The sequence below is a fragment of the Staurois parvus genome, unplaced genomic scaffold, assembly GCF_062004578.1.
Source record: "Staurois parvus isolate SC_StPar_1 unplaced genomic scaffold, SC_StPar_1.0 ptg000575l, whole genome shotgun sequence".
NCBI lineage: Eukaryota > Metazoa > Chordata > Amphibia > Anura > Ranidae > Staurois > Staurois parvus.
In genome coordinates, this window is record NW_028318371.1 from 2,698,625 (window position 1) to 2,762,881 (window position 64,257).

General features: G+C 44.5%; 1 protein-coding gene across 5 annotated transcripts; it reads left to right on the forward strand.

The window, feature by feature from the left end:
• Window positions 1-26,318: 26,318 nt before the first annotated feature.
• LOC149450333 (cytochrome P450 2C3-like) lies at window positions 26,319-58,000 on the forward strand. 5 transcript variants are annotated; one of them, XR_016315261.1, is made up of 7 exons: window positions 26,319-26,499; window positions 32,411-32,573; window positions 36,242-36,382; window positions 41,603-41,763; window positions 44,678-44,851; window positions 46,575-46,628; window positions 47,911-48,049. XR_016315261.1 is itself a non-coding variant. In XM_089691974.1 (6 exons), exons 1-5 carry the CDS (start codon window positions 26,320-26,322, stop codon window positions 44,813-44,815), a joined length of 783 nt encoding a protein of 260 aa, XP_089548100.1. In that variant the 5' UTR covers window position 26,319; the 3' UTR covers window positions 44,816-44,851; window positions 46,575-46,711. The 5 variants fall into 5 exon arrangements, 4 of the variants coding, with proteins under 4 accessions (XP_089548100.1, XP_089548101.1, XP_089548099.1 ...); XM_089691974.1 differs by lacking the exon at window positions 47,911-48,049 and having other exon boundaries at window positions 46,575-46,711; XM_089691975.1 differs by lacking the exons at window positions 26,319-26,499; window positions 32,411-32,573; window positions 36,242-36,382; window positions 41,603-41,763 and adding exons at window positions 51,207-51,348; window positions 57,541-58,000 and having other exon boundaries at window positions 44,707-44,851; window positions 46,575-46,716; window positions 47,911-48,098.
• Window positions 58,001-64,257: the final 6,257 nt, after the last annotated feature.

The window sequence follows — 64,257 nt, forward strand, 5'->3', positions numbered from 1 at the left end:
GCCGTCGGAGCCCCAACGTGCTCGGCACAAGCCGTCGGAGCCCCAACGTGCTCGGCACAAGCCGTCGGAGCCCCAATGTGCTCGTTACAAGCCGTCGGAGCCTCCACGTGCTCGGCACAAGCCGTCGGAGCCTCCACAAGCTCGGCACAAGCCGTCGGAGCCCCAACGTGCTCGGCACAAGCCGTCGGAGCCTCCACGTGCTCGGCACAAGCCGTCGGAGCCCCAACGTGCTCGGCACAAGCCGTCGGAACCCCAACGTGCTCGGCACAAGCCGTCGGAGCCCCAACGTGCTCGGCACAAGCCGTCGGAGCCCCAACGTGCTCGGCACAAGCCGTCGGAGCCCCAACGTGCTCGGCACAAGCCGTCGGAGCCCCAACGTGCTCGGAACAAGCCGTCGGAGCCCCAACGTGCTCGGCACAAGCCGTCGGAGCCTCCACGTGCTCGGCACAAGCCGTCGGAGCCTCCACGTGCTCGGCACAAGCCGTCGGAGCCTCCACGTGCTCGGCACAAGCCGTCGGAGCCTCCACGTGCTCGGCACAAGCCGTCGGAGCCCCAACGTGCTCGGCACAAGCCGTCGGAGCCCCAACGTGCTCGGCACAAGCCGTCGGAGCCCCAACGTGCTCGGCACAAGCCGTCGGAGCCTCCACGTGCTCGGCACAAGCCGTCGGAGCCTCCACGTGCTCGGCACAAGCCGTCGGAGCCTCCACGTGCTCGGCACAAGCCGTCGGAGCCCCAACGTGCTCGGCAGAAGCCGTCGGAGCCTCCACGTGCTCGGCACAAGCCGTCGGAGCCCCAACGTGCTCGGAACAAGCCGTCGGAGCCTCCACGTGCTCGGCACAAGCCGTCGGAGCCTCCACGTGCTCGGCACAAGCCGTCGGAGCCTCCACGTGCTCGGCACAAGCCGTCGGAGCCTCCACGTGCTCGGCACAAGCCGTCGGAGCCTCCACGTGCTCGGCCCATGCCGTCGGAGCCTCCACGTGCTCGGCCCATGCTGTCAGAGCCTTCCAGGCGGAAGTGCTAACCATTTAGCCAATGTGCTGCCTCCAACCATTTAGCTACCGGCCTCCAACCTCCCCTTATAGCCGGTCCAACACACACCTTGAAAAAAAATATTGTAACTCTCTTGTGGGTGAAGAGAGCTGGTGTAATTGCTTTCTTGGAGGCAGGTGCTGATGACAATCCTTCAATAGAGCGATGACATAGGGGACTTTCCGATGATGAAGATCCTCCTCTGCTTCACCTCCTAGTGTAATATTTCTTCCAACTTCTTGGCCATCTTAACTCCCAGAACAGTCGCACCCTGGCCATTTAAGTGCAGTCCGTCCCTGCTGTAGAGCTGGTAACTGAACGAAAAGTCTGCCCAGTTCTCCATGAACTCAAACCCCTCCTCTCTGCACCAGTTCTTCAGCCACTTGTTAAGCTCTCTAATCTCATTCTGCCTCACTGGTGTGGCTCGAGGTACAGGCAGTATTTCTGAAAATACTGCCTTGGAGGTTCTTTTCTTCAATATAGCTCCCAAGTCTCTGAAATCTTTTTGTAGGTCGTTCCATCTTCCTCTGACTTTGTCGTTGGTGCCGACATGTACGATGACAGCTGGGTCCTCCCCAGCCCCTTTCAGCAATCTGTCCATGCGATCTGCAATGTCCCGAACCCGAGCGCCTAGTAAACTACAGACTGTTCGGCAATGACGGTCTTTGTGACAGATTGCTCTCTCTGTACCTCTAAGAATGGAGTCCCCTACCACCAGTATATGTCTATCCTTTCTTGTATCCTTGTCCCCATCTTCACTGGAGGAGATGTTCCCCTGGCATTTTGGTAGGGTCTTGTCATTAACGTCGCGTTCTGTCGGAGTCTCCACGTGAATGTCACATGCTGATTGAGCCTCCACGTGAATGTCAACTACTGACGGAGTCTCCACGTGCTGGGCACATGCTGTCGGAGCCTCCACGTGCTGGGCACATGCTGTCGGAGCCTCCACGTGCTGGGCACATGCTGTCGGAGCCTCCACGTGCTGGGCACATGCTGTCGGAGCCTCCACGTGCTGGGCACATGCTGTCGGAGCCTCCACGTGCTGGGCACATGCTGTCGGAGCCTCCACGTGCTGGGCACATGCTGTCGGAGCCTCCACGTGCTGGGCACATGCTGTCGGAGCCTCCACGTGCTGGGCACATTCTGTCGGAGCCTCCACGTGCTCGGCACATGCTGTCGGAGCCTCCACGTGCTGGGCACATTCTGTCGGGGCCTCCACGTGCTGGGCACATGCTGTCGGAGCCTCCACGTGCTCGGCACATTCTGTCGGGGTTTTCACGTGCTCGGCACATTCTGTCGGGGCCTCCACGTGCTGGGCACATTCTGTCGGAGCCTCCACGTGCTGGGCACATTCTGTCGGAGCCTCCACGTGCTGGGCACATGCTGTCGGAGCCTCCACGTGCTGGGCACATGCTGTCGGAGCCTCCACGTGCTGGGCACATTCTGTCGGAGCCTCCACGTGCTGGGCACATTCTGTCGGAGCCTCCACGTGCTCGGCACATGCTGTCGGAGCCTCCACGTGCTCGGCACATTCTGTCGGAGCCTCCACGTGCTCGGCACATGCTGTCGGAGCCTCCACGTGCTGGGCACATTCTGTCGGAGCCTCCACGTGCTGGGCACATTCTGTCGGAGCCTCCACGTGCTGGGCACATGCTGTCGGAGCCTCCACGTGCTGGGCACATGCTGTCGGAGCCTCCACGTGCTGGGCACATGCTGTCGGAGCCTCCACGTGCTGGGCACATGCTGTCGGAGCCTCCACGTGCTGGGCACATTCTGTCGGAGCCTCCACGTGCTGGGCACATGCTGTCGGAGCCTCCTCGTGCTCGGCACATTCTGTCGGAGCCTCCACGTGCTGGGCACATTCTGTCGGAGCCTCCACGTGCTGGGCACATGCTGTCGGAGCCTCCACGTGCTGGGCACATGCTGACGGAGTCTCCATGTCGATATCATATCTCTTCTCGCTCACTGTGGCAAGCCTGCCGGGTGAGCTGTGTTTGCAGTAAATATTGTTTACATCTACAATAAAAAATTATTGAATTTAGCACCTTAATCTACATTTTATTTATTTTTCTTTATACAAAATCAAATTACATGTGTGCATATGGGAATGTCAGCCGTCATCAGTGTCTATGACCATCCGTATACATGTGTGCATATGGGAATGTCAGCCGTCATCAGTGTCTATGACCATCCCTATACATGTGTGCATATGGGAATGTCAGCCGTCATCAGTGTCTATGACCATCCCTATACATGTGTGCATATGGGAATGTCAGCTGTCATCAGTGTCTATGGTGATCCCTGTACATGGATACATATGGGAATCTGAGCCGTCATCAGTGTCTATGGTGATCCCTGTACATGGATACATATGGGAATCCGAGCCGTCATCAGTGTCTATGGCCCAGGGATGTTGAAATCCTATCGCCCAACACCTTTTGCTGCGGGCAAAATAAAATTTTTTCCCTCATTTTTTTAAATGTAAAAAATGAAAGGTACACCCAAGTACATATCATCCAATCCCCCCCCCCCCCAGACATATACGCACGTACAAACGTAAAAGCACACGCTGGGGCGCCTACACATGAAAACATTGATTACAATACACGTTACATATCGCCGCACACGCCAGAATGAGCGCAATAATTCTAGCAGCAGACCCCTCCATACACTATACTGATCACCTAGAAGGGGCTGTAAAAGCGTCAACTACAGAAAATGTCGGACTGTTACAGCCCCTTCTAGGTGATCAGTATAGTGTATGGAGGGGTCTGCTGCTAGAATTATTGCGCTCATTCTGGCGTGTGCGGCGATATGTAACGTGTATTGTAATCAATGTTTTCATGTGTAGGCGCCCCAGCGTGTGCTTTTACATGTGTACATGTGTATATGTCTGGGGGGGGGGGGGTGTAATGTGATTGGTTGTTACTTCAATTTTTTCAATTAAAAAAATATATATTTTGTTTCTGAATTTGTTTCCATGACATAGGGAACAATGTGCCGTCTGTGATGTATTTTGGTGACAGGTTCTCTTTATGGAGACATCTGAGGTGTAATAGACCCCGGATGTCTCCCCTGTACTACACTGGATGGACTGCAATGCACATCGGATTCCATATGTCCCGCCCTCGGTGGGCGGGGATCTCTGACCGGTAACCAGGAAGTGACATCACACCGTCACTTCCTGGTCAGGACCAGACGGGGACGGGCTTTCTCCTCCTTCCTCTCCTGCTGAGGGCGGTGAGTCGGCCCCGGGGCCCGCAGGTGAGGGGGTGGAGCCCGGGAGATAGTGGGTGGGGGGAGGGTCACACGGGGCTGGGGGCGGATCACAAGGGGCTGGGGGGCCGGCACTGTGTGGAAGCTGCTGCCCCGCCCCTCCAATGCTTCCACCTGACAGGTGAGCCCCGCAGCAGGGCTGAAGGGGAGAGGAAACTACCTGCCCCACCCCCGGGACGTGTCCGGACATGCCCGGCCATATGAATTCCCCATCCCTGCTGGAATGTCAGCTCTCCTCAGTGTCTATGGGGATCCCTGTACATGTGTCCATATGGGAATGTCAGCCGGGAAAAAGGGGAAAAAAGGGTCCAGTGAGAGGAGGTGAGTTCCCTCGTCTCTCTCTAGATCCACAATACATACCATTTTGGTGTTCTGCCTTGTGGTGGCGCCCATTGACTTTACTGCCGGCGCCTAAACATCCAGCAACGGCTCTGAAGCAGCCGCGCAGAAAATCCCGAGTCCTCTTCATGGTGGTGGGCCTCTTGGTGGTGGGATCTGCAGACTGCTCAGTGATCCCTCCTTCCATAGGGGGCTTTCCTTCCCCCGATTCCTCTTTGGTGGTTTTCTGAGAAATAAACGTTTTAATCTTCAATTGTCTCATTACGGAAAATAATGAAACCCGCTTCAACCTGTGTGAGAGAGGAAGTGCAGCCAATCGGATCAAATCCGAACCGATGAGACTGCAAGCCAAACTCAGGAGAAGGAACAATCACGTCTGCTCTGTACCGGGTACAAGGAGCGACTGAAGGGACTCTGGCAGAGCTGGCTTAGGGGGGAGAAAGAGGGGGGGGAGGGGGGAAGGGGGAGGGGCCAGGCGATGACATCACGGTGCTGGAGAGCCTTTTTTTTTTTCTTCAAAGTTTTCTTAAAGGGGCCACGTCCTTTTTAAATTCAGCCACCTGCAGGTTTAATTCAAAAACAAGGACGTGGCCCCTTTAAGAACTCTAGGTGACTGTTTTTTTTTTTTTCAAATCTCCTGGTACTCAGACAAACACAACTGACGATTTTTCCTAAAGGGGCGGCAGTTATGTGAATGCAGCCTCAGTATATAGATCTCATATACCAGGAGAAGAGGTTTTTTTCTTTTTTTTTTTTTATTTAAGTGAGTTATTTTGATTGATATTTCAACCTTACAGTCCCACGGCTTAAAATAAACGTCTTTATTCCTATGAGAACTCTGTGATTGGAGCTTATCGCTGAATAGAAAGATTTCCTGCCCAACAAATATTTTCATTTCTGTCTTGCTTTTTTTATTTTTATTGTCTTCTATTGTTATTACCCTAAATGGTGGAATTTTTTTTTTTTTTTTCAATGCGAAAACGTCTCCCATAGACTTTAATGAGAAATCCCCTCCCATAGACTTCAATGCGAAAACACCTCCCATAGACTTTAATGTAAAAACCCCTTTCAGTAGCCATCCTATGTGAACACTTCTGTTCTCTTGAGGCTCTGCTCTATCACTTGTGATTCTGGAACGCACCGCAACAAACTCGCACGGAACCCTTTCCATAATGGCACTCAAAGCGCAATGCGTGTGGGTGGCATCTGTGTGAACCTCCTCAATAGGAGCACATAATATCTCGCCTGTCATGTCAATCTGTGAGTTTGAAAATGCATCCAGAATGGCATATGTGTGAACCAGGGCTGCTCCTTTCACATTTGGGCATTTTGGGATTGCGGCAGAATCGCTGTGATCGCAAAACGCAGGTTCAGGCGCCATTATTTATTATTAGGGTCATGTACACGGGGCGTTTGGGAAACTCTTCTGACCTCTGGAAACTGACTGCTAGAAAACGTAGGTTATAAAATGTCAGTTTAGCCGCGTTTGCATACCGCGTTTATGCGCGTTTGCGTTTAGAAGCGTTTTTAAACAATAGCGTCAGGAGACCTTCCAAATGCCCAGAATGCACTGAAAAATAGTAAATATTGAAGTATTTCAGACATTTTGAGAGGAATAGAGAGAGCAGAAGCAGAGAGAGCAGTATGTGTGGAGATGACCTGTCTATTCTGGTTGTAGTCACTATGGATCCCATCATAATGCGACGCGTTTTATCATTTTTTCCTTCATGTGAAACCTGGACCTGACTGCGCTGGTGTACCGGGTCCATTGGAATACATGGAAAACGCTTTGCATGCATTTTTGATGAAGAAAATCGTCTCTGGACAGCATCTGGATATGGACCTGTCAAAAAACGCGTCTAAACGCAAACGCTTGTAAAGGCGGTTAACAGCGTTCATAAGCGTTTGGCGTTTGAAATGGCGGTAAAATCTACTCCTGAACGCCTGTGTGTACATGGACACAGGGAGACATAAAGGAGAGTTCAGGGGCTGCTGAAAAATCTGCTCCACAGTTCCTGACCGTCAGTGTAGCAGCTGCAGTGTACATGAGCCCTGAAAACGTTTCAGTTTTGCCGTGATTGTCGTGCGGTAAGTCACATGGTGTGAAGCTTGTCCCCCAAAAGTCGCCTTGCCCCAGGAGCTGACAATCCACGCTACTCTTTACAGAAATAAGTCCGCTGGGTTGAATGAAAACAAAGCTTGTAGTGTGTACCCGGCTACAGCGCCCTCTGCTGGAGGTAGTGAGTAAACAGATGAAGGACTCCATCTCTTCCACTCTCTGCCCCTGATAACAGTCAGGTCTGCGATGGTTGAACAGTGACTGATGAAAGGTTATAGCCTGTGATAGCCGGGTGTGAAGAAGGGCAATAAACTCACAAATGATAATGTGTTCATTTCCAGGTCTTATCCCAGAGAGGTGCCTCTATGTCTGTACCACAGGGTGTTGCAGTTCATCTGCTCAGCCGGGATCAACTCTGTTGTCTCTCTTGTTACAAACTGTTCATGACCACTGTGGTTCTGGGTATGGTGCTGTGTGGTTCTGGGTATGGTGCCGTGTGGTTCTGGGTCTGGTGCTGTGTGGTTCTGGGTATGGGGCTGTGTGGTTCTGGGTATGGTCCTGTGTGGTTCTGGGTATGGTGCCGTGTGGCTCTGGGTATGGTGCTGTGTGGTTCTGGGTATCAGACTGTGAGGTCCTGTGTCGGGCTGTGTGTGGCTCCTGGGTATGGGGCTGTGTGTGTGGCTCCTGGGTATCGGACTTTGTGTGGCTCCTGGGTATCGGGCTGTGTGTGGCTCCTGGGTATGGGGCTGTGTGTGTGGCTCCTGGGTATCGGACTTTGTGTGGCTCCTGGGTATCGGGCTGTGTGTGGCTCCTGGGTATCGGGCTGTGTGGGGCTCCTGGGTATCGGGCTGTGTGTGGCTCCTGGGTATCGGACTTTGTGTGGCTCCTGGGTATTGGGCTGTGTGGGGCTCCTGGGTATCGGGCTGTGTGTGGCTCCTGGGTATCGGGCTGTGTGTGGCTCCTGCGTGTCCTGACCCGGAAGTGACGTGATGATATGACTTCTGGGGCCCCATTGACAGACTCCTGACCATGGAGGCCAGGATAGAATGTAATGCAGTGCACTGTATTCCTGTCAGTGTAGTACAGGGGACACACCCGGGGCTTTTAGACCTTTGATGTCTCAATAAAGAGAACCTGTCACACAGAAAAAAAGTTAAAAAAAATAAAAGTAATAAATGAAAGTTACACCCAAGCACATCTCCTCCCCCCTCCAAAATATAAAATTTGAGTCCCCCCCACATATATGCATGGTGAAACGTCCGAGCACACAGTGGGGCCCCTACACATGAAGATGTGGATTGCGATACATGTTACATATCAGCGCACACGCCAGGATGAGGCAATAATTCCAGCACCAGACCTCCTCCATACACTACACTGATGACCTTTAAGGGGCTTTAACCCCTCCCACCTGACCAATGTACATAAACGGCCAGCTGGGAGCTCCCCCGTTCTGATTGGACGTTCCTGTACGTCCCTCAGAACATGCGCTTGTGTGCGGCCCCGGGGCCACGCAACAGCACGGATCTGTGATGGCCACGCCCGTCGGACTCAGCCCATTACGGATTGGGATATGGGCTCTCTGATTGGACCTTCCAATGGTGATGGCAGTGTCCAATCACAGCCATCTCTGAATGTCAGCTGACACATGTCTCTGTAGCTGTTCCCTCAGCTGAGGTCTGTGAGAGCTCAGGGGGGGGGAGGGGGGGATGCTGCAAATTGTGACAGTTGATGTGTGTAGCTGATGATTTTATTCCTCCATTACACAGCTCTGCAGCCCCCCCACACCAGGACCCCAAGCAGCATCTGTCCCTGTCCACATGTCAGCGTCTGTCAGTGTCCCACACACATGTCATCACCTGTCAGTGTCCCACACACGTCATCACCTGTCAGTGTCCCACAAACATGTCAGCGTCTGTCAGTGTCCCACATACATGTCATCACCTGTCAGTGTCCCACATACATGTCATCACCTGTCAGTGTTCCACAAACATGTCATCACCTGTCAGTGTCCCACAAACATGTCAGTGTCCCACAAACATGTCCTCACCTGTCAGTGTCCCACAAACATGTCCTCACCTGTCAGTGTCCCACAAACATGTCCTCACCTGTCAGTGTCCCAGAAACATGTCATCACCTGTCAGTGTCCCACAAACATGTCCTCACCTGACAGTGTCCCACAAACATGTCATCACCTGTCAGTGTCCCACAAACATGTCATCACCTGTCAGTGTCCCACAAACATGTCATCACCTGTCAGTGTCCCACACACATGTCATAAACTGTCAGTGTCCCACAAACATGTCATCTCCTGTCAGTGTCCCACAAACATGTCATCACCTGTCAGTGTCCCACAAACATGTCATCACCTGTCAGTGTCCCACAAACATGTCATCACCTGTCAGTGTCCCACACACATGTCATCACCTGTCAGTGTCCCACAAACATGTCATCACCTGTCAGTGTCCCACAAACATGTCATCACCTGTCAGTGTCCCACAAACATGTCATCGCCTGTCAGTGTCCCACATACATGTCATCACCTGTCACAGTGTACACAGCACAAAAACATAAAAAATAAAAAACAATGTAAAGTGCCCCCATCCCCCCCTCGCTGAAGTGCAAATGTGAACGCAGGCATTGGTGTCATACACATACATGACCAGTGATCACACCACACATGTGAGGTATCGCGGTGAATATCGTAGGAGAGCAATAATTCTATCACCTGACCTCCTCTGTAACTCTAAACTGGTAACCTGGAACGGCTTATAAAGTGTCTCCTATAAAGATTTGTAAATCACGTAGTTTGGCGCCATTCCATAATCGTGACAATTATAAAGCGTGACGGTTTTTATCTATTACTTGGTGCAACAACAGATTTTCTATTTTACCAAAAATGTGGGTATTATATAGTGTTTGTGCATCAAAATTCTTTAACCGCTTCCCCCCCGACCACTGCACATAATCGGCCAGGTGGGATCATCGCTGTTCTGATTGGACGTTCCTGAACGTCACTCAGAACGTGGCCACGCAGCTGTGCGCTCTCTGTGTGCCTGTGTCCCATGGACACAGCACAACGCTGCACGGCAGAAAGGCTCTCTGATTGGCCCTTCTGATAACATGATGTCTGTGTCCAATCACAGCCATCATGTGATGTCAGTAAAGCCGCCAGTCTGTTGATTGGCTCTGCCTCTCCTCACACAGAGCCCGCTAGTAAAACACATACATCACATCATGTGTCCCCCACACAGCTGTCAGTGCACCAGTGATCCACATCTGTCACGGCATACCAATTCCACATCTGTAGCAGTGATCCAGTGCCGCCCGAACTGTCCCGCCAATCGTGGCAGCGGGTGTCCATCACCGGGTCCTGGCGGGTCATTACCCGCTGAGTCCCGGCAATCACTAACAGGGAGCACGTCTGCAGTGTTTACACTGAAGCTCTGCTGTCAGTTCTAATCTTGAGAGAAGAGTTTATCTTTCGGGATCTGAGTCCCATGAAGTACACCCCCCCCGCCCCCTAGTAAAACACTCCTCTCACACAGTTGACCCTTTCATTACCTAAAAAATGTTAACCCCTTCCTCCCCAGTGCCATTAGTACAGTGCAGTGTTTTTTTTTTCCCACTGATCACTGTATTGGTGTCACTGGGGATGTCAGTGACCCCAAGACCCCCCTAGTGTCAAAATGTCCGCCGCAGTCCCGCCATAATTTGCTGATCACTGTCATAAATTTCTGATCACCACCATAAGTCTCTGATCGCCACCATTATTCTTAAAAAAAAATAAAATCCCAGTATCTTTCCCGCCATTTGTAAACGCTATAACTTTCACGTAAAACAATTAATTTACGTGTATTGGGATTTTTTTTAGCAAAGACGTCACAGAATGCATTTTGGCAGAAATTTATGGGAAATTTGATTTTTAAATCTTTTTACTGGACATGTTTTATAGCAAAACGCCCAAAATATAGTTTTTTTTCTCAGAATTGTCTTTTTTTTTTTGTTTATAGCGCAAAAAATAAAAAAAGCACAGGTGATCAAATAGCACCGAAAGAAAGCTCAAATCGTGGGGAAAAAAAGGACGTAAACTTAATTTAGGTGCAGTGTTGCATGACTGTGCATTTGTCAGCTAAAGTAATGCAGCGACGTAACACAAACCGCTTCTGTAACCGCTTCCTGACCGCCCTATAGCAGAAATACTGCTACAGGGCAACATGGCTGCGCAAAATCACATATATATATATATATATATATATATACAGTTGCAAGAAAAAGTATGTGAACCCCTTGGGATTACGTGGAGTTTTGCATGAATTGGGTATAAAATGTGCTCTGAAAGTCATCTAAGTCACAACAATAGAAGAACACAGTCTGCTGAACATAATACTACACAAACATTAGATGTTGCCATGGTTTAATTGCACATAACATGTAAACATTCACAGTGCAGGGAGGAAAAAGTATGTGAGGCCCTAGCTTAATGACTTCTCCCAGAACTAATTGGAGCCAGGAGTGAGCCAACCTTGACTCCAATCAGTGTGATGATATTGGATGTGTTGCTGACAGCTGTCCTGCCCTTAAAAAACACACACCTGTTTTGGGTTTACTGGTTTCAAGAAGCACTGTCTGATGTGAACCACGCCTCGCAGAAAAGAGCTCTCAGAAGACCTACGATCAAGAATTGTTGACTTGCATGAAGCTGGAAAGGGTTACAAAAGTATCTCCAAAAGCCTTGATCTTCATGTTTCCACGGTAAGACAGACTGTCTACAAATGGAGAAAGTTTAGCACTGTTGCTACTCTCCCTAGGCGTGGTCATCCTGTAAAAATGACTGCAAGAGCACAGCGCAGAATGCTGCATGAGGTAAAGAAGAATCACAGAGTGTCAGCTAAAGACCTACAGAAATCTCTGGCACATGCTAACATTTTTGTTGACACATCTACAATAAGGAAAACATTAAACAAGAATGGAGTACATGGGAGGACACCACGGAGGAAGCCATTGCTGTCCAAAAAGAATATTGCAGCACGTTTGAAGTTTGCAAAAGAGCACCTGGATGTTCCACAGCACTACTGGCAAAATATACTGTGGACAGATGAAACCAAGATTGAGTTGTTTGGGAAGAACACATAACACTATGTGTGGAGAAAAAAAGGCACAGCACACCAACATCAAAACCTCATCCCTACTGTGAAACATGGCGGAGGGAGCATCATGGTTTGGGGCTGCTTTGCTGCCTCAGGGCCTGGACGGATTGTTGTCATTGATGGGAAAATGAATTCCAGAGTTTATCAAGATATTTTGCAGGAAAACGTACGACCATCTGTCCGCCAACTGCAGCTCCGCAGAGGATGGGTGATGCAACAGAACAATGACCCAAAGCATACAAGTAATTCAACAAAACAATGGCTGCAACAGCACAGAATACGCCTTCTGGAGTGGCCCAGTCAGAGTCCTGACCTCAACCCGATTGAAATGCTGTGGCATGACCTTAAGAGAGTGATTTACACCAGACATCCCAAGAATATTGCTACACTGAAACAGTTTTGTGAAGAGGAGTGGTCCAAAATGACTCCAGATCGTTGTGCAGGTCTGATCTGCAACTACAGGAAACGTTTGGTGGAGGTTATTGCTGCCAAAGGAGGGTCAACCAGTTATTAAGTCCAAAGGTTCACATACTTTTTCCTCCCTGCACTGTGAATGTTTACATGTTATGTGCAATTAAACCATGGCAACATCTAATGTTTGTGTAGTATTATGTTCAGCAGACTGTGTTCTTCTGTTGTTGTGACTTAGATGACGTTCAGAGCTCATTTTATGCCCAATTCATGCAAAACTCCACGTAATCCCAAGGGGTTCACATACTTTTTCTTGCAACTGTACATATATACATGATTTGTGCTCCCGTGGTTTTCATGCCCCTCCCAGATAGCATCAGATTGCCCGTCAATACACAGTCATCACATTTAACCCCTTGATTGCCAGGAACACACTCATACACAATAAACCTCCATTGCTAGTATAGTGTCTGAATGGATCAATATCTTTGATCAGATCAGCGCTATACCAGCGTTCACATTAGTATAGCGTTCCCAAAGACGCAGCATTAGCGGGATCAGCCCTGGCACCTGCCAGCACCTGCGTTTAGCTCCTACGCTTACCCCCCCCCTCCCCTTCTCCCCCAGCAAGTGCAGTGTCAGAAGGTCACTGTCACTTGATACATTGCACACAAAACCGCAGTGTTGGCAGAATCAGGCCTGATCTCTGTTAGCACTTGTCGGTAAATTTTGATGACTCTCATATGCAGCAGAGTGCCAGTACTAGTGCCACGCTACCTTTTGGTGAACTGGCGAGCACCAGCGGTCTAGTACTTCCTGGTCTTTCACATTCCTCTTAGATTGTAATTTCCCAGGATCAGGGCCCTCCTAACCCTCTTGTATTGAACTGTATTGTTGCTGTATTGTCTCCCGTTATATTGTAAAGCACTGAGCAAACTGTTGGCGCCATAAATCCTGTATAATAATAATAATAATAATACCAGCACTGCAGTATGACTTGGTAACATGGCGAGTCCCATAAGTGCAGTACAAGCCGGTGCGGTGGTGAGCACAAGTATTATCTCGCAACCACCAAGAATTCGCACACAGGCCCATAGAGCTCCTAGTATCCTTCTGGATGTGCTTGCAAATCTGATTGACAGCCCACAAATTCTGCAGCACCCGTACTTCCCCCATTCACTGCCCAACCTGGAATTCAGGTGGAAATAGCAAATATAACTCCTCCCCTTGATTTTTGGAGCTGTTTTTCTGGAATATCTGTATGTGTTGATTGTGGATCAAAGCAATTTACATGCACAACAATTCGCATGGAAACTCATTACGGTTTCCGAATTTACATTTTTTTTTGGTCCTAACCCTCAACATGGGCATTACTAAAAAAAAAAAATGAATTGCGGTTGTATTGGTCCACAGACCCGATTCATCATATACCGTGTTCTCTGCTGCCATGGATATGAGAGTATAATGTGTTTTATGCATTTCAACGACAATACACTCTGTCATCCTCGGGGTGACCCTGAATTTGATTGGCTCCACGAAATTCAGCCCCTCGCAAATCACCTTAACCAAAAATCTGCAGATGTCTATACTCCCCAGCAAAACATCTGCATTGATGAGTCCCTCATTAATTTTTCTGGCCGCCTTGCATTCAATTTCTCCCCAGCAAGCGTGCCAGATATGGGGTCAAGATGTAGAAGACCTGTGAGAGGACAACAGGCTATACTTATAAGTTTCGGATTTACGAGGGAAAAGATAGTCACGTGGAGCCCCCCAGATGCCCAGACTACATGGGGAGCAGTGGCAAGATAGTTTGGGACTTGGTGTCATCATTTCTCCATATGGGGTACCACTTGTACGTGGACAATTTTTATTCAAGCGTGCCACTATTTAGACATTTGTACAATCTTGGAACTGGCACATGTGGCAAAGTGTGACCTAATGTGTGCCCACCATTAGAAGTGGGTGGATGCAGGGCGATATATTCTAATGATGGGCATACCACTCACTTTTTATGGCAGAGATTTCTTCTCTTTTTTTCATTCAGTCCACAGGCTGCATACGAAAAAAAGAACATAGCATATATATCCAACAAGGACCAGCGACATACTGGTACATCACTGGACTTGGAATGGTTATACCAGTATGATGCCTACAGCTGCAGGCATCATCCTGGTATCGTTTTTTTCAGCCGGCGTTCGGCTTTCATGTAAAAGCAATCCTTGTGGCTAATTAGCTGCAGGATTGCTTTTACAAGCAGCGGAATATGATGCCCCCCTCCCCCACTGCCTTCCACGGCCTTCTCGGGCAGTCCCGTGCCATCAGGGGAACCTGAGAATCCAGCCAGTGTTTCTGCTAGCTGACCATAGAGCTGATTGGAGACCAGAGTGGTGCCAATCATCTCTATAGTCTAAGAATTCGGAAGCTATGAGTATTTCATCATTTCAGTTTTGCAGGATATAAATGAAGAAAGAAAACAAAAACATATTTTTTCTATTCTTTTTTTAGATTTCAAAACCTTGTGAGAAAAAATGAGATTTGCAAAATACTCACCATGCCTCTATTTAAATTCCTTGGGGTGTCTACTTTCCAGAAAGGGGTCATTTGGGGGGGTTTGGTTCTATCCTGGCATGTCAGGGCCTCCAAAACTGTGATAGGTAGTGAGGAAGTGTAATGAGGAAGTTACGCACCTTCAGGCTTTCAAAGTGGTCATTGGATTTCAGGCTCCTGTATGTGGCTAGACTCCCAAAAAGTCTCTTACATGTGGTATCCCCATACTCGGTAGAAGTAGCAGAATGTATTTTGGGGTGTAATTCCACATATACCCATGGCTTGTGCGAGAAATATATCATTTAAATGACAACTTTGTGTAGAAAAAAATGTTTTTGTCATTTTCCAGAAACTTGTGGAAAAAAAATAAAATCTTCCATGGACTCAATATGCCTCTCAGCAGATAGGTTAGGGTATCTACTTTCTGAAAAGAGGTCATTTGAGGGTGTTTGTACTATTCTGGTATTTTAGCACCTCAAGAAATGTGATGGGCGGTCAGAAAGTAAATGCTGTGTAAATTCCTTTATCTATACCATAGTTTGTAGACGCTATAACTTTCACACAAAGCAATAAATATACACTTTTTGGGATTTTTTAACCAAAAACATGGAGCAGAATACATTTTGGCCTAAATTTATGCCGAAATTTTAGTTTTTTTAGATATTTTTTATGACTGAAATGAGAAAATATTGTTTTTAAAGAAAAAAAAATTTTTCTTCAGAATTTTTTTGTTTATAGAGCAAAAAATAAAAGTGCACAGGTGATAAAATAGCACCAAAAGCTCTATTTGTGTGAAAAAAGGACATAAATTTCATTTATGTACCGTATTGCATGACCGTGCAATTGTCCGTTAAACTAGCGCAGCGCTGTATAGCAAAAAAAAGGCATAAATTGCAGTATCTATACCATAGTTTGTAGACGCTATAACTTCCACACAAAGCAATCAGTATACACTTACTGGGATTTTTTTACCAAAAACATGGAGCAGAATACATTTTGGCCTAAATTTATAACTAACTTTGAGTTTACTATATATTTTTTATAGCTGAAAGTTTTTCTTCAAAATTTTCCGTCTTTTCTTTTGTTTATAGCGTGAAAAATAAAAAGCGCACATGTGATCAAATACCACTGAAAGAAAGCTCTATTTGTGTGAAAAAAAGGACGTAAATTAGTTTGGGTACAGCATTGCATGACCGCGCAATTATCAGTTGAATTAGTTCAGCACCGAGTAGGAAAAAAGAGGCCTGGTCAGGAAGGGGGGTAAATCCTCAGGAGAGCAAGTGGTTAATGTGATGGTGCGCTGCGTCGGACCCCAGCCCTTCTCACCACTTGTGACTGAAGGACCAGCCGATCTAAGACCGAGCTGCCACTTGCGTAACAATGCCACTCTCAGCTACGCCCTGCACAAAGATTTTCCAGCTTGCTGGACCACAGTCTATGTGCCAGCAGCCTGAGAGCGATTGTTACTGGGTCAGGTTAATTATGCAATTAACCCTTCACACTGCCACCACCTCCTTTTTACAGAGAAGGAGGAAACTCACAAATCTTAGCAGTAACACTATGATATTATAATAAGCATCTGTATACACACTGCCACCGGAGACCGATGTACGCAGAGGGTTAATACATACAGTAGCACTCTCCAGAGACAGGGATTCTTTTAGTTTGCATTAAAAGCTTTAGAGACAGTTTCATCACTTTTCAGAAAATAGGATTTATAACTAAAAAGGTCAAAATGGTGCAATTAAAATATTTACAGAAAAGATGTGTATATATATGAAAAATAAAAATGTGTATACAGTGGGGCAAAAAAGTATTTAGTCACCACCAATTATGCAAGTTCTCCCACTTAAAAAGATGAGAGAGGCCTGTAATTGGCATCATAGGTAAACCTCAACTATGAGAGACAAAATGAGAAAACAAATCCAGGCAATCACATTGGCTGATTTGGAAAGAATTTATTTGCAAATTTTGGTGGAAAATAAGTATTTGGTCACCTACAAACAAGCAAGATTTCTGGCTCCCACAGACCTGTACCTTCTTCTTTAAGAGGCTCCTCTGTCCTGCACTCATTACCTGTATCAATGGCACCTGTTTGAACTTGTTATCAGTATAAAAGACACCTGTCCACAACCTCAAACAGTCACACTCCAAACTCCACTATGGTGAAGACCAAAGAGCTGTCGAAGGACACCAAAAACAAAATGGTAGACCTGTACCAGGCTGGGAAGACTGAATCTGCAATAGGCAAGCAGCTTGTTGTGAACAAATCAACTGCGGGAGCAATAATTAGAAAATGGAAGACATACAAGACCACTGATAATCTCCCTCGATCTGGGGCTCCACGCAAGATCTCACCCCGTGGGGTCAAAATGATCACAAGAACGGTGAGCAAAAATCCCAGGACCACACGGGGGACCTAGTGAATGACCTGCAGAGAGCTGGGACCAACGTAACAAAGGCTACCATCAGTAACACACTACGCCACCAGGGACTCAGATCCTGCAGTGCCAGACGCGTCCCCCTGCTTAAGCCAGCACATGTCCGGGCCCCTCTGAAGTTTGCTAGAGAGCATTAGAGCATTTGGATGATCCAGAAGAGGATTGGGAGAATGTCATATGGTCAGATGAAACCAAAATAGAACTGTTTGGTAAAACGCAACTCGTCGTGTTTGGAGGAGAGAGAATGCTGAGTTGCATCCAAAGTACACCATACCTACTGTGAAGCATGGGGGTGGCAACAGCATGCTTTGGGGCTGTTTCTCCGCAAAGGGACCAGGACAACTGATCCATGTACAGGACAGAATGAATGGGGCCATGTATCGTGAGATTTTGAGTGCAAACCTCCTTCCATCAGCAAGGGCATTGAAGATGAAACGTGGCTGGGTCTTCCAACATGACAATGATCCCAAACATACCGCCCGGGCAATGAAGGAGTGGCTTCGTAAGAAGCATTTCAAGGTCCTGGAGTGGCCTAGCCAGTCTCCAGATCTCAACCCCATAGAAAACCTTTGGAGGGAGTTGAATGTCCGTGTTGCCCAGCAACAGCCCCAAAACATCACTGCTGTAGAGGAGATCTGCATGGAGGATGGGCCAACATACCAGCAACAGTGTGTGCCAACCTTGTGAAGACTTACAGGAAACGTCTGACCTCTGTCATTGCCAACAAAGGATATATAACAAAGTATTGAGATGAACTTTTCATATTCACCAAATACTTATTTTCCACCATAATTGTGATTGTCTGGATTTGTTTTCTCATTTTGTCTCTCATAGTTGAGGTCTCCCTATGATGCCAATTACAGGCCTCTCTCATCTTTGTAAGTGGGAGAACTTGCACAATTGGTGGCGGACTAAATACTTTTTTGCCCCATTGTACATATATACTTATATATATATATATTATATATACCCTTATCCAGCCCTCACTGCCTTCCCTCTACTCCCTTCCATTATCCAGCCCTCACTGCCTTCCCTCTATTCCCTTCCATTATCCAGCCCTCACTGCCTTCCCTCTACTCCCTTCCATTATCCAACCCTCACTGCCTTCCCTCTACTCCCTCCCTTTATCCAGCCCTCACTGCCTTCCCTCTACTTCGCCATGGCAAAGAGAAAACCAGGAGTAAATCAAAAGCCACTGGGACTTGCTGTGTCACATTCTCAGACAAATGGAAATATTTGAGGTCTTTCAAGTCCATTTTTTTAAATGGCATTCTAATCATTGGCTGGTAGAAGTAAAGCAAATTCTGGTTAATGTTAGGTAATCGTACTAAGAAAATCGATTTCTTTGTTTTGCTATGTTCTTTTTGTGGTTTGCTTTGCTCATAATATAGTATCTTGCAGGTTTTACCATTAAATAATTGACAAAACTGTAAAATGCATTGCGCTCATTTGTTAAACATAAACTGGGCACTAAAGAGTCTTTCTGATGACACGGCATTTTAGTTAGGAGAGTCCATGTCATATTCAAAGCAGCTGTCATGATCAGCTCACAAACTAGTTAATTTTTTACAATCTTTTGTTGGCATACACTGAAAATTCAGATAGGTGTGTCAAATGAATCATCTCGTTCACCTTTGACAAGGCCTTCCCATCACTGTGGTGCACCCAAACGCAGCACGATGCAAAGGAGAGAACCATCTGTGCCTTGTGGTGTGCTGAAAAACAAAGGTGTTGATTTATTAGAAACTCCATTGTGGTGCATTGGCGGTCCATTTACAATGAATATGTTTATTTATTTCAGGTACTTATATATCGCCATCAATTTACGCAGCACTTTACATATATATTGTACATTCACATCAGTCCCCGCCGCCGAGGAGTGTACAATCTAAGGTCCCTAACTCACAGTCATACATACACATACTAGGGACAATTTGGACAGGAATAAATTCACCTACCAGCATGTCTTTGGAGTGTGGGAGGAAACCCATGCAGGCACAGGGAGAACATGCAATTTCCAGGCAGGTGGTGCTGTGGTTGGGATTTGAACCGATGACCATAGTACTTCCAGGTGAAAGTGCTAACTATTTAGCCACTGTGCTGCCCATATGTTAAATCCCCCTTTGAACCTTCAAGTGCTGATTTAATCTGAAAGTTTAATTGGGCTTTAATGTTAGATGTGAGACTGGTCTAAGTTTTTATCTCTAATATGTACATATCAGATCCGTACCTTTTATAAACTGTAAATAAAATTGACACAATCTTTATAGATTCCCTTTAATGCACTCATAGATGTGGGATTATACACTCACTGACCACTTTATTAGGTCCACCTGAAAAATTGCTTGATAACATAAATTGCTAATCAGCCAATCACATGATAGCAACTCAATGCATTTAGGCATCTAGATGTGGTGACAAAAACTTGTTGAAGTTCAAACCGAGCATCAGAATGGGGAAGAAAGGGAATTTCAGTGACTTTAATATGGCATGTTTGTTGGTGCCAGATGAGCTGTTCTTAGTATTTCAAAATTGCTGATCTACTGGGATTTTCATGCACAACCATCTCTAGGGAAATCAAGACTCATCAGACCAGGAAATGTTTTTTCCAATCTTCTATCATCCAATTTTGTGAACCTGTACGAATTGTAGCCTCCGTTTCCTGTTCTTAGCTGACAGGAGGAAAATGCCTTGTTGATATCAGAGGTGAGAGGAGAAGGTGGCTCAATTCTCGGAAGCAAAATGGCCCAACTTTGAAGGAGATGGCTCCGGCGGCCATCTTTGTAAGTGGATTACATTTGTTTTATGCTCCACGTGGATGATTCTTTACATTTTAGTACAATTTTCTGCACCATAAGTGGTATCCTTTTGTGAGCTCTCTCCTTCAAGGTTGGGCCATCTTGCTTCCGAGAATCGAGCCACCTTTTGGGGGAAACAACTGTCTTTGTTGAATTGAAGCTGTGCATACCTTTTACCTGTACCTGGCGGTGGATGAGGTTGACCTGCTGAAGGAGTTTTTGAATTTTGAATGCACATTTATTACTTGTTTCTGGTGAGTGCATTAGGAGGAAGAAATTGTCACGGATTCACTCATCACCCGATGTCACGCTTATTTATAAATGTTTGGACACTATACATATGAGATTACAACCAAAGTATGCAGAATACCATCTCTGAATGCACAACACGTCAAACCTTGAAGCAGATGGGCTACAGCAGCAGAAGACTGCACCGGGTGCCACTCCTGTCAGCTAATAACAGGAAACGGAGGCTACAATTCACACAGGCTCACCAAAATTGGACAATTGAAGATTGGAAAAACGTTGCCTGGTCTGATGAATCTGGATTGCAGCTGTGACATTCAGATGGTAGGGTCAGAATTTGGGGTAAACAACATGAAAGCATGGATCCATCCTGCCTTGTATCCACAGCCCATGGATGTGTGGCCGACAAATCTCCAGCAACTGTGTGATGTTATCATGTCAATATGGACCAAAATCTCTGAGGAATATCTCCAACACCTTGTGGAATCTATGCCATGAAGAATGAAGGCAGTTCTGAGAGCAAAAAGGGGATCCAACCCGGTACTAGCAAGGTGGACCTAATAAAGTGGGCGGTGAGTGTTTCAATGGCCCCTGGTGTCTTCTGATATACAGAGGAGATATTGTTCTAACAACCAAACCTTACTCGTCAACTCTGTAAAAGAGAAACAGTAAAGCTGAGTAGCTAATCAGCAGGGAGGACTGGAAATCTTTGGTCTTGGGGGGCAAACACAAGTCATAAAATAGCAGCATAGGATGTAGAAGGTAGATGGACAGGAAGCACCAAACTAACAGAACCTCCAGTTGGTGGAGAGCATGTCAGCAAGAACAGCATGGAGGCGACCAGAAGTAATCTAAAGCCAGACCAATAGATAGCTTGTGGCTATACATACCGTACACTAACTTCTCCTTTCCTCCTCATTTGCTCCCGGAGCTCTCCTTTAACCATTTGCCCTCCGGAAGATTTACCCCCCGCTGCGACACTTTAACTGACAATTGCGCGGTCATGCAAAACTGTACACAAATGAAATTTATATAATTGTTTTTCACACAAATAGAGCTTGGTATTTGATTATCACTGTGTTTTTTTTAATTTTTTGCACTAAAATGAAAAAAGAATGAAAATTTAGAAAGGAAAAAAAAACAGGTATAGATTCCAGAGAGATATCCTATTACCCCGGTACAAATCATTAGTAAGACCTCATCTGCAAAATGCAGATCAGTTTTGGACCAATTCAGAAAAAGAACATTGGGGAACTGGAGAAAGTACAGAGAAGAGCAACCAAACTGATAGGAGACATGGAGGAGATCAGCTATGAGGAAAGATTAGAGGAACTGAATTTATTCTCTCTTGAGAAGAGGAGATTAAGGGGGATATGATCTCCATGTATAATACATAAGGGGGGATATGATCTCCATGTATAATACATAAGGGGGGAATATGATCTCCATGTATAATACATAAGGGGGGATATGATCTCCATGTAGAATACATAAGGGGGATATGATCTCCATGTATAATACATAAGGGGGGATATGATCACCATGTATAATACATAAGGGGGATATGATCTCCATGTATAATACATAAGGGGGGATATGATCTCCATGTATAATACATAAGGGGGGATATGATCTCCATGTATAATACATAAGGGGGGATATGATCTCCATGTATAATACATAAGGGGGATATGATCTCCATGTATAATACATAAGGAGGGATATGATCTCCATGTATAATACATAAGGGGGGATATGATGTCCATGTATAATACATAAGGGGGGATATGATCTCCATGTATATTACATAAGGGGGGATATGATCTCTATGTATAATACATAAGGGGGGATATGATGTCCATGTATAATACATAAGGGGGGATATGATCTCCATGTATATTACATAAGGGGGGATATGATCTCTATGTATAATACATAAGGGGGGATACGATCTCCATGTATAATACATAAGGGGGGGATATGATCTCCATGTATAATACATAAGGGGGGATACAATCTCCATGTATAATACATAAGGGGGGATATGATCTCCATGTATAATACATAAGGGGGGGTATGATCTCCATGTATAATACATAAGGGGGGGTATGATCTCCATGTATAATACATAAGGGGGGATATGATCTCCATGTGTAATACATAAGGGGGGATATGATCTCCATGTATAATACATAAGGGGGGATATGATCTCCATGTATAATACATAAGGGGGGGATATGATCTCCATGTATAATACATAAGGGGGGATATGATCTCCATGTATAATACATAACTCGGGATATGATCTCCATGTATAATACATAAGGGGGGGATATGATCTCCATGTATAATACATAAGGGGGGATATGATCTCCATGTATAATACATAAGGGGGGATATGATCTCCATGTATAATACATAAGGGGGATATGATCTCCATGTATAATACATAAGGGGGGATATGATCACCATGTATAATACATAAGGGGGGATATGATCTCCATGTATAATACATAAGGGGGGATATGATCTCCATGTATAATACATAAGGGGGATATGATCTCCATGTATAATACATAAGGGGGGATATGATCTCCATGTATAATACATAAGGGGGGATATGATCACCATGTATAATACATAAGGGGGGATATGATCACCATGTATAATACATAAGGGGGGATATGATCTCCATGTATAATACATAAGGGGGGGATATGATCACCATGTATAATACATAAGGGGGATATGATCTCCATCAGTGGTTCATATAGTGAACTCAGTGTAGAGGTCACCCTGAGGTTATCACAGAGGACAAGGGGGCACTCTTTGGAGGAAAAGCGATTTAATCTCCAAACATGGAAAGGTTTCTTCACAGTAAGAGCTGTGAGGATGTGGAATAGACTCCCTCAAGAGTTGGTTGTGGCCAGCTCAGTGGATTGCTGTAGGAAGTCCTGGATTGTTTCTTGGATACACAGAATATAACTGGATATAACATTTATAGGTAAAGTTGATCCAGGGAATATCCAATTGCCTCTCGGGGCAATTGGGGGTCAAGAAGGAATTTTTTTTCCATGCAGGAGCAAATTGGATCGTGCTTTGCTTTTTTTTTTTTGCCTTCCTCTGGATCACGTGTGGGTGTAGGATTATAACTTTCTTTTTTTTTCTATGGTTGAACTGGATGGACTTTTGTCTTTTTTCAGCCAGACTAACTATGTAAGCTGCTGCAGCACTTTTTGAATTTATTGCCAGGTGCGTATTTACCCCAAGGCAAACAAGTCACGGGCCTAGGGCGGCATTTTTCAGGAGGGCACTACTTCCCCCCCAGAAGAAGAGATGGAAGAAGGGACACGCGTGCCATGGGAACCAGGGGGGATCTGAGAGAGGCTGCGGGCTGCTTGATGGTGTATGTAGAGCCTGACTCTCGTTCCCAGGGATGTCCAGAGCTGTGAAGATGAGTGTCTTTCTCTCTATTGCCGGGGGGAAGGGGGGGTGTTGGTTCATGTCAATGGGGGCAGACGATCTTTATGTTGCCCAGGGCAGCACAAAACCTAAATACACCACAGCTGACTGTGAAGTCTGATGTGGTTCAGATACTCACACCATGGGGAGTGGACAATCTTTTTCCCCTTCCCGTTCTGTGTAGACCTTGCTGTGGATGTTGGCCTTTATAGCCGGCTATGGCATCCCATCTTGGCTCTCTGTGGGTTTTTGGCCATTCACTGCAAGAATGAGGGTCCCCCGGGGCAGATTTCTTTAAATATGAACTAGTTTGTACCTCTTACTCTGCCACAATGTCAGTGATTTTTGATCAAAGCAGGAACAAAGCGCAAGCATAAGTAACCACACCTAAGCGTAAAGGTAGAACTATCTCGCTGAGAAAAAAGGGACTTTCTATGTACCTCACAATGGGAAAAATATGCAACACAAAACTATAAAAAATTATATTTATGAATCCATCCAGTTAAAATAGAAATTTGACATAAAAACAATGAATATGACGGTCTAGCACCAGCACACAGACTGTTACGTGTGTGATGAACAAACAATAACCGCATCGCATTGACACGTTTTATTGCATTTGCTTCCTCAGGATCCACGCTTGAGATGCAACACTAAGCCTTATCATCCAGCATGAATAGATTGAGCCCGGGTTCACATATATGCAGTGCGGTACATCGCATGTGATTCACACAAGAACTGCACTGCATTCCTGTGCAAATCACATGTGATTTGTGTGCGATGCAATCGGAGCCGTACATTTTCTATGGCTCTAATCGCACCCGCACCCTTTTTTGGGTTCGCACTAGAATTGGATTGCATGGGTATTCACACCTATGTGATCCGATTCTGCACATCGCACCGCGTTTTGCGGACAGATTTCGGGGTGTTGTTAACTTAACATACACACCCGCAGCGGTTCGCATGAACGGGGTGTGATTCTGATGCGGTGCAAAATTGGCACAGAAAACTCTGCAAATTCAGCACCGCATCAGTGTGAACCAGGGCTGAAACTGTGTACATCCTTCCTTGTGGGGGAGAGGAGGATCACTTTACCCAAACGGAATCAAATGGGGGATTTTAAGCAAAGAGCGGGATCAAACTCTGATCTGGCTCTAAACGAGGGAGAGGAGGAATCGGCTTGTAATTAGTACATAACACTCCAGGTTGGTGTCCTATCCTAGATCCAGTTTACACGCTGCTCATATACCCATGGCCGTCCACAACTCACCCCCACAATGTCATCCACAAGTATAAGATCAACCAAACCAATAGCTGGTAACTGCCAACACTGCATAGACCATCAACCAATGGGGATTTATGATCTTTTGATCTTCAGTTTTTGATACATGTCTCACTATACAAATGCATTTTTTTGCCATATACTTGTATATATCTTCTTTGTCTATTTATTTAGGTACTTTACCACTCTCCCCTGATTTTGACTGTTTAATAGTCGAAACACGGTGGAAACTCTGTGGTGCATTGAAGTTTTGCATATGTAATAATTGTTTAATCCTTAATACTGTGGAAAGTGTAAAAGTCTGTATGTACAGAGACCAGAGCTTCCTATTTTAATCAAATCCTTTTTATATATTGTATAATAACTTATGTAATCATTTATTGTGGAGATGATAAAATTTGGATTTTTTATTCATGCTCCTTATGGTTATTTTCTCGGCCGCAGTAAAGTTCGGGGGGAGATCTTTGTTGTTCTTCAGTATTTTTTAAGAGACAATGCAGTCTTAAACTCACAAGCAACTCACCCTCTTTCCTTTTGATAATGGGGAATGGACACCAAACTCCATTGAGGTCAACCTTCAATCCAGCTTCTCCAGTTCATCAAGACATTCTACGTTCTTCCACTGGTACTTCGATCGCCATGTTACACAAGCTAGCCAGGTCTCTGTCCATCCTTATGGTCACCCTCCTCAAGCAGCAGGCCTAGGAGGATCTGGCCACCAATACATCTCTCCCACCAGGCAGGAGGTCCAGGAGACAACTGCCTTCCCAAGGGCATTCCTAAATATTTATTCCCTTTGTCATCCTGCACCACTGGTGATAAACCTTCTAGTGGTTGGCCAGGAATACAAATATTCATTATTCTGATTAGTGCAGCCTCTCACACTCTTGTTAGAAGAACCAGTGATACCTACAGGCAGTAGGCAGAAGCAAACACTAATCAGAGCCCAGGGAAGACCCTAGTGGGCTACAGCTTCACACATTTTTAAACGCACACCTGCTTAGTGTAACTATCCTACAAAACGTTTTGTTTTTGTCTGTGTCCTTGTTGTGGTGATTGTCAAAGCAGGAATTGAGGGGAAATCTCTAAAGGGGGTACAGTAACACAGAAAGGAGTTATGGTCATTGTGCAACGTGGGAGGAGCCAACCAGATGAAACTAAGTAAGGAATTTAACAAAGCCAGTCATTTCTCAGTTAGTCATTACAAGGAGCTGGGCTGTACAACTGGAGGAATATTGACCTCTGTCATAGTCTGTTTCTGTTAGTCTCTTCCAGAAAGATGGGATTCTCCACAATCCTCGCTCTGTTGGTCACTTTCGTCATCACCCTCCACTTTACCATATCATGGTGGAGACAGCGCACACGGAACAGGTCACTGCCCCCCGGACCCACCCCGCTGCCTTTCTTGGGCACCCCACAATATATGAATCAACGAACAGCCGATAAAAACTATCCTGTGGTAAGTTGAGCTTCAATCTGTACCTGGCCCTTATACTGGGGATGTACTGCTTGATTCCCAGCCAGCTAGTGAGGTAGACAAGGGACTCATCCACATAGATATTTTGGTCAGGGAAATACACTTCAGCAAATCTCTTGGAAAAAAAAATTATTCAATGGGCAGATTTTGTAGAGCTTATCATAGCCAGGCTGATTTCGGGGAGGGCACAGTGAATTATCGCTGAAATGCAGGAAGTGCATGATCATGTCATAGTGAGACCTGAACATTACAGCTGAATAAAGGGGCATGTGATGGATGGGGTGGGTGGACCAGTGAGCATGTTTTTCAGTTTTTTTTTTCTTGTAAGCCCCATGTTAATTGTACGGTCCAAAAATAATTTAAACTCCTCCATTGTGACACTGGGAATCAACGAGCCTGAGGCTCCAGGGCCTTCAAAAGTGTGATAGGTAGTCAGGGACTTGGATGTGCAATTTATAGTATATCCCTAGAACAGTGTTTTCCAACCTTTTTTCAGTTAAGGAACCCTTTAGAAGTATGCACAATCTCGAGGCACCCTGTTCAAAAATATAAAAAAATGGTACCATAGCTTGTAGACTCTATAACTTTCACACAGAAATACCAAATAACCAAAGTTACCAAATAATATACCCTGATTTGGGTTATTTTTTTACAAAGAAATGTAGCAGTATACATTTTGTCCTAATTTTATTAAGAAAAAATACTTATTTACAAAATTTTCTATTAGAAACTATGAAAAATTTGTTTTTTTTTCACATTGTTGTGAATGTTTTTTCTTATATCGCAAAAAAAAAAAATCCAGTAGTGATTAAATACCACCAAAAGAAAGCTCTATCTGTCTCAAAAAGATGATAAAAATGTAGTTTGGGTATTGTGTTGCATGACTGAGCAATTGTCATTCAAAGTGTGAGAGCGCTGAAAACCGACAATTGGCCTGGGCAGGAAGGAGGTAAAAGTGCCCGGTATTGGGATGAAGGTTTTTTGTGAAAAAAGCTGACCATTGTAAGCACTCCAGTCAATGGTTTACCTCAGCCTTCTAACTACCAATTTTGTTGGACAGCTTGGTCTATTAAAGGGATGTATAAAGGTCAAATATATGTGGTTTGGGATTTTACAGACATCCCGACTATTAATTTATAACATTACAATTTTTATTTACGCATTTTATAGCAGAACTATTTACCACTCCAAATCTGGAGAGTGGCAATCCCTTCTAGTCCAGGCCAATTTTTGAGATATTTAATCGCCGCTAGGTTTTTTTTATTCTTTTGCTATATAAACAAAAAAAGAGCGCCAATTTTGAAGAAAAGACAAATTTTTCTTAGTTTTTGATATAAAATTTTACAGCTAAATAATCTTTCTTCATAAATATACACCAAAATGTATTCTGATACTTATTTTGGTAAAAATAACCCAAAAAAGCGTCTATTATTTAATCTGTGTGAAAGTTGTACAGACTACAAACTATGGCATATATATATATGAAAATTATAAAAATGGCATGTAAAATTGACCAGTCCTGATGTAGTGACTGCCTAATTCATTTCTTCAGACTCAAAAATGCCAGGACAGAACAAATACCCCCAAATGAGCCCTTTTTTGGAAAGACAGTCAAATGTATTTAAAAGGAGGCATAGTGAGTTTTTTTGAATTTGTAATTTTTGTCAGTTTTTTTAAAAATAAAGAAATTAATATTTTTTTTCAAAGTTGTTATTTCTCATACATGTCATAGGCATATTTGAAATTGCACCCCGAAACACATTCTGTTATGCCTCCTGAGCAAGGGAATACCACATGCGTGAGACTTTTTCACAGCCTAGATGCATAGGAGGGTCCGAAATCCAAGGAGCACCTTCAGGTGTTCCAGGGGCATCAATTATACATCTAATTTCCTGAATACCTATCCCATTTGTGGAGGCCCTGGAGCATCAGGCCAGTTGAAACACTCACAAAATTACCCCATTTTGCTAAGCAAATACTCCCTAGGTATTTTCTGACAGGCATAATGAGTCTTTTGAAAATTTAAGTTTTTGGAAAATGTAGGAAAGAAAATGAAAATGTATTTTTGTTATTAACACAAATTTATCAATAAGATATTTTAGCAAACAGCATAGACTTAGAAATACACCAAAAAAAAAAACAGTCTACTACTCCTTACAAGTGTGGTGATACCACATGTGTGAGACTTTTTCATAGTCTTGCCACATAGAGGGGCCCAAATCCAAGGAGCACCTTCAGGCTTCCAGGGTCATAAATTATGCATCTAATTTCCTTACTACCTATCACATTTTTGGAGGCCCTGGAGCACCAGGACAGTAGAAATACCCAGAAAATGACCACACTTTGGAGAGTAAATACTCCAAGGCATTTTTAGTAGTATAATGAGTCTTTTGAAGTTTTGGAAAATGCAAAAAGTAAATAAAATTTTTTTTGTCAATATAAAGCAGTACCGCTAAAAAGGAAAGTTCCGCTTGTTTCCTTTACTGAAGATGCCAGCACCTGCACCCGAAGCTGATTGAAGAATCAGCTCGGGTGAGGACATCGCTGGACCCCAAGGGACAGGTACGTACCCTTATACTAAAAGTCAGCTGCTACAGTATTTGTAGCTGCTGACTTTTAATTTTTTGGGGAGAGCCCAGAGCTCCTCTTTAATAATATATTTCTCACACACATCATAGGCATTCTTAAAATTACACCCCATAACACATTACTCCTCCCAAATAAAGTGAAATCCCCGCCACCAATTGCAATGGCCATTTACCAGATGATAAGAACCCACGTTATAAGTGGTCTTAAATGAGCATGTCCATCAACAGTCAACCATCCACAGCTTCCGAGATCACATGGAAAGCTTCAACAGCATATAACCCAAAGGCACTTTAGGAGTCACCACCAAAAATCATGTAGTGCACCACCACTACACTCATAGCTACATAGTTAGTCTGGCTGAAAAAAAGACAAAAGTCCATCCAGTTAAACCACAAAAAAAAAAAAAATATAATCCTTTACCCACAGTTGATCCAGAGGAAGGCAAATAACTCAGCAAAGCATGATCCAATTTGCTCCTGCAGGGGAAAAAAATCCCCCCCCCGAGAGGCAATCGGATATTCCCTGGATCAACTTTACCTATAAATGTTATATCCAGTTATATTCTGTGTATCCAAGAAAGAAGCCAGGACTTTCCTACAGCAATCCACTGAGCTGGCCACAACCAACTCTTGAGGGAGTCTATTCCACATTCTCAGCTCTCACTGTGAAGAAACCTTTCCGTGTTTAGAGATTACATTTATTTTCCTCCAGATGTAAAGAGCGCCCCCTTGTCCTCTGTGATGACCTCAGGGGGAATAACTACACCGAGTTCACTATATGAACCACTGATGTATTTATACATGGAGATCATACCCCCCCCCCCCCCCTTATGTATTATACATGGAGATCATATCCCTCCTTATGTATTTATACATGGAGATCATATCCCCCCTTATGTATTATACATGGAGATCATATCCCTCCTTATGTATTATACATGGAGATCATATCCCCCTTATGTATTATACATGGAGATCATATCCCCCCTTATGTATTATACATGGAGATCATATCCCCCCCTTATGTATTATACATGGTGATCATATCCCCCCTTATGTATTATACATGGAGATCATATCCCCCCTTATGTATTATACATGGAGATCATATCCCCCCTTATGTATTATACATGGAGATCATATCCCCCCTTATGTATTATACATGGAGATCATATCCCCCCTTATGTATTATACATGGAGATCATATCCCCCCTTATGTATTATACATGGAGATCATATCCCCCTTATGTATTATACATGGAGATCATATCCCCCCTTATGTATTATACATGGAGATCATATCCCCCCTTATGTATTATACATGGAGATCATATCCCCCCCTTATGTATTATACATGGTGATCATATCCCCCCTTATGTATTATACATGGAGATCATATCCCCCCTTATGTATTATACATGGAGATCATATCCCCCTTATGTATTATACATGGTGATCATATCCCCCTTATGTATTATACATGGAGATCATATCCCCCCTTATGTATTATACATGGAGATCATATCCCCCCTTATGTATTATACATGGTGATCATATCCCCTCTTATGTATTATACATGGAGATCATATCCCCCCTTATGTATTATACATGGTGATCATATCCCCCCTTATGTATTATACATGGTGATCATATCCCCCCTTATGTATTATACATGGTGATCATATCCCCCTTATGTATTATACATGGAGATCATATCCCCCCCCCCTTATGTATTATACATGGAGATCATATCCCCCCTTATGTATTATACATGGAGATCATATCCCCCCTTATGTATTATACATGGTGATCATATCCCCCCTTATGTATTATACATGGAGATCATATCCCCCTTATGTATTATACATGGAGATCATATCCCCCTTATGTATTATACATGGAGATCATATCCCCCCTTATGTATTATACATGGAGATCATATCCCCCTTATGTATTATACATGGAGATCATATCCCCCTTATGTATTATACATGGAGATCATATCCCTCCTTATGTGTTATATATGGAGATCATATCCCCCTTATGTATTATACATGGAGATCATATCCCTCCTTATGTGTTATATATGGAGATCATATCCCCCTTATGTATTATACATGGAGATCATATCCCCCCCTTATGTATTATACATGGTGATCATATCCCCCTTATGTATTATACATGGAGATCATATCCCCCTTATGTATTATACATGGAGATCATATCCCTCTTATGTATTATACATGGAGATCATATCCCCCCTTATGTATTATACATGGTGATCATATCCCCCTTTATGTATTATACATGAAAAAATTGGGGAGTAGTACTGTGGGGGGATTTGTGTTGGGAGACAGGAAGGGGGAAGTGGATTTGTGCCAGGAGGGGGGATTTGGGAGGGGGGTTGTGCTAAAAAAAGGTCTTATGGTAGGGGGGAGAAGATTTGTGCTAGGAGGGTATATTTTTTGGAGGGGAGGTTGTGCTAGTAGGGATGATTGGGCGGTATTGGTGATGGGAGGGGAAGTTTTTTTGGGGAGGGAGATTTGTGCTTGGATGGAGGATTGTGGGAGGGGAATTTGTGCTGGGAGGGGTGATTTGGAGTTGGAGGAAGAGGATTTGTGCCCGGAGGAGAGATTTGAAGGGCAGAGAATTTGTGCTAGGAGGAATAAATAGTTTTTATTTTGGGGGGGGGGGGTGATGGGGGCATATAGGGAGAGAGAATATTTGAGCTGGGGGGATGAGGGGCAAAGACTTGTGCTGGGAGGGTGGATTTGTACAAGGAGGAGGGGGTATTTATGCTTAGCATGCAGATTAGTGTTCAATTTATTATGAGGGGAGGAGAGGATTTTTGCTGGAAAGGGGAATTTGGGGTGCGACAGGGGGTAAGAATTGTTCTAGGAAAGGAAATTTGAGTAGTAATGTGGGGGGATTTGTGTTGGGAGGTAAGATGGGGGAAGTGAATTTGTGCCAGGAGGGGGGATTTGAAGCCGTTCAACCATAAAAAGGTCACAGGTTGGGGTAAAATATGGAAGCCCAAAGATGTACAGGAAGATGCAAAGATTAGTGTCCCCAGACTATAATGCTGCCTCTGTGCTCACCCTTGGGGACATCTGAGGGATATGCTTTGTTCATATTTCATGTCGGAGATTTACAACCACTTTTAAATAATGGGTTTAGCTGCTACCTATCATTAGAAGGTGACACCAAGGCACGGGCTAGGGGTGTGTTGTAAGTCTGTTCCTACAGCAGAAGAATTCTTGTCATTGTTGACCTCTGACTACCTTCATTTCTTTAACCTATGACAGCTCAGACAAAAGTACGGCTCAGTATTTACCATCTGGAAACTGACGGAGCCGGTGGTGGTCCTCTGTGGTTATGAGGCGGTGAAGGATGCCCTTCTGAACCACGCCGAGGAGTTCAGTGCCCGCCCATTTATACCCACAGTGCACATCCCCACCAAAGGATACGGTAAGATTGCCAGGACACTCCTCGGTTGAACATACTTGGGTTCGGTTCATGGGGGGGCCATGGAATTTAACTGAAGTTTGAGCATGAATCCAAACCCTACTGAGGTCAATAGAAGCCTTTAAAAGCAGTTTTCAGCACCTTCAGGGGTAATAGGAAAGGGATTGTCAAGCAGTGTATGGGTAGCTGGGCACTGCGAAGGGGGATTTGCACCAACACAAACATTATCTTTTACAATGACCATAAGGCGGGAAGCAGCTATTTTAATATTAATTACAGTGAAGGCTTAAAAACACAAAATTCCTATAAATAACATGCCTGAGGGATGCCCTAAACCTGCCCTAGAAATGGTGCACCTGAACCCCTTACACTTCAACACAACACAAACAAGTGGACTGTTCATGTTGAGTACTATATTCTTTTTTTTTTTTATATTTATTTCCATTTGTTTTGCTTTATTACCTGTTTATACACTCACCGGCCACTTTATTAGGTACACCTATTCAATTGCTTGGTAACACAAATTGCTAATCAGCCAATCACTTGGCAGCAACTCAATGCATTTAGGCATTTAGATGTGGTGAAGACGACTTGCTGAAGTGCAAACCAAGCACCAGAATGGGGAAAAAAGGGGATTTAAGTGACTTTGAAAGTGGTGTGGGTGTTGGTGCCAGACAGGCTGGTTTGAGTATTTCAAAAACTGCTGATCTACTGGTATTTTCACACACAACCATCTCTAGGGAAATCGGAACTCATCAGACCAGGCAATGTTTTTCCAATCTTCTATTGTCCAATTTTGGTGAACCTGTACAAATTGTAGCCTCTGTTTCCTGCTCTAAACTCATGGAACCAGTTGTGGATTTAGTGTATGCCCTAAAAACCTTCACCTGATTCCTGAGGGTGTATGTCTTATGCCCTGTTCCTCTTCCTCCAATGCAGATACCTGGCAGTGATTACTGGTAATCCGGGCTGTCACTGTGATCTGTATCAGTATCTACAGGTGAAACTCAAAAAATTAGAATATGGTGCAAAAGTTCATTTATATCAGTAATGCAACTTAAAAGGTGTAACTAATATATGAGATAGACTCATTACATGCAAAGCAAGATAGTTCAAGCCGTGATTTGTCATCATTGTGATGATTATGGCTTACAGCTCATGAAAACCCCAAATCCACAATCTCAGAAAATGAGAATATTGTGAAAAGGTGGAATATTCTCGGCTCAAAGTGTCCCACTGTAATCAGCTCATTCAGCCATAACACCTGCAAAGGGTTCCTGAGCCTTTAAATGGTCTCTCAGTCTGGTTCAGTAGGAATCACAATCATGGGAAAGACTGCTGACCTGACACCATCATTGACACCCTCCATAAGGAGGGAAAGCCTCAAAAGGTAATGGCAAAAGAAGTTGGATGTTCCCAAAGTGCACAATAATAGAAAGTTATGTGGAAGGGAAAAGTGTGGAAGAAAAAAGTGCACAAGCAGCAGGGATGACCGCAGCCTGGAGAGGATTGTCAGAAAAAGGCCATTCAAAAGTGTTGGGGACTTTCACAAGGAGTGGATTGAGGCTGGAGTCAGTGCATCAAGAGCCACCACACACAGACGGATCCTGGACATGGGCTTCAAATGTCGTATTCCTCTTGTCAAGAAGCTCCTGAACAACAAACAACGTCAGAAGCGTCTTACCTGGGCTAAAGAAAAACAGACCTGGTCTGTTGCTCAGTGGTCCAAAATCCTCTTTTCTGATGAGAGCAACTTTTGCATCTCATTTGGAAACCAAGGACCCCGAGTATGGAGGAAGAATGGAGAGGCCCAAGGACCCCGAGTATGGAGGAAGAATGGAGAGGCCCAAGGACCCCGAGTATGGAGGAGGAATGGAGAGGCACAAGGACCCCGAGTATGGAGGAAGAATAGAGAGGCCCAAGGACCCCGAGTATGGAGGAAGAATGGAAAGGCCCAAGGACCCCGAGTATGGAGGAAGAATGGAGAGGCCCAAGGACCCCGACTATGGAGGAGGAATGGAGAGGCACAAGGACCCCGAGTATGGAGGAAGAATGGAGAGGCCCAAGGACCCCGAGTATGGAGGAAGAATGGAGAGTACAAGGACCCCGAGTATGGAGGAAGAATGGAGAGGCACACACTGCAAGATGCTTGAAGTCCAGTGTGAAGTTTCCACAGTCTGTGTTGATTTGGGGAGCCATGTCATCTGCTGGTGTTGGTCCACTGTGCTTCATTAAGTCCAGGGTCAACGCAGCCGTCTACCAGGAGATTTTGGAGCACTTCATGCTTCCTTCCGCAGACGAGCTTTATGGGGATGTGACTTCATTTTCCAGCAGGACTTGGCACCGCCCACACTGCCAGAAGCACCAAAACCTGGTTCAATGACCGTGGGATTGCTGTGCTTTATTGGCCAGCAAACTCGCCTGACCTGAACCCCATAGAGAATCTATGGGGCATTGCCAAGAGAAATATGAGAGATATGAGACTGAACAATGCAGAAGTGCTGAAGACCGCTATTGAAGCATCCTGGTCTTCCATAACACCTCAGCAGTGCCACAGGCTGATAGCTTCCATGCCACGCTGCATTGAGGCAGTAATTGCTGCAAAAGGGGCCCAAACCAAGTACTGAGTACATATGCAGCTTCTACTTTTCAGAGGTCCGATATTGTTCTATGTACAATCCGTGTTTTATTGATTGCATGGAATATTCTCATTTTCTGAGATTGTGGATTTGGGGTTTTCATGAGCTGTAAGCCATAATCATCACAATGATGACAAATTACGGCTTGAACTATCTTGCTTTGCATGAAATGAGTCTATCTCATATATTAGTTTCACCTTTTAAGTTGCTGCACTGAAATAAATCAACTTTTGCACCATATTCTAATTTTTCGAGTTTCACCTGTATATGCAGGGCTGCTGTTAGGCATCACGGGGCCCCGTACAGCAAATGTGACAGGGCCCCCCAATTAACACAGTTTACTATGCTTCAGTTATGAGTGAACACAGTGAGTGATCGGTACCAATCACTCATTTTGTTTATTCAGGAAAGGAAGGGGCTGGTAAATGTGACATATTTACGTACCTTTCCCCACTCCTCATGTTGAGGATCCTATTGTGTGCCTGCAGCTGCTGGTGGGAAGGAGAGGAGGGAAGCCGGCAGCACTGCGGGGGTGAGGGGGCACACAGGATGGTTTGAGCAGCATGGGGAAATGTATTGTGTACTGGGAGGTGCTTGGGAAGCATCTTCTTGGCAGAGATACCCAGTCGGGGAGTCTGTCACACTGGAAAGTGCAAAATCTGGTGCAGCTCTTCATGGAACCCAATCGCTTCCAGATTTTTTGTCAAACCTTAACTGAACAAGCTGAAGTTAGAAGCTGATTGGCCGCCATGCACAGCTGCACCAGATTATGCGCTCTCCAGCTTTAGTAAATCAACCCCCTTGCATTCATCATATGAAACCATTGAAATCAGATATATTGGGGTTGATTTACTAAAACTGGCCGCTATGCACAGTTGCACCTGATTTTGCACTCTCCAGTTTCAGATTGAATCCTTTGTATTTGTCCCCTTTGATTGGTAAGGAACACTCCCATGGAGACCGTGGCTTCGTATACCTTATAGATGGAGCTGCAGTTTGTAACTAATTGCTGATGATGATTCACTTCTTCAGGTTTTAATGGCCCCCGATGGCGTCCTCTGCGCCGCTTTGCCATCTCCTTCCTGAGGGACTTTGGGATGGGGAAGAAGACCATGGTATCCCGCGTGCTTGAGGAGACAACGTATCTCACCCAGGCAGTGGCTGAGACAGAAGGTAGGAGAAATCTTTTTATTTCCTAAAATTTTTATTGCAAAATTGGCTGCACGAAAAATGGGAATCTTGCATATTCAGAGAACCTAAAGGGGACCATATGGTCACTAAACTGTGGCCAATGGGCTGGATGCAGCCATTTGCTTGCCTTTATCCAGCCTTTGTGTCAGTATTCCTCTCACTGACACCAAAGAGAAGGTGACATTCTTTCCACTGACATCAATGACGGAGCACTATTCCTTTCACAGACGCCAATGATGGGGCACTATGTCATTTTTTTTTTACTTCCACTGACCACAAATCCTGAAGCCTTGTTTATTCCCACTAATACCAGGACATTTTCTATTCCCACTGGGCACAGTCCAGCACCCCTAAAGTCTGAAGGACCATAATTTGGCCCTTTGCTTAGAAAGTTTGGAAACTCTGGTCTAATATTTGTGGGTCACTGGCTGGGAATGATGGCTGTGCTTCATTCAGCTACTCCCAGCAGTAGAACACTACCTTGTGCATGAGTCTGTTGAATGCAAATCCATATTGGCAATTACTGAGCTGGCCAGAACTAGTTCTTGAGGACGAATTTCCACAGCTCTTACTGTGAAGAAGCCTTTCCATATGTGGAGGTTAAATTTCTTTTCCTCCAGCTGTAAAGAGTTCCCCCTTGTCCTCTGTAATGACCTGGAAGCGAATAGCTCTACACCGAGTTCACTGTATGGACCATTTATGTATTTATACATATTGATCAAATCCCCCCTTAATCTCCTCTTCTCGATAGAGAATAAATTCAGTTCCTCTAATCTTTCCACATTAGCCGAGCTCCTCCATGCCTTCTATCAGTTTGGTTGCACATTCTCCAATTCTCCAACATCCTTTTGATGAACTAGTGGTGTCCAAAACTCACTCTCTCGCTGTCAGGGAATGCCTGAATGATTATTTTAGTCGGCTAAATCGATTGAATCACAGTGCCTCCAATCCAAAAACAATTTATAAAAATAATTTAACTGACTTAATAATTATTCTGAGTTAATTTTAGCAAAGCAAAATTCTTTAAGAACACAACAAGACTGGTGTAAGTATAGACCGCAGATTATCAAAAATAAATTAATATTTATCAGGAAAATGTGGAATAGACTCCCTCAAGAGTTGGTTCTGGGCAGCTCAGTGGATTGCTTTAAAAATGTCCTGGATTATTTCTTAGATACACAGAATATAACTGGATATAACATTTACAGGTCCAGTTCATCCAGGGAATATCTGATTGCCTCTCGGGCGATCAGGAAGTAATTTTTTCCCCTGTAGGAGCAAATTGGATCGTGGTTTTCTGGGTTTTTTGTCTTCCTCTGGATCAACTGTGGGTGTAGGATTATAATTTTTTTTTATGGTTGAACTGGATGGACTTTTGTCTTTTTTCTGCCAGACTAATTATGGAACTATGTAACAATAACTCTACACCGAGTTCAATATATGAACCACTGATATATTTATTCATGGAGATCATATCCCCCCCTTATGTATTATACATGGAGATCATATCCCCCCTTATGTATTATAGATGGAGATCATATCCCCCCCCCTTATGTATTATACATGGAGATCATATCCCCCCTTATGTATTATACATGGAGATCATATCCCCCTTATGTATTATACATGGTGATCATATCTCCCCCTTATGTATTATACATGGAGATCATATCCCCCCTTATGTATTATACATGGAGATCATATCCCCCTTATGTATTATACATGGAGATCATATCCCCCCCCCCCCTTATGTATTATACATGGAGATCATATCCCCCCCCCTTATGTATTATATATGGAGATCATATCCCCCCTTATGTATTATACATGGAGATCATATCCCCCCTTATGTATTATACATGGAGATCATATCCCCCTTATGTATTATACATGGAGATCATATCCCCCTTATGTATTATACATGGAGATCATATCCCCCCTTATGTATTATACATGGAGATCATATCCCCCTTATGTATTATACATGGAGATCATATCCCCCTTATGTATTATACATGGTGATCATATCCCCCCCTTATGTATTATACATGGAGATCATATCCCCCCTTATGTATTATACATGGAGATCATATCCCCCTTATGTATTATACATGGAGATCATATCCCCCCCCTTATGTATTATACATGGAGATCATATCCCCCCCCCCTTATGTATTATATATGGAGATCATATCCCCCCTTATGTATTATACATGGAGATCATATCCCCCTTATGTATTATACATGGAGATCATATCCCCCTTATGTATTATACATGGAGATCATATCCCCCCCTTATGTATTATACATGGAGATCATATCCCCCCCTTATGTATTATACATGGAGATCATATCCCCCCCTTATGTATTATACATGGAGATCATATCCCCCCCTTATGTATTATACATGGAGATCATATCCCCCCCTTATGTATTATACATGGAGATCATATCCCCCCCTTATGTATTATACATGGAGATCATATCCCCCCTTATGTATTATACATGGTGATCATATCCCCCCTTATGTATTATACATGGTGATCATATCCCCCCTTATGTATTATACATGGAGATCATATCCCCCCCTTATGTATTATACATGGAGATCATATCCCCCTTATGTATTATACATGGAGATCATATCCCCCCTTATGTATTATACATGGAGATCATATCCCCCTTATGTATTATACATGGTGATCATATCCCCCCCCTAATGTATTATACATGGTGATCATATCCCCCCCTAATGTATTATACATGGTGATCATATCCCCCCCCTAATGTATTATACATGGAGATCATATCCCCCCCTAATGTATTATACATGGTGATCATATCCCCCCCCTAATGTATTATACATGGAGATCATATCCCTACCTTATGTATTATACATGGTGATCATATCCCACCCCCCCTAATGTATTATACATGGAGATCATATCCCCCCTTATGTATTATACATGGAGATCATATCCCCCCTTATGTATTATACATGGAGATCATATCCCCCCTTATGTATTATACATGGAGATCATATCCCCCCTTATGTATTATATATGGAGATCATATCCCCCCTTATGTATTATACATGGAGATCATATCCCCCCCTTATGTATTATACATGGTGATCATACCCCCCTTATGTATTATACATGGAGATCCTATCCCCCCTTATGTATTATACATTGAGATCATATCCCCCCCTTATGTATTAAACATGGAGATCATATCCCCCCTTATGTATTATACATGGAGATCATATCCCCCTTATGTATTATACATGGAGATCATATCCCCCCTTATGTATTATACATGGAGAGCATCCCCCCCCTTATGTATTATACATGGAGAGCATACCCCCCCCCTTATGTATTCTACATGGAGATCATATCCCCCCCCTTTTGTATTCTACATGGAGATCATATCCCCCCCCCTTATGTATTCTACATGGAGATCATATCCCCCCCTTATGTATTATACATGGAGATCATATCCCCCCCCTTATGTATTATACATGGAGATCATATCCCCCCTTATGTATTGTACATGGAGATCATATCCCCCCCTTATGTATTATACATGGAGATCATATCCCCCTTATGTATTATACATGGAGATCATATCCCCCTTATGTATTATACATGGAGATCATATCCCCCCCTTATGTATTATACCTGTTGATCATATCCCCCCTTATGTATTATACATGGAGATCGTATCCCCCTTATGTATTATACATGGAGATCGTATCCCCCCTTATGTATTATACATGGAGATCATATCCCCCCTTATGTATTATACATGGTGATCATATCCCCCCTTATGTATTATACATGGTGATCATATCCCCCCTTATGTATTATACATGGAGATCATATCCCCCCTTATGTATTATACATGGAGATCATATCCCTCCCTTATGTATTATACATGTTGATCATATCCCCCCTTAATCTCCTCTTCTCAAGAGAGAAGACATTCAGTTCTTTTAATCTTTCCTCATAGCTGAGCTCCTCCATGCCTATTATCAGTTTAGTTGCCCTTCTCTGTACTTTCTCCAGTTCCCCAATGTTCTTTTTGTGAATTGGTGCCCAAAACTGAACTGCATATTCCAGATGAGGTCTTACTAATGATTTCTACCGGGGGGGAAAATTATATCTCTCTCTGGAGTCTATACCTCTCCTAATATAAGAGAGGATTTTGCTCGCTTTAGAACCCGCAGCTTGGCATTGCATTCCATTATTAAGCTTGTGATCTACCCAGAACCCCCAGATCCTTCTCCACCATTGACTCCCCCAGATCCTTCTCCACCATTGACCCCCCCAGATCCTTCTCCACCATTGACTCCCCCAGATCCTTCTCCACCATTGACTCCCCCAGATCCTTCTCCACCATTGACCCCCCCAGATCCTTCTCCACCATTGACCCCCCCAGATCCTTCTCCACCATTGACCCTCCCAGATCCTTCTCCACCATTGATTCCCCCAATTGTATTCCCCCCAGTATGTATGATGCATGCATGTCGTTAGTTCTCCAAGATGTTTGGAACAACCTACCCTCCGAGTTCCTTCAAAAACTGTGTGCAAATGTAGCTAGAGGAATTGGTGCTGCAAAGGTGGTCACACCAAATATCCTTCTGTTCATTTACTTTCAATGTTGTTCACCGATAAAAAATAAACTACTATCACTTCTATTTCTGAAAGCAGTCTTCATTTACAGCATTTTTTCACACCTACCTAAAACGTTTGCACAGTTGTGTATTTATCCTGGTGTGGAGTGTTGGAGATGTGGGGTAACATCCTGCCTATTTGCTGCGATTGCCCTGTAATGCACAAATTCTGGTCCCAGATCTTGCTATTGGCTCACAGACAAACTTGGACAACAATCCGGCCACCTGCCTGCTTCATCTCATGCCAATTCCAAGTATACGTAATACTTACTGATTCAGCACCTCAGTGTAGCAAAGGCATGCATCCAATGCAACTGGAGGCAGCCCAATCCACCCACTATTGGCCAATGGAACTTCAAATTTTTCAAATGACACGGAGGACCAGATGACATTCTGGACTGTTTATAGAGGACCTGATGTCGTTAAGAGAAAAATCAGAAAAATGTAAAATGTTCTACTTTGTTCTACTATTGTAAAATACGACTTTGTATACCAGATGCTGTAAAAAAATGTTTTCATTATTTTAGGAGAACCATTCAACCCGCTACTGATCCTGGCCAGCGCTGTTGAGAATATTATCAGTTCAATGCTGTTTGGAGAACGTTTTGACTACAAAGACCCAAAGTTACATGATCTGCTATCTTACACCTCCCAACACGTCAAGAATTTTTCATCCCCATTTCACGCGGTATGTTTACTGTCAGTGATTGACTTGTCCTCCTGTCTTCTACTAGCACCTTCAGTTACTGTCACTGGAAACCAGTCATGCATGTTGCCAGGTTTCCTTGAATGACTCATATTTGGCTCCAAACTTCACTGCCGTGTTCTTCTGTATTGTATTTTATCACTATAATTGCTGCTAACTTTAGGTATTTTTGGAGAAAATTAATAATATATTAAAGGTTAATGGTTTGGTTTAGAGTTTAGTCTGGGGTTATAGTATATCTAAACCAACATCTGTTTGGTATCAGGCCTCACTTTATATACCAGGGGTGTCAAACCGGCGGCCCTCCAGCTGTTGCGAAACTACAAGTCCCATCATGCCTCTGCCTTTGGGAGTCATGCTTGGAACTGTCAGTCTTGCAATGCCTCATGGGACTTGTAGTTTGGCAACAGCTGGAGGGCCGCCAGTTTGACACCTGTGTTATATACAGTAGGTTTTTTTTTTTTTTTTGGAGGAGGCAGGGATTACCTGGAGGTCCTGCCTGTGACAGCCCTTACTATTATAAGCTGACAACGTTGAGACATTGCTAGCAATTAGCAGCAGTGTAGTCAGCCTGCCATGCAATCTCCTTCAGTTGGCCCTTGGGCTGCCTGTCTGGTAGAAAGCCAGGGAGGAAGCCCAATGGCCAACAGAAATGGCTCACAGAACAGGCTGACAACCCTGCTGACAAATGAAAAGCAGTGACTTCGTGTTGTCAGCCTACAACATGAAGTGCTGTTACTGGCAGAACCTCCAGTTAGGAAGCATTGCACCTGATACACAAAAATGATTTGTAAAGAAAACTATATACTGTGAATTGAAGTTTATTCTGCTTATATTTCGCCTTCTCTGGCTCCTCCCCCCCCCCACCCCCCCCCCCCCCTCCATTGGCTAATGACATGTTTATGAACCTTCCATTTTCATTACATAGCTTATTTTAGATCTAGTGATGTCATTGCGCCACTGGAAAGATTGGGCGTGGTTTTTATCTCATGGAACATTGGCCCGTGGCTAAAATGGAAGCAGAATACGGGGGGTCAGCAGTAAGTAAGTGACCCAGAGGTCAGTAGTAGGTTATGTATAGTTCAGAGGTCAGTAGTAGGTGATGTATAGTTCAGAGGTCAGTAGTGGGTGATGTATAGTTCAGAGGTCAGTAGTGGGTGATGTATAGTTCAGAGGTCAGTAGTAGGTGATGTATAGTTCAGAGGTCAGTAGTAGGTGATGTAGAGTTCAGGGGTCAGTAGTAGGTGATGTAGAGTTCAGGGGTCAGTAGTAGGTGATGTAAAGTTCAGAGGTCAGTAGTGGGTCATGTATAGTTCAGAGGTTAGTATTAGGTGATGTATAGTTCAGAGGTCAGTAGTAGGTGATGCAGAGTTCAGAGGTAAATAGTAGGTGATGTATAGTTCAGAGGTTAGTAGTAGGTGATGCAGAGTTCAAAGGTCAGTAGTAGGTGATGCAGAGTCCAGAGATTAGTAGTAAGTGATGCATAGTCCAGAGGTAAGTAGTAGGCGATGTATAGTTCAGAGGTCAGTAGTGGGTGATGTATAGTTCAGAGGTCAGTAGTGGGTGATGTATAGTTCAGAGGTAAGTAGTAGGTGATGTATAGTTCAGAGGTCAGTAGTAGGTGATGTATAGTTCAGAGGTAAGTAGTAGGTGATGTATAGTTCAGAGGTCATTTAGTGGGTGATGTATAGTTCAGAGGTCAGTAGTAGGTGATGTATAGTTCAGAGGTCAGTAGTGGGTGATGTATAGTTCAGAGGTCATTTAGTGGGTGATGTATAGTTCAGAGGTCAGTAGTAGGTGATGTATAGTTCAGAGGTCAGTAGTGGGTGATGTATAGTTCAGAGGTCAGTAGTGGGTGATGTATGGTTCAGAGGTCAATGGTAGGTGATGTATAGTTCAGAGGTCAGTAGTAAGTGAGATAGGAGCTTCCAGTAAAGACCAACATCTAACTCAACTACATTAAAGTCTAAAAAAAACCACCCAACATTCTAGTCATAACACATGGAATATGAAGAAATGGAGGATGAGGCTGCTGTGACCAATAAAATACACAATAAACACTTGTACAATTAAACACACCATGCTGAAATGAAAAGTCCCCAACTATATTTGCAAGATATGGAAATATCATAGTGTTCTGTGAATACATACACATGGAGAAGCAATATACAATATACAGGCAATATATTTCAGAGTTTGTGTATTAATAAAGCTGTAAGTGCTGTGTAATGCTATGCTATGTAATGTATCATCAGCCTCATCCTCCCTATCTTCATCTATGTTTTATGTATTCTGAGTAGAATGTTGGGGGGGGGGGGGGGTCCAATCAGGGTTTTTGGTAGTTGGGTTATATACCCACACCTGCTGGGCATCTATACTATATACTAAGCACCTTCTGGTTACTTGACAGCTATCATCTGATAGGGAGAGGAAAGGATATTTGATCAGATCATCTCCCCCCGCAGCTCCACTGGCACTCGATCTCCTCCACAACTGCAGCAAAGATTCATGTAGTGCTTGTGATGGTTTCATAGTGGGGATCGGCTCTCACTTGGTTCCTTCTCCAGCAGGCAAGGAGTTAATGGTTAACTGTTATGTGTGGCCCGCTTGGCTCCTTCCCCAGACAATGTCAGAGAACCGGCATCATCCCATGTTCAGGAACATGTCGGGGCACAGTAGGCCCCCTTCCCTTGGAGCCCATGTGCACCACACATTGCACCCATGGATGATGCTCCTCTGAGCTAATTGCATTCCTGGCAGATCTTTTTCTGTACCTGCAGCATCATTAAGGGATAAACATTAGTTATTTGCATGCATTGCAGAGCTGAAAAAAAACCAGTACATCATAATTTGTAATTCTCAGTGTTTTTTTTCTCCTTGTGTTTCCACTGGTCAGGTCTGCAACTTCTTCCCGTTCCTCCTCAAGCTGCCAATAGTATCAAAAATTGCCTACAAGGAAAGCTCCTACCTGCAGAACTTTGTGCTAGACTACATTGAGGAGCACAAGCGCACCCTGAATCCCGAGGCCCCCTAAGATTTGATTGATTATTTCCTGCTGAAGATGAAAGAGGTGTGTACACCAAGTGTCGTCTTGTGAAGTATCCTTGATAATCATTGGTTGTATTGCCATAAACCAGGCAATTTCTCTGGAGAATGTCTGTGTGAATGTAATTGGTTGTACTGGATTAGGATTACATTAGAGTGCAATGGTCCATTTTCAGAATTCCCCTCTCTCTTTTCCTTTCTATCTCCGCACTTCTCTCCCCTCCTCTGCCTTCATTTCTTCTTTCCCTTTCATCTCTTCTCCCCTCTCCTCCCCCTTTCCCTTGCCTCTTCCTACACCTCATTCCTCCCTGCTCCTCTCCCTTTCTATTTAGCGCCATTTGTCTTCTCTTTCTATTTTTTTGGAGAAAGACAATATTGAGTTGGCCCCGCCCTTTGCAGCTATAACAGCTTCAACTTTTCTGGGAAGGCCGTCCACAAGGTTTAGGAGGGTGTCTATGGAAAGGTTGGACCATTCTTCCAGAAGCACATTTGTCAGGTCAGGCACTGATGTCGGGGGAGGAGGCCTGGCTCGCAGTCTCCGCTCTAATTCATCCCAAAGGTGCTCTGTTGGGTTAAGGTCAGAATTCTGTGCAGACCAGTCAAGTTCCTCCACCCCAAACTGAATCCTCCATGTCTTTATGGACCTTGCTTTGTGCACTGGTGCTCAGTCATGTTGGAACAGGAAGCGGCCATCCCCAAACTCTTCCCACAAATTTGAGAGCATGAAATTGTCCAAAATGTCTTGGTATGCTGGAACTAAGAGGCCAAGCCCAACCCCTGAAAAACAACCCCACATCATATTCCCCCCTCCACCAAACTTTACACTTAGAAAGGTTCTCCTGGCAACTGCCAAACCCAGACACGTCCATCAGATTGCCAGACAGAGAAGCATGGTTGGTCACTCCAGAGAACACGTCTCCGCTGCTCTAGAGTCCAGTGGCAGCGTGCTTTACACCACTGCATCCGATGCTTTGCATTGCACTTGGTGATGTAAGGCTTGGATGCAGCTGCTTGGCCATGGAAACCCATTCCATGAAGATCTCTACACACTGTTGTTGGGCTCATCTGAAGACCACACCAAGTTTGGAGGTCTTTAGCTATTGACTCTGTAGACAGTTGGCGACTTCTGCGCACTGTGCACTTCAGCATGCTCTGACCCCGCCCTGTCATGTGACGTGGCCTACCACTTGGTGGCTGAGTGGCTGTTGTTCCCAGTTGCTTCCACTTTGTTATAATCCCACTAACAGTTGAGCGTGGAATATTTAGTAGCCAGGAAATGTCACGGATGGACTTATTGCACAGGTGGCAACCTATCACGGGACCACGCTTGGAGTCACTGAGCTCCTGAGAGAGACCCATTCTTTCACCAATGTTTGTAGAAGCAGTCTGCATGCCTAGGGGCTTGATTGTATACACCTGTGGCCATGGAGGGGATTGGAACACCTGAATCACATGATATGGAGGGGATTGGAACACCTGAATCACATGTTTTGGAGGGCGGGGCCAATACTTTGGCAATACAGTGTATGTGTAAAAGGGTCTTTAACTGTAACTGTGTCTTCAATTTTTTATTTAACACATTGCAAAAAAGTGTCCAGTGGGTAGTGAGAAAGTATTAATAGTCTTTTGCAGGATGCTTTGAACATACATTTATATGCAACCTCAATGCCCTTTGCAGCTGCTGTAATATTTGGTTCATGTTGGTTGCTTGTTTCTGCTGATGTTAATTCCCCTCTCTGTCTCCTCAGGTGGAACATGAGAAGGATCCAGATTTCTGTGATGAGAGCCTACAGGCAATCTTGGTGAGTCTGATATCGGCAGGTTCCGAGACCACCGTTAGCACCCTGAAATTCTGCCTGGTCTTGTTCGCTCACTATCCTGATGTACAGGGTAAGATCCATTTGTGGAATGCAGAAAGACATGTTATGTTCATCTGCCAAATATCCCATCCTGCACTACACCACCAGGAAAGAACTGGCTGCAGATCCACCTTTACATTGATTTGTTTATGACCTAGAAGTGCTCTGAAAAGACATAAGTGAGAACTGAAAAACAAGAAAACATTTTATTTATACTTGGATGTTGTGGAACCCCCAGGCCACATCCTCCATTGACCAAAAAAATGTCTAGTCTGAGCATCTCTAACATAGCAAAATCCATCCACCATCTCCGGCCACCAATTGCAGAGTGCTGCAGGAGATGGCTAGTAGTTTGCTGGCTGTGTGGAGACAACTGGTGGAGTTCTGAGTGTTGCCAAGTGCAAGACAACTGAATAGGGTGAGAGGTACTTGTACTGTCTATAGTCGGGGCTTTTCTTCCTTCAAAATAGGTGCAGGAACTCCTCCCCTCTGAGGTATTTCTTGTCTCCGCCCCCTACCCCTGACCTTCACTTCATTCCACCCTCTACCCACCTCCCAGTACTTCTCCTTTTAGAGAATACAGGGCCAAGTATCATTTTGTGCTGCTAAATAATCTGTATGGAATTTGTTAATGATAACAAGAAAAGGAGAAACATACACCCCCCCCCCCCCCGTAGCCAGCAGCAATAGACCCCCTCTGCAACACTTGGTCTCCAAAACAAATTATATGTTTGGCAACGATAGACCTCCAGCAGCTACAACAGATCTCCCAGCAGACAGAATCAATAGACTCTCCAGCAGCTAGCAACAATAGACAATATACCCCTCCCTCAACAGTAGATCCCTTCCAGCAACAATGGACCCCCGTCAACAATAGACTTCCCCACCAGGAACAATAGACCACGACACAAAAATAGATCCCCTTCAGTGACAATAGATCCCCCAGCAGCCAGCAACAATAGATCTTCCAGCACACCCCAGCACCCCTTGCCATTACATACATTCAGTGCTGGAGGTGCCAGAACTGTGTTCCTCTGCATTCCCACTGAAAGAAAGCCCCGTCCATAGTTATGCTCCTCTTCTATTTCTAGACTCCCAACCAGTACTGGCCAACAAACTCCATGCTGGAAGCGCTCATTCTCAACATACATTTTTATAAATTCTAATAATTCCCTTTTACACAGACAGTTTAGGGAAATCTCAGGTACCTTCTTTTCCATTTCAGCAAAGGTCCAACAAGAAATTGATGAGGTGACGCAGTCATTGCGCCTACCTAGGTTCGAAGACCGACCACAAATGCCGTACACCAATGCTGTCATTCATGAAATGCAGAGAGTTTTAGACCTGACATCAACTACTCTCCTCCATGCTGTGACCAAAGACATCGAGTTCCATGGATACGCCATCCCGAAGGTATACAACCATGATATTCCAGCCTGTGTTTTTGTCAGACTGTGTAGATCAAATGGGAAATAGTAATGAGACACAGCTTACATTTTAAAAGGGGGGGAGGGGAATGTAAAATTAGTTGTAGGGTATATAGGCACATGCCATATTTCTGCCATACAAAAATATGGACGGTTACTTGTGCTGTGCATGGCCAGCTACTAGTTGGATGCCATGCTGTCTGTTCATTCTGAGTTTGTTTCTTTTAATATATACCTTAGCAGAATGTAATATAATGCAGTGCAGAAAAGACAATAAGAAACCATTCTTTCCTCTTACCTGAAAAAAGGTGCAAATACCAAGCGCAATGAGGTTCCAGGGGATATGTAGATGACCACATTATGGGCAGCTCCAGCCACTCATCTGACCAGCAATGAGACATGAGCACAAAACAACAAATGAAGGAGCGCTCCCAACCCTGTGCAAGTCAATAGAATCACCAGCCCAGGAACAGATAAAATCAAAACACACTTTAATGTTGGGTTAAAAATCATGACATGTAGGAGCAGGGCTGTGGATAAGGGGGTACCACCAGTCCTCCTGTACGGGGCCCAGGCCAGCAGGGGGGCCCTATGCAGCTGGGTGAATCGGATGTGGGCAGGGAGGATGATCAGCATGGCGGGGGGGGGGGCAATTCTGGAACTGATCCCCTGTATGGCTCCCTCTGCAGCAGCTGAAAGCTGGCTTCTACTCCTCTCCCTCTTGCTGGCTTTCAGCTGCTGCAGTTGGAGTCATACAGGGGACTGGTTCCAGTAATTGCCCCCCTGGTGCACCTATCACCCTTCCTGCGCATCATACATTTCCTCCTGCTGCCCAGGCCTTCCCCTGTGTGCCCCCTCCCCTGCAGTGCTGCTGGCTTCCCTCCACCCTTCAAACCAGCAGCTGCAAGCAGACAATAGGATCCTTCAGGATGGAGAGTGGGGGAAGGGTCCTTTAAATATGACACATTTACCAGTCTCTTCCTTTTCTGAATGAACACAGTAAGTGATCGGTACCAATCACTCATGGTGTTCATTCATAACTGAAGAATAGTAAACATTTTTTTTTAATTTTTGAGCGGGAGCCCTGTCAAGTTGGCTGTATGGGGCCCTGCGGTTTCTAACAACAGCCCTGTGTAGGAGTGCCCAGATGGATACATCACCAAGCCAGTGGAGTGGAGAAACACATATTCCCAGAAGCTGGAGGATGACACATAATCCTGGACCCAACAGTAGGTTGCTCAGCCTAGGAGCCTCATGACAGTGAGAAAGGTGTGTGGATGGTAGCCGCTGGGATCACTGAGATGGCGGGTCTGCTGGAAGTCACATGTCCCAGATCCGGTTGTTATGTCATTCACCTGGCGAGAGACCGACCGAAGGGCTGGTGAGGGCAAACTGGAAGCCTAGGGGAGCACTCCAACCACATCAAACCAGAGGAGAGAAGCCGGTCATCATGATTATTATTATACGGGATTTATATGGAGCCAACAGTTTGCTCAGCGCTTTACAATATAACGGGAGACAATACAGCAACAATACAGTTTAATACAAGAGGGATAGGAGGGCCCTGATCCTGGGAGCTTACAATCTAAGAGGGAGGGGCTGGTGGTACAAAAGGTAATAACTGTGGGGCGGTGGTGTATTTAGGTTTTTTTGCTGTCCTAGGCAACACAAAAATTGGCTCCCCGCCACGGAGAGATCCTGACACTGACAAACACCCTCCTCCCCGACGAAAAGAGCCTGACATTGACCAACAACACCCCACCCGAGAGAGACTTCCACTACCACCGCCCCCCATACACTGGCAACCCCCACCCCACGCCGGGGAAAGAGAAGACACTCCCCTTCACAGCTCCAGACATCCCCAGGAACAAGAGTCAGGCTCTGTATACACCATCAAGCAGTCCCTCTCAGATTCCACCTGGTCCCCATGCTGCGTGTGTCCTTTCTTCCATCCCTTCTCGGGGGGGGGGGGGCAGTGCTGCCCCCCTGAAAAATGCCACTGCCCCCCTGAAAGAATGCCACCCTAGGCAAATGCCTTGTTTGCCTTGTGGTAAATATGCCCCTGCTGTGGGGGATGGACTGGTAGGAGAAATAGAAGACTCCATTATTAGCTGAGGGCAGGATAGGCTTCCTTGAAGAGAGGTTTTCAGAGATCACCTAAAAGTGGGCAGAGTAGGCGATAGTCTGATAGATTGGGGTAGAGATTTCCAGAGGATGGGGGAGGCTCTGGAGAAGTCCTGGAGACCAGCATGAGAGGAGGTTATCATGATAACATGTTTCAGGGACTTGCCCCTTCCTCAGATCATCAGGGTTGGGAGCGCTCCTCTAGTTGTTTTTCTTTCCTCCTCCTGCCTGGGTACCTGTATACGTTCTATTTACTCCTTACGTCTTTCACCTTTTACTGTCAGATAAACAAGTTAAAATTTGAGTATTCAGCTTGTCAGACTTTCACCTGATTTAAACACAGTAAATACTTTACTCCTGCGCTGGGGATGGACTCAGCAGAGACTAGAATACAATGTGAATGTTCTGGAATATGCACTGCTTGCTGCCCTCAATGGCCCAGGTAGTCCAAAGTCATTAAATGCAAATGAAAAAACAAAAAGAGGGCGCACCGGCCTAGTGCATTGTCGTTTATAAGTATTTATTGAAAGAATAAAAAAGTAGGTATCATACTCACAATGGACATATAAAACAGGCATATCACAGTGAACAAAGGTGTTCAATCCATATAGCATCTGAGTCCACAACGATGTAACTCAGGATGACCAACTCTCTGACGCATTTCGAGGACTCAGCCTCTTCCTGTGGTGGCTCTGAGGAAGAGGCTGAATCCTCGAAACGCGTCAGCCAGTTGGTGGACTCAGATGCTATATGGATTGAACACCTTTGTTCATTGTGGTGTGCCTGTTTTATATGTCCATTGTGAGTAGGATACCTACTTTTATATTCTTTCAATAAATATTTTTAGGCGATGATGCACTAGGCCGGTGCGCTCTCTTTATGTTTTTTCATTTGCATTTCACATGATTTAATCGGCACTGAGCCTGTAGAATGAGTTTGTATAAAATAGACTGTCTCTCTCCTTTACCAGGGCACCATCATCATCCCATTCCTGTCATCGGTGCTCTATGACCCCTCTCAATGGGAGACACCAGAACGGTTCAATCCCGGACACTTCCTGGATGAGGAAGGCCAGTTCCGCAATCGGGTGGCCTTCATGGCATTCTCAGCCGGTGAGAAACCTACATTATGGTGTCAGTTCCAGGCCGGGGTGAAGTAAACCATTTCTTCGCTGTAATACATAGAAATATTCTATCACACAAGTCACTGCAGATATGACGTCTCGGAGAGTCCCCGTGATCATTCATTAAAGACACCCTCCACCCCCACCATACCAGAAAAACCTCACCGCAATCACCATACAAATGTGTGAAAAAAACGTGAATATTCTAAGGCATATAAACCTTGTGTAACTAACCCCTCGCCCTCCAGAGGATCCCCCCCCCCTTCCTGATCAGGACATTTTTTGCGATACGGCGCTGCGTTACCTTAACTGACAACTGCGCGGTCATGCAACGCTGCACCCAAATGAAAGGTATGTCCTTTCCCCCCCACAAATAGAGCTTTCTTTCAGTGGTATTTGATCACCTCTGAGGTTTTAATTTTGTGCGCTATAAACAAAAAAAGACCGACAATTTTGAAAAAACAACAAAACAATATTTTTGACTTTCTGCTATGTAACATCCAGTAAAAAAAATTTAAAAAAAATAAATTTCTTCATAAATTTAGGCCAATATGTATTCTGCTCCATGTCTTTGCTAACAAAAAAATCCCAATACGTGTAAATTAATTGGTTTACGTGAAAGATACAGCGTCTACAAATGGCGGTATAGATACTGGGATTTCTATTTTTTTTATACTACTAATGGCGGCAATCAGTGACTTATAGCGAGACTGTGGCGGGCATTGTGACACTGGGTGGGAACTAACTGCCACTGACATCCCCAGTGACACCAATACAGTGATCAGTGCTAATAAAAAGTACTGACACTTTACTAATGGCACTGGGCAGGAAGGGGTTATCATCTAGGGCAATCAAAGGGTTAACTGTGTGCTGTGTGTTTTACTAGGGCAACATGCTGTGCATAGAAATACAAAGCAGCATGTCCTTGCTGGCAGGAGAGAGACCTGTGTTGTTTACACTCAGGTCTCTCCCCTGTCAGCTTTCCCCAACGATCGCCAGGAATCTCCATCCTAGACCCGGTTAATGACATCCCTATGGCGGTGCAGGTAGGGCGGCGCGCGCACCCCCTACCCAGAAATAAAAATCACGTATATATACACGTGAGTTTGCGCAGCCCTGCTGCCCTTTAGAAGTAGCTCTGCTATAGGGCAGCGGGAAAGCGGCTAACGTTAGTACTGTTGCTCACACTATTTGTGTTCCCACAATAAAAGCATAAAAAATATATCAATAAATAAGCCGCGCAGTACAAATACTCCATGTATATTATATATTTCATATATTTTGGGTTGTTTTGCAGTAATGCACGGTACATGATGATTTATCACTAGGAGTATTTGTACTGCGCGGCTCTTATTTACTTATATATTCTTTCTCCACCACCATATACTTCCAATTTATTCTGCCTCCACAGCACTCTCTTGCCTATTCTTCCTCTGTCATAGTCCCCGTAGAATACCCATTATTGATGCCTAGGCTGACGTCACCCCCTCAGCCATGCAGAAATGTTCATCCCTAGTGACTGGTATTTTGTGGTGGCAGCCAACAGAACGAGCAATAATGGAGGACAGTGAAGGTAAGTAGAAGATTGTTGGGAGATCTTTGCCAAGGAGCAACGCTCCCCTTAACCCCTTCCAGTCCGGACACTTTCCCCCCATTCCAGTCCGGGCACTTTCACCCCCTTCCAGTCCGGACACTTTCACCCCCTTCCAGTCCGGACACTTTCACCCCCTTCCAGTCCGGACACTTTCACCCCCTTCCTGTCCGGACACTTTCACCCCCTTCCTGTCCAGGCCAACTTTCAGCTTTCAGCGCTATCACACTTTGAATGACAATTGCGCGGTCATGCAACACTGTACCCATATGAATTTTTTAGCATTTTTTTGAGACAGATAAAACTTTATTTTGGTGATATTTATTCACCGCTGGGATTTTTATTTTTTTGCTATATAAATGAAAAAGTCCAAACATTTTTCTTCTTTCATTTTGCAAATAAATAATCTTTCTTCATAAATTTTGGCCAAAATGTATTCAGTTATCTTTTTAGTTAAAAAAATAACACAAATTAGTTTATAACCAAAAATTCTAATTTTTAAAAAAATGATTTTAAATTTTATTTTAATTTTTTATATTATTATTTGTGTGTTTTTTTTTCTTTTTTTGCACTGATTGCTTTTATACCCATAAAGGCTGTAAATGAAATCATTTTTTCTTCTCTCTGACTGCATTCTTGCAGCCTTTGAGAAATACTGTGTGAGCTGTGATTGGGCACAGCTTGTCACATGGTACAAGGCTGTTGTGAATGGCCCTGTACCATGTGACCTCTGTGATCATTCACAGATTTCATGAGTAGTAAGAAGTGATGTCAGCAAGTGACATCTTGTTTACTACTGTTCATGTGATCACTGATTGGGCAATCAGTGATCACATGATCGGGACCTCGTACAGAGATCCCGTACAGCGATCTGTGTTCCAGAGAGCGTGCACAGGCAGTGAATGCGGGGGACGTTTATAAACGGCCTCCCACTTCGGCATTGCTCCCATCCAGCTGTCTATGTACATGGGCCGGACGGGAAGTGGTTAAACACCTCGGTTAAAATGGAAAAATAAGCCCTAAAATCCATAGGTAGAGAACCCAACCCGGATCTTTTGCTTCTCATCCTGAGAATGACATAATGTACTAAGCCACTTGCATAAAAAAATCTCCTTTTTTCCCTCTAATCATTTTTTTTAATACATATGTCCAGAGAAAACACTACTTTTGTTTTTTTGGGGGGAAAAGGTGGCAGTCCTGAAAGTCCATCTATATTGTTGCAGTAAACACACCACCATGAAGGGAGAGGATACCCACATGGAAGAAAAATACACTTGAAATATATTTGAAAAATATTCTTCCGTAATATATTGACATGTATGTGAAATACTACAATTTTGGCCATATTCAATATATTTCAATAAATATATATATATACTGCATGTTGAAATACGTTTTTATATATTACAAAATATATGAAAAATATTTTTAAAAATATATTTTTTTAAAGACATACAGTATATTTGAAATGTATTTTTAATTAAGGTGATTGTAGCCGTATTCGTGAACTTGCAACAGAAACAATTGAGTCTGACGTGATACTTTTTTTATTTGCACTAACATACAATTTTGAGGACAGGCTTTCGGGGTATGTCCTCTTCTTCAAGGTCCAGGCAGTACTACTTCACAAAGTTTTAGCAGAATGTTAGAAGAGATGTTGAAAGTAGGAGAGAAACAAACAAACAAAACCAGAAAGAAACACACACAGATGTACACAGCAATGGTTATAAGACTAGGATTAGACTAGAAATAAGACACAGCAAAAGCAAAGACTGGGGGGGGGGGGGGGGACAACACTCAGAGGGGGTCGTAAAACTGTTGGATAATGAGTGAGGAATCCCAGGTCCAAATTAAGGCCATTATCTCTTGTGTCAAATAGAATTCATTCTTAGTTCAAAAGTTTTTCTTTCCTGAATAGTTTGAAATTTCCAATAAGCACTAAAATATTGAGGTCTTCCATAGTGTGGTCCGGTTGTGCAAAATGGTGTCCAAAAGTCATCTTCTTTATGTTCCTTGATGGTATGTCTGTGCAAATTCATCCTTGTTTGCAACTTCTGTCCTGTTAACAGGAAAAAATACAGACATAGTGTCATAGACTAAGTGGTTAGCACTTCCGCCTGGCAGTACTAGGGTCGTTGGTTCGAATCCCAACCTCGGCACCACCTGCCTGGAGTTTGCATGTTCTCCCTGTGCCTGTGTGAGTTTCCTCAGGGTACTCCGGTTTCCTCCCACACTCCGAAAACTTGCTGGTAGGTTAATTAGCTCCTGTCTAAGTTGTCCCTAGTATGTGTATGTATGAATGTGAGTTAGGGACTGTAACGTAATGGACATGAAAGATTTGAGTGGATAAAGATTTGATCATTGGAAATATGGAATCATAGCCATAACAGGTTGAGTATATTAGATTACGTCAGGTCCTTTCATTGCAAATGTGTGTTCAGGAACAGACACTCATTCCATTAAGGATGTATGGAGGGAAATGAATAGAAGGTACAAACAAATGGTCTGGGATCAGATGTGTATGTATACACAATTACTCAATAGGCCTCAATCATCATTTAGCATCAATTAGTGTTAATTAGCCTAAAGCCCCGCCTCCTGGAGGTGACATCTTTGTGTTAATGAGATCACCTGCTGGAAAAACCTGTTTTGGAATTTGTTATAGGAGACAGGACGGCTAGGTTTGTGTATTCATCAAAGGGGTATGTTTAATCTCTTATAAAAGATGAAATATTAGTTGGAAAGAGATGGAAATGCTTCCGTTGCGCAGGGCCTTCTGTGTGCTACATTTGCATATAAGAATCATATTTATGGCTTGGAGAGAAAGCCAGGAAAATGCATGGAATGATTAGATGACGCGGGGGTGCGACAGTCTGATGGTGTTTGGTACTGTTGCGATCGGGCTGATGCGCTGGTGTCAGAAATCCAATCCCCGACTTGGTGTTCAGGCCAGTCTTGGCCCAACTGAACTTGGGCAGGTCCATACACAGTACCTCTTGTGGGCAGGTCAGGACCACCTCCCCCAGGGTCAATTGGCCGAAGACTAATGTCCCGCCCATCTCCTAATCCCAATAAATTGGGTACACTGACATTTGTGATCCATACGGAGCTGGTTCGATTGACCAATGGATTGCTAAGTTTCTGGCTTGCTCCAGCCGCAGGGTAAAGTGTTATTCTGTCTTTTTATTCCCTTTTATTTTATAGTAATTAGTCATTTGTGTGTCTTCCTATATCTTTTGTATTTTCTGTAACTTTTTATCTTTTGTACATATTTTATGCACTGCCCACTTTGGGAAATTAAATCTTAAAATTAATTAGTGAACTTCTGTGTATTTAAGCACGTGCTCATATCTTTGGGGAGACTAGATCAGAGAGATTAGATCGGAGAGATTAGATTGGGTTATATTGTATTGTATTTTAGTGCTCTTAAAACGCTCGGTTAAGCTCATTGCCAATCTGTATGCAACTGCACTGTGAGTGGGCAGATTGCACGCAGATTGCAAAGGTAACAGATCTGCCAGACGGAGATCTGTGTGTGTGTGGTGTCTCAACAGACCGTTCTGCGGATAAACTGTTGGGTGGTGGCAGGCTACCTTGTGGTGCGTCTGGTGTGGGGGTGTGTGGACAGTGGAAGGGTTATCAACACGGGGGTTCAAGCTAGGATAGCTGGAGGGACCTTAGAAGGGTGTGTGATTACTAAGCTGGTCCTCAACTCTAATCAGGGCACCAGGTTGTATGTAAGATCGTATCTGCCAGTGTGTGGTCGACCAGCTGGATTGGAGTGGAGTCTCCATCTGGTGGTGGCCAGAGGTAGTGCGGGCTGTGAAAAGGTATCACGGCTGATCTTATATACGGTTTTAGATTCTTAAGTGTAAATCCCCTTTATTCCCCCTCTTTACCACCCTGTTGCGGCTGCATGTGCGCATCTCGGTTAGCTAGTCGCTGTGGGCGTTGCGTGTGGTGGACACGTGACAGGGTGATCGTTGACAAATCCTTGACAGGGACCTTAGATTGTACGCTCCTTGAGGGTTAGGGACTGATGTGAATGTACAATATATATGTAAAGTGCTGTGTAAATTGATGGCGCTATATAAGTACCTGAAATAAATAAATAAATGGTCCCTAGTGGCCTCCATAGAATCCATTCCCCCAACCTGTGATCCATAGTGGCCTCCACAGAATGCAATACCCCAGCCTGTGGTGCATAGCGACCTCCAAAGAATCCAATCCACCAATTAATAATCCATAGTGGCCACCATTATGGTTCCTGCTAGCTGTTCAATTTCCAAAACTGTGAATGTATTTGGGTATGATTAGGTGGAGCGCACCACAGGGAACCAGAAGGATCCGCTCAACGGGAGATTTTATCCTGAACTGGTGGGTCCATAAACGATCCAGGGATTCACTCCTCAGTTCTTGTCCTCCATTCATCTCCAGCATTATGCACATTACTGCTAAGAAATATCACTGAAGTTGTAAATGCGATCGATTTGATATTTTATTACACAATGGAGTAAAAAAAAAAAACCTATGTTCCTGTATGGATTATTTCTTTAACTCATGTGCAAATTTTCTTCACCTTTTCTACAGGAAAGCGTGTTTGTCCCGGAGAGAGTTTGGCCCGAATGGAGCTCTTCTTTCTCCTCTCTGCTCTGCTCCAGAAATTCACCATCAAGCTGCCCCCGGGAGCTGAACGTCGGGACTCCAAATGGCTGCATGCTAACAAATATGACATTTTGTCCAATACTCAGCTGTGCGCCGTCCCCCGAGCATTGTCCACCAAGTAACCTGAGATATTGCTATGAAATGATTTGTCCACCAAGTAACCTGAGATATTGCTATGAAATGATTTGCCCACCAAGTAACCTGAGATATTACTATGAAATGATTTGCCCACCAAGTAACCTGAGATATTGCCATGAAATGATTTGTCCACCAAGTAACCTGAGATATTGCTATGAAAAGATTATCTCAGGGCTTCTTTGTGGTGGACCTCCATACACAAGTATAATTTGCAACAAAATTAAAACTTTGGCATGCTTTACTACAATCTGTGTAAAAGGTTTTTTTCATTTTAAAATAATATTAATACCTTCAGTAAGGTCCTGCGCTGGCCACTAATGTAAGGGTACACTTCTCCCACTGACCCCTAATGTAAGGGTACACTTCTCCCACTGACCCCTAATGTAAGGGTACACTTCTCCCACTGACCCCTAATGTAAGGGTACACTTCTCCCACTGACCCCTAATGTAAGGGTACACTTCTCCCACTGACCCCTAATGTAAGGGTACACTTCTCCCACTGATCACTAATGTAAGGGTACACTTCTCCCACTGATCACTAATGTAAGGGTACACTTCTCCCACTGACCCCTAATGTAAGGGTACACTTCTCCCACTGACCCCTAATGTAAGGGTACACTTCTCCCACTGACCACTAATGTAAGGGTACACTTCTCCCACTGACCCCTAATGTAAGGGTACACTTCTCCCACTGATCACTAATGTAAGGGTACACTTCTCCCACTGACCCCTAATGTAAGGGTACACTTCTCCCACTGATCACTAATGTAAGGGTACACTTCTCCCACTGATCACTAATGTAAGGGTACACTTCTCCCACTGACCACTAATGTAAGGGTACACTTCTCCCACTGACCACTAATGTAAGAGTACACTTCTCCCACTGATCACTAATGTAAGGGTACACTTCTCCCACTGACCACTAATGTAAGGGGACACTTCTCCCACTGATCACTAATGTAAGGGTACACTTCTCCCACTGACCACTAATGTAAGGGTACACTTCTCCCACTGACCCCTAATGTAAGGGTACACTTCTCCCACTGATCACTAATGTAAGGGTACACTTCTCCCACTGATCACTAATGTAAGGGTACACTTCTCCCACTGACCCCTAATGTAAGGGTACACTTCTCCCACTGACCCCTAATGTAAGGGTACACTTCTCCCACTGACCACTAATGTAAGGGTACACTTCTCCCACTGACCCCTAATGTAAGGGTACACTTCTCCCACTGATCACTAATGTAAGGGTACACTTCTCCCACTGACCCCTAATGTAAGGGTACACTTCTCCCACTGATCACTAATGTAAGGGTACACTTCTCCCACTGATCACTAATGTAAGGGTACACTTCTCCCACTGACCCCTAATGTAAGAGTACACTTCTCCCACTGATCACTAATGTAAGGGTACACTTCTCCCACTGATCACTAATGTAAGGGTACACTTCTCCCACTGACCACTAATGTAAGGGTACACTTCTCCCACTGATCACTAATGTAAGGGTACACTTCTCCCACTGACCCCTAATGTAAGGGTACACTTCTCCCACTGACCCCTAATGTAAGGGTACACTTCTCCCACTGACCACTAATGTAAGGGGACACTTCTCCCACTGATCACTAATGTAAGGGTACACTTCTCCCACTGATCACTAATGTAAGGGTACACTTCTCCCACTGACCCCTAATGTAAGGGTACACTTCTCCCACTGACCACTAATGTAAGGGGACACTTCTCCCACTGACCCCTAATGTAAGGGTACACTTCTCCCACTGACCACTAATGTAAGGGTACACTTCTCCCACTGACCCCTAATGTAAGGGTATACTTCTCCCACTGATCACTAATGTAAGGGTACACTTCTCCCACTGATCACTAATGTAAGGGTACACTTCTCCCACTGACCACTAATGTAAGGGTACACTTCTCCCACTGATCACTAATGTAAGGGTACACTTCTCCCACTGATCACTAATGTAAGGGTACACTTCTCCCACTGACCACTAATGTAAGGGGACACTTCTCCCACTGATCACTAATGTAAGGGTACACTTCTCCCACTGATCCCTAATGTAAGGGTACACTTCTCCCACTGACCACTAATGTAAGGGTACACTTCTCCCACTGACCCCTAATGTAAGGGTACACTTCTCCCACTGACCCCTAATGTAAGGGTACACTTCTCCCACTGATCACTAATGTAAGGGTACACTTCTCCCACTGACCACTAATGTAAGGGTACACTTCTCCCACTGATCACTAATGTAAGGGTACACTTCTCCCACTGACCACTAATGTAAGGGTACACTTCTCCCACTGACCACTAATGTAAGGGTACACTTCTCCCACTGACCCCTAATGTAAGGGTACACTTCTCCCACTGACCCCTAATGTAAGGGTACACTTCTCCCACTGACCCCTAATGTAAGGGTACACTTCTCCCACTGACCACTAATGTAAGGGGACACTTCTCCCACTGACCACTAATGTAAGGGTACACTTCTCCCACTGATCACTAATGTAAGGGTACACTTCTCCCACTGGCCACTAATGTAAGGGTACACTTCTCCCACTGACCCCTAATGTAAGGGTACACTTCTCCCACTGACCCCTAATGTAAGGGTACACTTCTCCCACTGACCACCAATGTAAGGGTACACTTCTCCCACTGACCACCAATGTAAGGGTACACTTTTTCCTATCATGTGCAGGTTGTTGATCGTGATCACGTGTACATATGGAATGCTTCCTGTAAGATATTTAGTTTTCTTTGTATATGTATTTGTTATTAAATAAATGCTTTGCTTTATCAGATGGTTATTATAGTATTAATTGGTCAGAGGAAGGGGAGAGGGGCAGACAGACCCTGACGAGTTATGGGATGTCATTGAAAAGTCCCCTGTAATAGGCACTACGGTGATCAGAATATTATGGAAGAATTCATCCAATTGAGTCTTTAAGAAATTTGGAATGTTCCCATTACCAGTCCTTAGAGCCAGAAATAAGTAGAAAAGAAATGTAATTATGTGGCTCTTTGTGTTTTCCATGTTTTTGTGGACTTTGAGGCACGTCTCATAAGAACATGCAGAGCTCCCAGAGGTGTTCCTTGGATTCTCGAAGGGCCAAACATGCTTGCTTCTACTGAATGGTAACCCATCACAAACTTCTTTCCCCGAGTAGGTGAAACCCCAGAGATGAGGGTGTGCAGAGTATGAAACTATAGGGACAGTAGTGACAGGTCGCCCTGGAATAAAAGGGACACACAATCCTACACTACACTGGAGGGGGGATGGAGAATGTTTCCTCTATTGGTGGCATCTCACTGGGGAAAACCCGTATGTGCTGGAGGTGGAATCTCACTATACAGATGATGTACCCCAAGGTGAGAGAGGTGCATGTGTGTGATCAAGGTGAGGCCTCACTGAGGAAAGACCATTGCCTGAGTGTGCTGGTGGAAGGATCCTATAGAGGAAAGAGCAATGGTGTGCCAAAGGTGAGATCTCACTTGGAACAGACCAATGTGTGTGTGCTGGGGGTGTGATCTCACTACTAGAACACTATTGAAGAAGTATTGCCAAGCTCTTTTGGCCGGACTTCTCCTATGGGTCATAGGAGTGCACTTAGCTCTGAACTTCTGTGACCCAGATTCATAGCAGCAGTGTGGACTATTGCACTCCTGGCGTATGACATTAAATACCGTAAATTCTGAGCTGTCTGTAGAAAGGTAAGAAAATATTGTCCCATTTTCTATGTCACCATTTTTTGCCTGTTTTTCCCTCCAGGTGAGGGCTGTCAGCCCCCTGTATTTTTACAGATGGTTTGAAAAAAAAAACCCTGCTTGCCCCCATGTCTGTGATGTGAGTTTATGTAAAAAAGTCTCAGGTACTGAAAGGTGGAGCATTTCACCCCCTGGTACTGCAGCTGTGCTGGCACTGTTAGTCCAACAGTGACACCATAGTTCTGGTGTCTGTAGAGAAGCACCGCTGACCACCAATACTAGGTGTTTGTAGTGGGATGTCTGGGTCACACAAGAGGATTGCCCCTGTTATGGGTTCTTCAGGGCTACACTAGGCACCTGTAACAGGATCACTTAACTTTACACCCACATGGAAGAAAAATATATTTGAAATATATTTTAAAAATATTCTTCCCAAATATATTTACATATATTTGAAATGCTACAATTTTGGACATATTCAATATATTTAAAATATATTTCAATATATATATATATCCACTCTTAGAGATGAACACACATCGTGTACACTTGCACAATAACTGTCCTTCAGGTAACTCTTGGGTACCCGTACAAATACACACCTTCACTATCCACTTGCAATTAGGAGGGATATGCTGAGTCTGTGTCCACATCCACCTGCCCAGCATTCTCCACTACCTCACTCCCAGTAGCAGAATGGAACCCCACCGTTCACCTAGCGTGGGCTCCATGCATGCACTTGACTCTTGACTTCTCTACCTTTGCACTAGCTGGGAACCTCAGGGGTGCCGAGCCGCTCCCATTGTTATGGGAAACAGACATCTTTGGAAGGAGTGCTTCCAACACCTCCCTTGCTGCTAAAGGTTGTCCCACCTGACACAGGCACATGCTTATAGGATGCTTGACTGATTGCTGGCTTCCATTACCCTCAGTAACCACTTGCTGTACAGCACTAGGATGACTCTGTAAGTTCTGTCTTCATACCCCAATGTGCCTACTGACCCAAAGTTTAAAGCGAAGTGTACAATGTGCCGGTTACTTGCGTTGCACTTCTTTAAGAACTTTGGACCGAGCAGAAGGCTGGCTTTACTCAGAAAAGTGCCAGAAACATTAGTCCAACATGTGAGAACAGTCCCTTTTCCTATGTCCCTAAACCCTAACTCAGGCTTGTGTGCTGTCCTGGCATACCTACAAAATGTAGAGTCCATTAGTGGTAAGTCCATTAGGATCTGCAGAGTCCAGCAACTGGTGTCTTCGATGTGAACCCCGGGCCCCAGTGGCTTCCTACATTACATTGGGTTCCAAGATAACAGAGAGGTGTAATGTCATTCTCTTTCAGGCCCAGGATTCACAGCGAGAGCCTCAGATCAGTGGGTCTGACCCAAGAAGCCCGCCAAGCGGAAAACCCGGGAACTCAGGTCAACCCTAATCCTCCCATCCTGGGACATCACCTAGCTAGCTGTATTGCAACCTGCTTAAATGTTTAAAGTGGTTCTAAAGGCTGAAAGTTTTTCTATGCATAAAGGTAACAAAGCTTCAGTGTGCAGTTCCCCCCTCAGCCCTCTAATACTTACCTGAGCCCGAAATTAAAGCCCCATGAAGAAAATTATGCCACCATTGAGAAAGGAATGCTTAGCAATAAAGTGGACTTTAGATTCTCTCCGGTACTATGTCTTGGGTAGACAGTTTGAACTGGTAACAGATCATGACCAATAAAGTGGATGGCACAAACCAAAGACCAATAGGAGGGTGAATAGGTGGTTCCTGGCCCTTCAAGAAATCTGTTTTATCATAAAACACCGCCCCGGTGTTTGGGGAATGCAGATGCCCTGTCCCGAGTGTACGCATGCTTGCCAACCTCTGTTTGTTCCAACCCCAAGTTTGAAATTGGAAAGGGGGGTGTATATGACAGGAAGCCAGGAAGAACTATGGGTGTGTCCAGGATGGGGGGTATTTGTTCCAGATTCATGCTGTACACTGACTGTTTTTCCTTTTGTGCTGTATAGTGAACCTGTTTGGGTTAGTGAGCTCAGCTGTAGCAGGTTGAGGGCTCTGGACTCTATAAAACTTCCAGGCTGCTTGGGGGGGGATGGGCCAACCAGATTTCTGTGCAGGACAGACTGGGGAGAAACCAAGCAATACTGTGGTGAGATTAATTCTGTGTGACTATGGACTTTCAGATACTGTGTGAATGCCATGTGTCTGAGCAGCGGTAGGCTGCTTCCAGACAAGTAGATAGGATCCTGTGTTTGCCGTTCGACGCCCAATGTGGCAAGGCTTTATTTTCTGTTTGTGTGGGGGGTTTTTTCTGTTTTTTTTTTTTTTTGCTGTTTTGGATATCTGCACTTAGTGATCACTGACCTTGTAAATAAAGAACAACTTGGTTCACCGAGATCCTGCTGTCAGGCCGTGCCTCTTTCCCCATACTTGGATTCATACAGGGTGTCACGCACGACCCGCTACTGAGCTAATTTTTCACAGGGGGATGCTACTCCAGGAATCTGAGACGAGGTCATTCTCCTACATATGGGGTACCTTTTTTTTTTTTTTGCTTAAATGCCATTTCATCAGTGCCAAGGGACAAGGCTGAGGCTGCCGTGGTGGACTACTCAACCCTAAGGTGGGCCTCTGACATTAGAGATGACTGAATGCCTCTCATGCACTAAAAGGACTCTTCCATACCTGTAGAAGACAGATTGCTGCAGAAGTGCCAACATCTCCCTCCCTGCAAGAGACTATATCACCTTCCACATGAACACGCTTAGCGACTGGTCAATTG

Excerpts from the sequence above, each read along its gene's own strand:
- LOC149450333 (XM_089691974.1), top strand. The coding sequence starts at position 26,320 with ATGGGATTCTCCACAATCCTCGCTCTGTTGGTCACTTTCGTCATCACC. Across the intron at positions 36,383-41,602 it reads GGCAGTGGCTGAGACAGAAG|GAGAACCATTCAACCCGCTA; the intron begins GTAGGAGAAATC and ends TCATTATTTTAG. Across the intron at positions 41,764-44,677 it reads TTTCATCCCCATTTCACGCG|GTCTGCAACTTCTTCCCGTT; the intron begins GTATGTTTACTG and ends TCCACTGGTCAG.